We start from the raw sequence: 72,089 nt of genomic DNA, 5'->3' as shown, positions 1-72,089 counted from the left end.
AGATTATCATCTGGAAGGTGCTATAAAAGTGCAAAGTATAAACAGCATGCCACTGTTTACAGCTCACCAAACTCAAGCAGCACCGGGGAATATATAGAGCTGAAAAAAATCTCTAGATGCTGGTAAATCATCTTTTTATCTCTAGAGATTGTACCACTGAAGAGAAATTTTTTTGCCTATGGAATGTACACAATTTTTCAAAAAATATTCCTTTTAAGAGAAAATGAGGGTCTCTTCCAAGCTCGTTGCACCCACACATCAAGCTATGCAAATCCATATGGTGCTACACTATCAACATGTAGCCCTTCATATATTTTTTTCAGAGCCTAAGATATAAACATTTTCAGTAAAGTGTGTTTAATATGCTGTTCTGCAAAGTGGTGTTACCACCTTCTGGGTTACAGTTATGAGACAGCACCACATTTAAATGGAAAAACACATGAATAGACTTCCTACTTCCGCCTCCCTCTTGGCCATATGTTCAGCTGGTGTAAATGGACATACACCCACACACAGTGAGAGTGATTGAGCGATGTGTGGGTGTTTGAGTGTGTTTTAAGTGACTATTTAAAAAGCAAATGCTTTTCTAATGTTTCCCTTTTTTACAATCGTTGTCTTTTTTCCCCCCCTAGCTGGGCTTTTCTCTGTTGTGAAGTTTTTTGGATGAAGTATATTGTTACATCAATAACCTGTCATTTTTAAAAACAGCTTTAAATTTATAATTAAAGCAGTGAATAGTTTGCAAAGAATAACTTAGTTGAGCTTAACCGCTTTGAGCTAGCAGCATATTTACGAGCACATTGTGACTTAGAAATGTTCGTTATTTGAATTTTTTCAGAAAACATCTTTTTCAATGTTTATGGTGAATATTCAGCATTTGAGCTTTGTGCCTACATAGAACTGATTAGAAGCATCACATGATGTTGTTTCTGCTCCTGGACTGAATGAGTGCACAAGCACTTTGGCATAGATACTTGTGTGGGCAAATCTAAAGTTTGGTTTCCATGAATGCCATTGCATGTGTCTTTCAAATTTGCTTTCCACCAAGCTTTAGACTGCTAAACTAGGTTGCTTGAATGTTTGCAAAAGGCCAAGGGTTCAAACATGACTGAAACCAATTAGTCAAAAAAAAAAAAATTAAAATAAATGATTGTGGACATCTCTTCATAGCTCTAATTCACCCAGCTTTATTTAGTACTAAGCAAACAACTGGAAACTATGGGGACCACATTACTTTATCCACAAGAGCAATAGTATGAATTATCATTGCACAGCAACCAACATGAAAGCAGTTAATGAAACTGTATGCTTCTTTTTCAGATTAGATTTATACTCTGTGGCTCCAACCTTCAATCTGACCAATGGGGTGGAACTTTCAGCCCACAAGGAGTCTGACTGAAGTTAATGAGGTTCTGTGCAGATGCAGGCATTTGCTGCTTCACCCACCCTGCAGGGGATCCAGTTGCAGGATTAGGATTTATAATTGTACAGTGTTTGTTTCATGCCATAAAACGGAGAATATAGAATACTCTTGTTGGAAGGTTGGAATGTCACACTACTTTATTTCTTACAATTCAGAATGAAAGCATACAAGAACCCCAAACCAGAGAGAGACAAAGCAGGCTGCTCCCCAAAACAGAGATGCACAATTCACCGCACCTTATTCTAAGATGGCTGACTGCTATCAGGCCCAGATCGCACTTTCATGCTTCCCTAAAGAGCTCTTTACCCTATAAGCAGGACCAGGAAATGCCCCTGAAACTTATAGGGACCACTAACAGTTTTAATATACTACATACAGCACCTAGCACTATATCAGACCCTAATCATGATTGGAGCCTGTAAGTAGTAATAATCTTATTTTTATGTATTTATTATTATGATGTCATTAATCTCTTTTACCAAGAAAAGATCTGTAGGAGTTTTGAGACCAGCTTTCTGATGGGGATTTGCCACACAAGCAGGGAAATAAAGGTAAAATAAGAAAGGTATCATTGGGCTGGAAATGCTGCACTCTGACTTTTCAGGCTGTGAACAGCTGTTGTACAGATAGAGTATCTACTGTGAGCAATTCAAACTCTGAACCAGCTTCTTCAAACTTGTCAGCTTTCTCTCCTGAGCTCCCAGTTCATCCACAGGGTCAGGAAGAAGAGCAAGAATTGCACTGCTGAGTCATCATGCCACAAGGAAATGTCAAACTGATCTAACTGTGGGAACCAACATAGCTTCTGCTGTCATACAATACACAATGAAATCTAATCCTCACTACACATTGTTCTAAATGTGAATTTAGTTATGAGGATAAGATGAGTTTAGAGCCCCAGAGAGAGGCTAAATATCAATAAATATCTGTCCATATAAGAGAGCATGACTGCTTGTGGGAGTCAGAAAGAAGGTCTGTTCTTTCTACCCCATCTCCAAGTTTTACTCTCTGAGTGTGCGTGCGCATGTGTGCAGACTACATACCTCTCTAACAGGCTGCATAAAGTGATTTTTTATCAGAAGTAGAACTGGTTGAATTATTCATTGCAGATGTTCTAATTAATGTAGCTCTCTTTTTCTCTTCAGAAATTGTTTGAGAGTGGAGTCAGATTTCTGCCATTGTTTTTCTTGGGAATTGTTTGCCAGAGAGTTTGGGTGAACAGTTTTCAACATATATGATGTTCACAGAGCTTCACTTTGACTGTTCACTGTGGGGTGGAGTCCTGGCCTCAGCAAAGCCAAGTGAGAGTTCTGTTATTGACTTCAAAAGGACCAGGATTTAATTTGATGTGACTGGTCATAAATCGAAGGGTGGTGTTTGATCTTTGTGATTGGATAAATGCAACATTTTGAACAAAGGAAAATGAACGATGAAAAGTGAATCACAAAGAGCACCTACTCTTTTTCCTGTATCAAATCTACATAGGCTTCTCTCCTGTTCACAGTTCAGTTCCTCTTAAAGACCCATTTCTGTTGTGCTGCCCACCGTGAATCCAGCTGGTTTGTATATTTAAAAAGAGTCTAATTATACCTGTAGATGCTCATTTATTTGTGCAAGTAATTAATCTGTATGCACTGAGGACAGTGGATGCATCCTCATGAACCTCCATGCTTTTTTGGCATTGAGAATGCTTTAACACCACAGAGCAGAGTGCAAATGTAACAAAACACAGCACGGTTTTTTTATATCACTAACAAGCATCATTGTTATAAAATTGTAACCTCCAGAAGGAATGTAATTCTTAGTATAGCATGATCATGTATTTGGTCCAGTATGTGGTTGGAAGGTGTCCATATCATGATTAACATTAGATGTTGTTGTCTCACTATAGAGGCCAAGAACTGGAGACAGAACTGTCCTTTGATCCCCATGGGGTGGTCTCTCTAGGTCAGGGTTGAAGAACATTGGTGGAGTTGGGTGGGGGAAGTTTGCATTGTCATTACACAGATATGGCCATCCAACATCTTGACAGATGAAAGGAAACACAATGAAGTCAGTCAGTCAGTGGTGCTTGGCTTTAGTGTGGAAGAAGAGGCCAATGCACAAGTGGCAGACCTTCCCACATTGGCTACAAATCTACTTGCCAGATGGAGGTTGGAGCACACTCTGCTTCCTGGCTCACCTATGGGCCTCAGCCAGGGCTCTCTGATGACTCACTGCGATGACTGCACCAGCCTTGACCCGACTTCTCTAGCGGTTGTGGGCAGGGCTCTCCCAGTCGTCAGTGGGAATGCTGAATTTCTTGAGACTATGCTTGACCTTGTCACTGTATCGGAGCTTTGGCCTTCCTCTGTGTCGCGGGTAGTTCCTGAGTTGGTCATAGAGCACAATCCTTGGCAGACGATCTTGAGGCATGCGTTCCCCGTGTCCCAGCCAACAAAGCCTCGGAGCATCCAGCTTAGTCTGCATAGACTGTAGGCCAGTTCTCTCAAGGATCTCGTTGTTAATCATCAGTTGGTCCCAAATCACTCCAAGGATTTTTCTGTGACAGCGGCGGTAGAAGCTGTTTAATCTCCACTGCTGCTTGGACTATGCGACCCAGATTTCACAGCTGTAAAGGAGGGTACTGAGGACACAAGCCTGATAAATGGACACCTTTGTATTCAGGGTTAGCAGCTGCTTGTTCCAGACATGTGAAGTTAGTTTGTCAAAGGTGACAGAAGTTGCCGATTCTCGCATCAAGTTCTGAATCAAGGCTAAGTGAGCTTGTTGAAGTTGAGCCAAGATAGCAGAAATGGTCCATGTTCAGAGCTTCATTACTGACGTAGCCTTTAGATAGGATATTAGTGCCCTGTGACATGACAACTGTTTTCTTAATATTGATTACCATGCCAAACTTGATATACATGCATCAGAGAACTTACTCATTGTGATCTGCACTTCATCAGGTGAATTAGAGAATTACACATATGGATAAAAAAAGGCTTACATTCTCCAAAGGGGGAAGCTTGATAGAGGTGTTCTCTGCAACTGTGAGGCCTTTCTCCAGTTCCTTGTCTGAGAAAACCTCAGGCAGTATCAACTGACTCCTTGGGCTCTTTTTCAAGCAGTGAGCATTGTCCATGGTTCTCTGTTCATGTCCCCTTCTGGTTCCCTTGTTTGGACCCTTGACCTGAATACCTATCCCCATTCATGTTTTTATCCTGTGGACTCAGTTAATATCTGGGTTCTATGTCCCCACTCCTATCTGGGATCAAACCTTTAATTGTTTTGGTTGGTGGAGCCAAAGAGAACCACAGGCTTTAATAGGCTGGCAATTTTCACAAATCCCAAAAGTCTCTCTGATAATTTTTAAGGTGGTCCAGCACCCATTTAAGTCAATGGGGTCACGTGCACTTATTTCCATGAGCATTAAATCAAGCTCTATGTTAGCAAGCTGACCTAGATGAATAATGCACAAGATAATCCACCAATATTTATGAGACTTCTAAAAATATCTTTGCTACAGTATTCATTGCACCCTTGTTATTTGCCTGTTGTGAACATACATGGAAGTGAAGTTTTGTTTGTATGAATGATTGTATGGAACAAATCTCAGGCACATAGGCTAGATTCATTTGATCATATGAAGAAAATTATTTAAGGGTGAAATTCACTCTGGTGCAGAAGGGCCAGCTCAAAGATTTTGAACCAAATAAGTCCCTCTTCAACTCAGAGGTGAATGTCATTATTAGGCCCTGATCCTGCTCTCATACCCATATATATCCTTGTACACATGCAGAGACCCAAGGAAGTTATTGGGGCTCATGCAAGTGCACGAATCCCCCTCCAATGCTGATCCAATTGCAAGACAGGGCCTTAGTGATTACATAAAATGCATTTTAGGTGAATGTGGAGGAAGTAGTTTATAACAATTTGTAAGCAATCATTTCACAGAAATTTGTTTGTGCAAACCATCCATAGGACATTTTAAATATGAAATGAGCAAAAATCAGTCTGTTCAGTCAATTTACAAAGAGAAAAAAGGGCTAGATTTGCTGAATAAACTGTTTACACAGTCTTTTTAATAAGTATTCAAATCATTATAACTCAGAGTTACATTTTTCTGAATTCATTCAAATGATTATTAAAATTGCTAATCCCATATATTTTAGACCAAGATTAGAACTCCATTCTACTACTACTGACATCTGCTCATTTGGCATGGAGAATTTAGTATAAACTTTGTTCTCAATACTGTGGGGGAGAAGCAAGCTGTGTGGGATTTACAAGCTTCCTATTTTCTTAAAAGCCAGCTACAGTTTTTGTTTCAGTGCCTGAGCTGCTTATAATAGAGACCTTTTGCAAAAGAAGTAAATAGGCATATATACCAGACCAGTGCTTAATGAGGGGGGCAGTAATGGATTTATGACAGTGCTTGCAGTTTGTGCAATAAATTGTCAATTTAATACTCAATTTATTGATGGCTCAGAAGTTTCATCAATTATCTCTATCTTCTTCCTCCAACACGTAGGCAGTTTTAAGTTGCAATTGTATTTTATAACAAAAGCAAACAACTTGATGATTAAATTCTTGGTTGCAGTAATGAAGTAACAATATCAAAGCTTTGTAGCCCATTAAAGGAATAGCTTCTTTGCACAGTATATTGTGTACCTACCATGTAGTCCTGCCTGTCTGCCTGCCTCTACACTGACAGAGACTTCCAGACAGTAGATAATGGAGCGTTGTAAAAAGCTACCATCTTCCACCTTGGATCCCCTCCCTTAAAGGAGAGGGGCCTCCCTAGCATTTCATCTCTCTCCCTCCAATCTCCGGTATATCTGCTTAGATGTCTCACTGATTATTTAATCTTTCCATGAGCCAAACTGAACTAAGTCTGTTTCCTCCTAAACCATCTCCACGGCCTCCATTCTGTGTTATATCATCTCTGTCACATAGATTTGTAGTATGGGGGTGATATTAGACTCCTTCCTTTCTCCCTACACATTTAGGGCATGCCCAAGTCTTGCTGTTCGTTCCTTCACACTGTTTTGAAGATCCAACCCTTCCTCTCTTTATTGACTGCAAATCTGTGCCTTAATCATCTCCCATTTCAATTACTATAACTTCCCGTCCTCTGGCTTTCCTGATACCAGCATAATTTCCTTCCAGTCCCCCAAATTGTGGCAGCTAAAAATATTGTCCTCACCCATTGATCTTACTATAAAGTTTAAATTCTCATCCTTGGCTTAATAGCCCTCCATAACTCCAGGCTTGCCAGCATATCCAGTCTAGTTGCTTTTGTGTTAATTTCTCTACCACCCTCTCTTCTGCACTGCCAAAGATGCTAATTTCATGCCCAATTTTCCCACCTCATCCACAACCATCTCCATATCTTTTCTCTTATCCTCCATGCATATAATGCCTTCATAGATTTGGTTTGACAAGCCACAGAGCTTTTCTTATTTATACCTCTCCTTAAGACTTGCACAATGCCAACCAGAACTGAGTCAACAGTAATGAAATCCAAGCTGCTGACTGAACAATCAAAAAGTGTGCATGCCTAAACTGAGAAACTAAATGGCCTTCTTGCTTTGGCCCGCCTTCTTTCTACTGTTTCTTATCTCCACTAATTGCATCCTATCTAAAACTAGATAGTAAGTTCTTGCAGCAAGGATCATGGACTTCTATTTGCACTGTAAAGCACCCAACACACTTTTAGGCCAGTGTAGAAGCAATTGTATATACAGTTACAGTAGGCTAAAATGCTAGGGTACAGCACAACAATGCTAGTGTACAGTTCCCTGCCACTTCAATACTTTGCTATTCTAAATGGGACATGTGAAAATTAAAACATAATTAAAGAGTAGGATATTTTTCTATTAGGCATTAATAGTTGCTTATTTTTTTTTAAATGAAATGATGTGAGAAAGGAGCCACTTGTGCTTGTTGAATAAACAGTACAGAAGAGACACTCTTCAGAAGTACTTAATTTTTATAGTGCAGTATATCATGATTCTCTCTCTGTAATGCTTTCTAAGAGAAAGAGACCGTGGTGAATCTGGATACACTCAACACACTAGCCACCAGTATTTGTATCACCACCAAACAAACCTCTTTTGAATATCAAGATTCTTAGTACATTTTTAATTCAGCTTAATTTTTAATATGCTTATGATTTAGAGAAAGCTGGGGGTGGGAGGTGTGGGTTGGGGGGAAAACGCCTAGAAAATTCAAACAGAGCAGAGATAAAGTGTCAGAGGAATCTCAGAAAGGGAACTTGCTCAGAAACAAAGACACTGTGTCAGAATGACATCTTATTCTAACTGTGAACATTTAAATGGCACTTGAGATTCTGTATGAGCCTCTGATTCAGCGAGGTGTGGTGACATGGAATAGGCAAGGATATGCTGCTAATATTTTAACAAAGGGTTCCCTCAGAAGATTTCCCCAGAGAAAGTTCCTCCTTAGTCTGTGACAAACTCTGAAAGTACTTGCAGAGAGAAAGGGGCATCACACTGGGGAAATCTGTTGGTGATTTTTCCTTTTTAATTAAAATGTTTACTCCTAGCCGAAGAGCAGACAGCACCTGACAAATACGAGGGAGATTCTGCTTTGCTCTTTGGGTGGGTGCATGGTTGGAAGAAGGGAACATTTTCTTTGCCTCCTCCCATTCTTCTTCCCCACACCCACAACATTCTTTCTTCCGCCTTCTCCCCCCACTCCTGCATTTCTGGCAGCCTGGTGGCCTTCCTCCAGAACAAGGCTGGGCATGGCCCCAACCTCTGTCTGGACTAGCTAACCAGATGTGTGAAGGACAGCACGCTGAGCCATTGGTGTAGCATGCACAATCTTCCTGTGTGCCAGGCACAATCCCTCTGACAGTGTCAGTGTATCTCTGTGTAATGTACACACAAGCCCACACAAGCTGGGAGATGCGCAATCTGTCTCTATGCTGAGACTATGCCTTCATTACCAAAAAGAGGGGTTTTCTACAGCGAGATAACTAATTCAGGACAGCCATCTCTCTGGAAAACCCTAACAGGGATAAAGGCGGGTGTACTTATGTCAATGTAGTGAAGTAAGGTCAACATTATACCTCCACCACCACCCACAGTTGACGAAGTCTAGCTATGTGGAGGTAATAACTACACAGCCTTGTTTGCACTAGGAGTTTACCATGGGATAACTAATGAGAATTGGCTACCTCACTGTAAAAGCACATCTTTTTTTTTTTTTTTGTCAGCAAAGACATAATCTTGCCCCGGTAGAACTTTATGACATGGAATTAGGTGGAGATGAAAAGATCTGTGCTCCTATGCACGGGATAGCAACTGGTCTCATGCTGGGATTTTTATTTTTTGTTGGGTTGATTCTGGGCTCTTGAATATTTTTATATATCCATTGTTTACTTGTTTCTGGGAGGGGTGCTTTGCCTGGGCTGATGTCTAATGGGACAGTCAAATTCAGAATTCCAGATAAAATACCAGCTGGGCACTTACTCTTATTGTATACACTTTTTTTGCCTGGAAATGTTTTTGAATCTTCTAAAAATCAGGAAAGTACACCTGGCATTTCAAAACTTTCCCAGGGAAGCCCTTGCTTTCACCCTAGCACTATACAGCTGCTCATTTTGGGTGGCTGCTTAGCTTTCAAATCTATTTTGGGGTTGGTTTTGGTGCTCATCAGCTTGGTATCTGTGGACTTGTCTACATGACAATTTCTGAGGTTTTAACACACATTCATTAGCACATGTCAATTGTAATGGTGACTAGGAACATTTGTTCCTTGACAACAGTTCCATTTACAGTTGTTTTAGTGACCACGTGTTAAATACAACCCCCATGTGGTGTACTACTCCTTTAAGGGACAGGCTGGAGTTTTCAGCCAAGACAGCTTGAGTGCAGTGATGGTGCACTCCGTCAGCCACTGGGGCTGGGCTATTTAAACAGGAAAAGGAAGCTGAGCAAGGAAGAGGGGACCAGAAGCCACGCTGGAAGTTACCGGTTGTAGCTACAGGTTACCAGCCTGACTTGAGCCCAGGAGGCATTGTTCATCTGACTATATGTTTATTTGCTCTGACTCAAGGCTCTGAAGCAAAGGCTTTATATACTGGGCTAAGCGGATTCACCCTGACCCGGTGCCTAAGGGAAAGGAAGAAAAGCATGCTTGTCTCCTAGATCAATAAGTGAACTAGGAATTCTGCCAAGTTTGGTGACTCCTTCAAGGTGACGTGTTTTTTTTTTCTTAGTTTGGTTTCAGTTTCCCTCTTCTTGGATCCACAACACCCCTCTAAGGTTTGATTCACAGGTATTGAACACTCATAGACCTGACATCCTGTGCATGGCCACTCTGTAATGAATGTTTGAAACAAATTGTAACAACTAGCTTCATTAAATGAACCGTCACTTAGTCTTGATATTCGGGGCTCTCTGCTTGCTCCAGCACAGAGGGTGTGCCTACACTGCAGCTGGGAGTGAGCCTCCGAGCCTGTGCAGACAGACTTGCACTGGCTTCGCTTCTGCCAAAAATAGCAGTGGGCACCTTTCAGCTCTTGTGAAGATTGGGGCTGGCTCAGATTTAGGGGGTCAGGTGGGTGTGAGAGCCTGATCTGCTGCCCAAGCCATAGTGCTTACACTGCTATTTTTATCATGCTGTTGCAGTGAGGCCTCGGATAGCTATGCCTACTGTCCGGAGAGACAGATGCAAACCAGCAATTAAACTTTGTAAAGGAAAAAGCCAGAAATGTGGTAGGAACAATAATATAAATGTAAAGTAACATTAAATACTTGTTTAGGAAAATAATAAACTGTAAAATTACCATCCCAATAAAAGACATTTTTCAACAACACACATTGACCCCAAGAGGAAACCATCTCCTCCTCTTCCTCCTCCTCCTCCCTGGCGGCAAAGTCCAGCTTCACTCCACTTCTCCTGCCTTCACCTTTCTGGCACACAATAGCTGTTTGGATCTGATGCTGCAATGACTTTCTATTTTCACTAGGTCCACCTCTGAATGACAGCTCCTCAAGGGAGGGCCACATCTGGTCCCCAGGCACCCAAACTGTACTCCGTCTGACAGTGTCCCAGTCATCAACCTCACCCTTCATATGCCCTAGGTCCCTCATGGCCTGGCTCCTTCCATCCCGTCCTTCAATGTCCAGCTTTCTTTCCTGGGAAATCCCTCTTGTACCCAGCACCACCTATTTTCACTTCCTCCTCCTTGAACCATCTTCTCATCTGCCCCCTTTGGCTGTCTCTCTCCCCAGCACAGCAATCTATGCCTCTGCATCACTGCTGCAGACCCTAACACTACCCCCTTGGTCAAAAGTGCAGCAGGGGCTAGTGCCAGAGTTTCTACAGTAACTCAAGCTGAGCTACTGTGAGTCTGTCTGCCGGGGCTGGGAGGCTCACTTCTAGCCACTGTGCTGACACAGCCAGAGCATCAGGCCCTGTCGGTTTTGAGCCTGGGTCTGTGGGGATCCTGGGGGGTCTCACGCCAACCCTCCACACAACAGCTCACACACAGCAGCTGGGACCAGAGTCCATGAAGCCCAACTTGGGCATCAACCCTGCCCCTATGCTTTAATTAGGAGTGCTCCCAGGCTTCTGACTGGGCTGCAGCCCATATTTAAGCCACAGGATGAAACAGCAAGTTTTCTGTACGATTGGGCTTCACTCTGCCATGGATTACTGGTTTGGTGTTTACTTGTTCCTGCCTTCTGAGCCTGACCTCCTGGAATCCAGACTCTTGATCCTTGTCCTTTGGTTCATCTCTCGATTCTGATCAAACCCAACTGGATTCCTGGTAATTGGCCATTGCCCTCCACCCAGTATTAACCCTTAGGCCAGGCTGCACATGCCCTGGCCCTGACAGTTCGACCACACTTAATTCACATCCAGAGTTGTTCTCTTATGCCTCTATATAATATTATAAGATTTGTGTATAACCTAGCTCTTAAGGTTTCCTGTGTGGTGGTACACAAAATAAAGAATTACTATCTTGTGTGATTGCCTTATCCCTACTAACCCACCCCAGGAAGGGGTCAGTTACCCTTTGGCAGGAACATTTGCCAAGCATGTTTTTCTGGGGTTCTCCCTTTAAATTGCCAGAAATAAGCAGCTCTAGCCCTAAAGCAGCAATTTCACTATTACCTGCAGCTGGCTGAATCAGTTTTTTTCCTCTAGCTGGTAAACTACTAATTTCCTTCTGTTTTTCCTTCTTGTATTCCTGAGAAGATGGCCCTTTGTCTCAGAAAGAATAAATGTTTCAAGCACAATCCCATCATATAAGTATATTTGTCAAGTGTTATGTTTTCTAACCATGTTATATAATATGAGAAAGAAAGGGAGAGGACTGGGGTCCCCAAAGAAAACTACCTGCCTACTCTCTAGATAAAGATAACATGCTCCTCAGCAGTGTAGCTGAGTGTTAACTTCAAGGTTCCTTCCTTTGGAAGGGATGTCAGAAAGGAGGTGCCCTGCAGAGCACAGGTAAATGAAAAAGTGTTCACAAAACAAATGACACATTTAGAATAGCTGATTATTTTGCTTTGATTTGTTAATTCTTTTCTCTAATTTAAATTTTTATTTGCATTGGATGATTGGTAAATTTAACAATGCTAGGCATATTGGTGGATCACAAGATGACTGTGAGTTGCTAATGTGATGTGGCCATGAAAAAAGCTAATGTCCTAAGATGCATCAGGTGAGGTATTTCCAGTAGAGATAGGGAGGTGTTAGTACTGTTGTACAAGGCACTTGTGAGAGCTCATCTGGAATACCGTGTGCAGTTCTGGTCTCCCATGTTTAAAAAAGATGAATTCAAACTGGAACAGGTGCAGAGAAGGGCAACTAGGATGATCTGAGGAATGGAAAACCTGCCTTATGAGCGGAGACTCAAAGAGCTTGGCTTGTTTAGCCTAACCAAAAGACAGCTGAGGGGAGATATAATTGCTCTCTATAAATACATCAGAGGGATAAATATCAGGGAGGGGGAGGAATTATTTAAGTTCAGTGCCAATGGGAAACAAGAACAAATGGAAATAAACTGGCCATCAGGAAGTTTAGACTTGAAATTAGATGTAGGTTTCTAACCATCAGAGAAGTGAAGGTCTGTAGCAGCCTTCCAAGGCGAGCAGAGGGGACAAAAAATCTAGCTGGCTTCAAGACTAAGCTCGATAAGTTTATGGAGGGGATGGTATGATGGAACAGCCTAATTTGGCAATTAACTGTTCTTTGACTACTAGCGGTAAATATGCCCAATTGCCTGTGAAGGGATATTAGATGGGGTGAATTTTGAGTTATTATGGAGAATTCTTTCCAGATGTTTGGCTGGTGAGTCTTGCCCAAATGCTCAGGGATTAACTGATCACCATATTTGGGGTCGGGAAGGAATTTCCCCCCAGGGCAGATTGGCAGAGGCCCTGTTTTTGGTTTTTTTTTGCAGCATGGGGGCAGGGGGTCACTTGTTGGTAGATTCTCTGTACCTTGAAGTCTTTAAACCATTATTTGAGGACTTCAGTAACTCAATCATAGGTTAGGGGTCTATTACAGGAGTGGGTGGGTGCAGAGCCCAAGCATAACTTTTTCAGGCCTAGTACAAACTTATAACATGGGCCCACTCCTACACACATACCGCAATCCCTTATCCCATACATACAATCTCATGAGCCATGAAATTCTTTTTCCTCATGATAATGGGGGTTGCAGCCTGGGCTGCCCCCCAGGGCCTCTGGGCCCTGGTAAAGTGTACCCTCCCCCCCATATGGAGGCCCTGGGTGGGTGAGTTTCTATGGCCTGTATTGTGCAGGAGGTGAGATTAGATGATCATAATGGTCCCTTCTGACCTTAAAGTCTGAGTCTGACTGTTGGTGAGGAGAAAGGTGTTGTGGAAACACACTAAGAGACCGTGCCTGCCCAAAAGAGTTTGCAACATAAAGAGATTGGCTAAATGTAGGAGAAAATAAGGTACTATGCTCATTTTTACAGATAGGGAGCTGAGGCACAGAGAGATTATCATTTGCCCAAGGTCACACAGAGTCTGTGTCAGAGTCAAGAACTGAATCCAGATCTTCCAAGTCCTATCCAGTAGTTTCACCAGAAGATGATCCTTCATGCACTCAGATTTCTTCATTCTCATCTAGATCAAGATCCTGCTGGTCATTTAAGTCACAGTTTGTGATGGTAGCTTGATCACGTTGTATGCCTCTAATATAGTACAAATGACTTTTTGATTCAGTTTTTTGTTTGTTTGTTTGGAAAAAATCTTTTCCTTATTATCGGCCCGCCCCCGCACCTGCTTTGTGTGTGTGTGTGTGTGTGTGTGTGTGTGTGTGTGTGTGTCCTATACCAGAAAAAGGTCCTGTTGTGCAGTGAAATGAGAATTCATTTGTATAATTGCTCAATTATTTAAAGGGGGAAAAATAGCCTTGAGATAACTATTTCCACAAGCAGGAATAGTTTGTGCATCTACATTTTAAAAAATTAAACTTTCCCCTTTTTTGTATGTATAAAATGCAAAGTTTGGGGCTTGGAGAATATAAAATAAATTGTTTGCATAATTTAATTGCAAATGATAAAGTATTTCTAATACATGGATTCTTTGCTGTTTCTGTCCAAAGATCACACACAAGGTTCAGGGGGAAAAAGTAGCATATGGCACCTATGGAAATTTTTGCTTAATACCCAATATGCGGTATCAAAAAACATTGTTAACAAAGTTTGACAGATATAAACAATTCAAAATAAGTCATTCAGAGTACACTTGGCTGTGCTGTATGTGTAGAAGCCATTTTTAGAAAATTGTTCCTATTTAACCACTCTTGCATATTGCAGATAGTTACCTAAGGAGAAAAAAAGTATAAGATTTCTTGCTGACGATCTAAGGAATGTGAATAAGGTTGCTGGCAGATGGCTTACAGATATCATTCTGAAAATACCTTATACTGACAAATAACAGTATGTATAATTAGTACTATGCAGATGGTATGCAAAATGGTCTTCTCCATCTTAGCACAGCCTCTTTTTTTTTTTTTTTTTTTTTTTTTTTTTTTGACAAAGACTATTTTAAGAGCTGAGTTTGGAAAACACTGCAACTCCATTAAGGATTAGTCTATTTGCTACCTGACTGCCAGCACAGTGTACACTAAGCATTTTGGGGCAGGGGCTGTGTTTTCATTCTGTGTTTGTATAATGTCTAGAATTATGAGGCCATGGTTCTTGACCAGCCCTCCTAAGTGCTACTTCAGTACAAATAATATATAAAAGAGGTGAAAGTGGTCCAATTTTGAGTTTTCAGACCTTTAAATAGAGGAGAGTTCAAAGGCAGGACAGTGAAATTATTTAGTTTTTCTTCCCCTGAATTTAGGGAATTATCTAACGTTCACAAATGAGCAAAAAATAATATCCCTACTTTCCCACACAAATGATTCTCCTGGGGTTTTTATGCTGGACCCCTTTAGGGATCCTTACTGATGTGTTTTTGACGAGGCTGATGGCAATGTCCACTTCTGACACATCCTTTGTGAGGTGCAGTAGCTGAGTGGTGAAAGTGCTTGACTTCAATCCTGAAGACCATGGGTTTGAGTTGCACTTGCTCTCATGCTGAAAAGCCACCTCCAGTTCACCCAAATGCAAAATGGGTTACAGCAGTCAAAGGTGATTGGCTGGCTACATCACTCCCTTGTTTACTGATGGCTATGAAACTGATATGCCTTAACCATGTCACCCTGATGAGCCATTGGCTTTGAGGAACTTTGATGGCAAAGTAAAGAGAGCTGGCAAAGAATGAACTCCAATAATATGGGAAATGATTATGATTTGTATTGGTATAGCACCTAGGAGCCCCAGTCATGGATGAAGACACCACTGTGTTAGGTGTTGTGCAAACATGGAACAAAAAATTGATCCTTGATCCAAAGAGCTCACAATCTAAGTATAAGAACACAAGAATGGCCAAGTTGGGTCAGACCAATGATCCATCTAGCTCAGTATCCTGTCTTCCAACAGGGGCTGGTACAAGACAATTCAGAGGGAATTTACAGAACAGGGCAATTATCAAATGAGCCATCAGCTTCTAGCAGAAGATGGATACAGACAGATGGGGAGGATAAGGAAATAATGTGACAATATTGGTCAACATGGTGGGCTCTGGCCTGTGCACCAGTAGCCTGATCATTGCTAAATTTTTTGTAGGCATCACAGAAAAGGAGAGTTTGAGGATTATGAGTTAGGTTTGTAGATGTCTATAGGGAGCTTCTATAAGTGAGAAGGGCAGTTTGAGGGAAAGCACACAGGTACTCGTTTGGAAAATGTTTTAAAAAGACTGGCATAATTGGCTGATTGGAAACAGGAGTTGACATCTTGATAGAAAAGCCTTGAAAGTGAAGACCAGCATCTTATGTTTGATGTAATAGAGAAAGGGGAGTCAGTGGAGGAATGTAGATAGAGGGGTGAAATGGCTAACATTGACAGGCTAGGAAAATGATCTTTGCAACAGCATTCTGAATGCAAGATTGAATTTGTCAAGGCCAAAGAAAAGGTTGTTGCAGTAACTGACATGCAAGATGAAAGCCTGAACAAGAGTTTTAGCTGTGTGGATGGAATAAAAAAGGCTGCATTTTAAACATGTTAGGCAGAAGGAATCCACAAGACTTAGACGTAACATAGATGTGAGAACCGAGAGAGAGGTCTGAATGACAAGTAAAATGGTGGGGGGGTTTTCTGTTCACTGTGGGGAAGGCATGGGTGGGCTTGGGGGAGAATATTAAGAACTCTGTTTTAGTCATGTTGACCTTGAGCTGGCAGCTAGGTATCCATGAGATGTCAGTGAGACAGGCAGAGATTTTAACTTGGACAGAAGGAGACCAGTCTGGAATAGAGATGTAGATCTGAGTAGTTAGCATAGAGATGGTAGTTGAATTTGTGTCTTTGGTGGAGATTACTGAGAGAGAAGGTGTAGAGGGAGAAGAGAAGGGATCAGAACTTCCACAGAAGGTTGGAGGGCAGATGAGGAGGTTCCTCTGAAAGACACACTGAAGGAGGGATTATAGAGAGATAGGAGAACCATGAGAGGACAGTCAGGGAAGCCAATGGAGCTCAAGATTTCAAGAGGAGGATTATAGCTGATATTGTCAAATGCAGCCGACTGCTCAAGGAGGATGAGGATAGAGTGCTGGTTCTGTACTTTGTCTAAGAGATCTTTAAAGACTTTGGCAAGTGTGGTTTAATTGGAGTCCAAGCAAAGGAAGCCAGATTGGTGAGGGTCTAGGATGGAATTGTAGGGGAAGAATTCTAGACAACAATTGTAGACAGCATGTTCAATTAACTTAGAGACGAATAGGAGAAAGGAGCTGGGACAGTAGTTACAGAGGCAAATGGGGAAAAGGGTGGGTTTTTTAAGATGGGAGAGACTAAATCATACTCCTGTTGTGAGGGGCCGGAGGTAGAGGGGAGTGAGACTAAGGAGAAGAGTAAGGGAAAGGAAGAGAGTGGGTGCAAGGAAGGGAGACTAGGAAGTAGGATGAAATGGGGTCACTGGGGCAAATGGAGGGTTTAGAGGAAAGCAGAGGAAGTCTGTGTCTGTGACAGGGAAGATGGAGGGAGAGTGTTAGAGAGAAGGTAAGCCGATGGGAGAGGGAAGGGCAAGTGGTATTTTGTTAATTTTCCTTCTTTGCCCAGGATCTTGCTGACTTCTTTCAAAAGAAGTGAGGGAGGGAAGGGTTTCGGGAATGAGTCAAGGGTGGCAAAAGGCATCTGGGATTGTGGATGGGAGATTCAATTAAACTGGAGACATAGAGTTGTTTAGTAGTGATATGGTAAAACTGAAAGAGGGGAGAGAGAATTAGTAGTGGAGGATGTCAGTCTAATCCAGTAGTTCTCAACCATTCCAGACCACTGTACCCCTTTAAGGAGTCTGATTTGTCTTGTGTACGCCAAGTTTCCAGAAGCCAGGAGTCAGTCAGAGAGGAGACGGATGCATGGAGAACAGATGACAACAATATGAAGTGGGAGAGGAGAGAGGAATTAGATGCAGTGCAGTTCAAAGGAGGAGGGAGATGTTGAAAGTGGCAGGAAAGGAAGAGAAGCCAAACACTTCCATCCCAGTCTGATCCAGGATGGGGATTGTGAGAGGAGAGGCCTTTGTAAGAGGATAGCTGCAGAGGCAGCATCAGACAAAGGGATCCAGTTGTGTCTCAGAGCCAGGAGGTAGAGGAACCGAGATATGAAGAAGTCATGGATGGCTGAGATCTTTGAAAGGGAACGCATGTTCCAAAGACAGTAAGAAAAGACAAGGAGATGGAGGAGAATGGGTATGAGTCTTCTGCTGTATTACCTTGTACTACAGCTTCCCAGTGCCGATTTCTGTTCTGCTCACAGTGACATACCACTTAGTGACCTGCTAAGAACTTGCACCTCACCCCTTAGTCATGTAAGAACAGAAGCATTAGATAAATCTGCATTCTTTATGGGCTTGTCTACACTTACAGTGCTGCAGCAGCACAGTTGCAGTGCTCAGTAAAGATGCTACTTATGCCTATGTGAGAGCTTTCCCCATTGGCGTAGGTACTTCACCTCCCTGACAGGTGGTAGATATGCTGCTGGAAGGAGAAGCCTTCCCATCAACATAGCACTATCTACAGCAGGAGTTAAATTGGCATAATTGCCTCACTCAGCTGAGTGATGTATTTATAGTAACATACATTTGTTGTGTAGACCAGGGTTATAAATGCCAGTCCTCTGCCAAAATACCTGTGTGTGCTACAAATCTCATAAACATTTGGAAAGATTTGGTTATTTCTTTTTTGACACTTACCTTATTGTCTCCCTCCCCAAAACCTAGTTCACCAGGGAGCAGTAGGACAAGTAGTGACTGGAGTGAATTTAAGAGCTCATGAAAATGAGACTGGAAACAAGGAGCTAGAGCAAGTTCTAACATATGTCCGTCTGGCCTGTACTTCAGCATGCATGCAGTTCTAATACTGTATTTCAATACTATCTTGTAACCTTCTGAGGTTATGTTCAATCTCCACTTCCAAGTGGCCAGGGTCGATAGATTAAATACTAGTTGGGAGAGAAATGAGTGCTCAGACTCACAATATCTGTTTTTGATCTGTTTTTATGTGTATTATGTGCATCATGCTTCTTATTGCTCTGAACAAGAATGAATAGAAGCAGCAGCAAAGCTTATACAGATGTAGTGCCACTTTCAGAATGCCAGCAAAACAGCTTGGAAGTCTAATTCCCAGCTATAATATAGTTTTCTCATCCCCTCCATTCAATACATTTAAATTTTTTCAAAGAACATGTTCCTGGGTAGTCAGTCAAAATCAACACCTCTACAGATGGGTGGCATGTTTTGTTCAACCTTCCAGAAATTCAAACTGAGGGGTTCATTTCATCCTTGGTCTACATTTTTTAATGTGGCTTTTCTCTTGTAGCACCCTCCATTACACTACAGCTGGAGGGATAAGTGATGGAGAAAGTTCCTAGGGAGCCTGAAGGCTGCCTTTGAGCCAAAGGATAGGGGTGACATCCTGAAAACTTTTGAATGTTTTATACTTACCCACACTTTTGAGGTTCACCCACTGCTATTTTTGCAGAGTTTGTGCTGCATATTACTTTTTACAGTGATAGCTTCAGGCCTCCAAATGCTTGTGGAGTTATCCAAAATTTATGAACTACCCAGTTCCATAATAAAGAATAATCATTTATGTTGTACGGTTCCAATTTCTGTTTACAGAAGGTCACTTTAACAATTCAGGGGCTAATATAGGAAGTGGAATCTGTGCATTGCTGGTTCTACTGGTTGAGTTTGGATTTATATCTACTCTATTAACCTGGATTTCAGTAGCCATGATCTCCCTCCCGGATAAATTGTAATCAGTTGCTGTACTGTAATTGATAAAGGAATCAGAACATTGTCTTAGTGAGACCCTGTACATCTGGGATGATCGCAAACATTGTAGTTAGGCTAAAATTGTTAAACTCTCTCTGCCGTGTTCAAATGCATCCAAATCTTTGCACTTCTCTAAAATGCAAAATAAACACCTTTCACACAAGTAGATGACTTTACAATACCCAGTGTATAATGCTAGATAATCTTCCACAGAACATTATTATTGAGTTTTACCCTGTTAGCAGTTGTGCTGTTATCAAACCTACCATCTCTGTTGTTAATAACATCTGCTATTGTGCCTGTCGGTGATGCTGTGAACTGTACCTGCTGCCATGTCTGTCCGCTTGGTCCCTCACAAATGCTTGAAGTTCTGTGGTACCATTTCAGAAAGCAGGTCCAACTTTAAAACTATGACCTCTCTCTTCTAGTAGCCCTGAACTACACACAGACACTTCCCGCACTCGCAATTCACCAGCCAGAGCACCACCCCAAATCCTGGCCTGTGCTGCCATCTGCCTTTGATGTCACCAAGCTGTGATACACATTATCCTACCCATTCCCTCCTGCAGAAAGTTTCACTTCAGCTCCCCTCCCACCTTCCCTTGTAGGTGTGTCACCAGAGGCTGCAGAACCTCAAACAGGTGAAGGGAAAGGGGTCACCATACCCACAGCCTGTGTGTCACAGCCACAGTTCCTCTTGCCACAGGAAGAGGTGGCATGGTTAAACAACGGGGAGGGGAAATGTGCCTGGTTATAGATGAGAGTGATTGTTGGGTTTCTGGTGCCTACAAATATTCTATACAAGATCTTATATAACTTAAGTTTGCCCCTGAGTGGAAGTGCTGGCTCTGGACAACAAAGGTGGCAATTCAGCCCTGATCTGTTGCCACTATACACTCACTACACAGGTGCAAGGTGACCACAAGGACCTCATCCAGGGAATATCTTTGGTTCAGGGGGCCTTCCTGTCAGGTGCAGAATTGACATAGCTGGTTCTTCACCACCCTCTTGAGGAGGCACAATTGGGGCATGCAGTGGCTTGCTGAGGGATTGCGGATGGCTGAGATTGCTATGGCGAGTAGCTCAAAGGGGTCCTTGTGCTAGGCTGCAAATTAGAATAGCCCTCAGGGTCAGGAAGGTGTTTTCTCTCTGCCTGTCTCTGACTTTCTGTGTTGAGTCTGGTATCTGCTCACGGCTGAACTGGGACCAAAGAGACTAAGCAAAATCAATTGTACGCTAACGGCAGCTCCTTGCTCTGACAACAACCCCAAGAAAATTCTGGAAAGCTCAGTTTTTTCCAGTGCTAATTTTTCTCCAGCTGATTCAGGATAGTAATAGCATGAGGACACCTTTGCGAATTGGAAAGTGAATGCAGGGCATAAAAGACCTGAGAGCATGGAAAGTATAACAAAACAAAAATAGCTGCATTTTAAAAAATAGAATATACTGGAGCAGAGCAGAAGCCCAGCTGAGGAGCTCATTACATTTTATGGATAATTGGTCTAAAGACTTTAAATTTAACAATTAAAAAGACACAGGGGAAGAAAGCAATGTTCCATTTTGGTACATTAAACGTCTTGTTTATGTTTCACTTTCTGGGCTCTCCATGTTCGCATGGCTGCAGTTTAAAAATGCAGGGTTTCCTTTATTGTAGTGGGGAGTAAACAACCGAAGACAAAGCCTTTTGACTGGGGAGCACGCCAAAATATTTTGTGCAAAAATGCCAATCCCAGTTGGGCCTGGATAAGAACTTGCACTCATTTGCAAGTGATTCATATCTATTACCATGCTGAAAGTAACTAATATGCTATTGAAATAGGCAAAATTCTGTAGTCCTGACTCAGGCAAAATCTCCATTCATTTCAATGGATTTTGACTGAGTCAGGACAACAGGCTTTGGCCCATTCTTTTCTAAAACCATTCATAAAATGGAATGGAAATTGCTAAAGACCAAATGTAAAATGGAGGCATAGGACTATTTAATTTCCTTTCATTGGACTTGAATCTTATCTCAGTAACACCAGGGTAAATCAGGAGTAACCCTGGGTAATACCTTCTGACTTCAGGTATGATGGTGTAAGTGAGAGGAGAATCAGATCCATGGATCTTGATGTCTCTCAGAACCAGGAAATGTCCTCTGTTGTGTTATGCCTCTCATCCCTTTTGATTTTTGGTGCCAGAAACTATCTTCTGTGTAATTAGTATCTTCTAATTTTATTATTTGTATTTATTCGGGTACTCCATTGTATGCAATCATAGAGTGAGATCGTCCTTGCCACAAAAAGGTTACAATTTAAACAGACAAAGCAAGGGTTTGGGATAAGGGATTGGACATACAACTAAGCTACGTCTACACTGCACAGCTCTTGTGGTGGCATGTCAGATATATGTAGCTACACGTTGCCGTGACAACCAGGCTGTATCTACACGGTAGTGCGTAACTATGCACATCAGTAAAAGCAGTGCCTCCAATTTCATTATCCAAAGGGAACCAACAATCTGCATTAAACATGAAAAACAAGTTGTTCATCATGTTTTTTACAAAGCTATGGTGGAACTGACATCCACCATGTGATAACACTATTGCATAAAATGATATGAGAGACTGCCACACAGTCTGTGTTGTCTGTGTTAAGGCCAGAGCAAATTTCACAAGAGTCCAAGGGAAACCTCTTGCTTCTTCAATGGAAAAATCCATTAGATACAGCCTGCTACATTGCTGCAGTCATTTCAGATGGTAGAGTATGGACCTCTGTTTTCCTGTAATTTCTAACCAAATGATGGGTATTTTTCTATCCCATCATTCTCCTGTGATGTACTGTGAGCACAGTATTGCCTCGGATGTGCGCATTGGGGTTCTAATCAAAGCGTGGTAAAACCAATGGGAATCCTTTGATCAGTCTCTAAATGGTTTTGTAAACTCTTGTTAACTATAGAGATAGACAATTGCTTGGTAAAAAAAGTAATGGCTTAAGTAAGTAAATAATGAAGCATATAAAAATTCAATATTTAAAGTGGATAATCCTGTAAGCCATTGCACTTCTTTACAAACAAACTATCAATATACAAGTTGTATCTTACTTGAATATGTGATCAGCTAATTTTCCAATTAAAAAAGCCCACAACCAATGGGAAAAACTCCTGGTTAAACTGGGTCAGTTAAGCATTAGTAGAACTCATAGTTGGCATCAACACTTCCTTAGTGTCGTATCCCAATCATTAATTCTGAGATGTATTTTTCATAAATTATGAAGCCAGAAGGGACCATTGTGATCAACTAGTCAGACATCCTGTTTAACAAAGACCACAGGATTTGTTGGAGTTAATTAATTCCTTTTTCTAATTGAGCATATTGATAAGAAAAACATGCAATCTGGATATAAAAATTTCTAGTGATGAAAAGTCTACCACAACCTTGGGAAAATTGTTTCAAGTGTTAGTTGCCCTCATGGTAAAAACAAAACTGTGCCATTTATCCAGTCTGCATTTATCTAACTTTAGCTTTTAGCCATTGGAGCTTGTTAATATTTGTCTGCTAGATTTCAGAACTTCTATCAAACTTCTGTTCCCCCTTTGCGTTATTACAGAGCATGATCAAGTCTTCCCTTATACTATTTAGCTTAACAAAGAGAAAGCTGAACTTCATGAATCTCTCACTATAAGACATGTTTTCCAGTCCTTTAATCATTCTCATGGCTCTTCTTTGAACCCTCTCCAATTATTAGCATCCTTCCTAAAATGTGGATACCAGAACTAGACATGGTATTCCAGTAAAGGTTTCACCAGTGCCAAATACAGCGGTAATATAACCTCTCTAGTCAAGATTCCTTAGTTAATAGATCCAAAAACAGCATTAGCCCTCATGGCCACATGTTTACTGGTTATTCATCATGACATCTTTCAGAGTCAGTGCTTCCTAGGACAAGTCCACCATTCTGTAAGTAGAGCCTACATTATTTGTTCCTAAATGTATGATTTTACATTTGGCTGTATTGAAACATCTATTATTTGCTTGCTCTCAGTTTATCAAGTAATCCAGATTGCTCTGTATCAGTGCCCTATCCTCTTCATTATTGACCACTCCCCCAATCTTTGTGCCATGTGCAAACTTTATCAGTAATTAGTTTTCTTTCTTCCAGCTCACTGATAAAAATATTAAATGGCACAGGGCCAAGAACTGATCCTGTCAGATTTCAGTAGAAATGATCCTGCTAGATGGTGATTCTTCATTTACAATTACATTCTGAGACCTATCATTTAGCCAGTTTTTAATCCATTTAACATATACCATGCTGATTTTTGTAATGTTCTAGTTATTAATTAAAATGCCATTCAGTGCCAGCTCAACTGCCTTACAGAATTTTCTACAATTCCAAGCTTCTAATTTATATTCATTACTATCAAGTTGCCCTTTTTTGAATGTCTGAGTGTTTAACACTGTTATTTATGTACTATAATTTTGATTGATGGTAAAGACTGCTATCCATAGACGTGATGTCATCCATACATAAAATATGTCAGGCAGACTTCTTTCCTGTCATGACTTGCCAGTGACAATCCACTTTAACTGAGTTATTCTAGGACAACACCATAAAAGCAGAGATAAGTTACTGCATTTCATTCACGAGGGCTGCTTGAGCAGAAGCATGTCCACTTTCTGCTGTTGACTTGACCATCTAATTGCCCATTACATTTTAGTAATGGTAAAAACTGTTAGTAAAAAGTGGCTCCTTTTAAGATCTTTAAATGTTGTTCTTTTTATTGGAAACTAATTAAACTCCTTTAAACAAATGTTTTAATGCTTTAGCTAGTGTACTGCACTGTTTCCAGCCAAAAGGACTGATACATTAGATGCAATGAGGCAACCTTCATTATTAAAAATAAAATACTACAGTAATGTTAACACAGAACACTGTAGTATTATAATTGTATGATGTAGTGATTTGGACCATTATTACTATTGCATGTGTTATGTATGGTCTGGTGTATCTTTCATTTGGAATTAGTTACTTTTCCCCTTATGGGGAAACTTATTTTCATTGAGCATTCATGAGGAGAAATCTGATACAAAGAGGATCTTCTGAGTTTTCAAACCACCTCTTTGCCCTTTCCATCATTGCTTTCAAATATAAGAACTTATTTCTTGTGTTTGATTTCAGCAAATATGAAGGATAATTTTTCTGACCAAAAAGAGATGGGAAGCACAATACAGCCTAGAAACCATTTAATTCTAAAATGTGAAGGAGAAAATTTGTTCTATTTTTCACTAGGGGAGGAAGAGTGGATATAGTGGATTTCACTGTAGACATTCAGTTAATAGGTGTGTGGGGGAAATCATCACAAACCATTGGATAAAAAGGAGGGTTTCATACTTGACTTCTATCCAACTCATGAAGGCTCTGACTGACTTAAATTGTTTAAAGCTTTTATTTTTTAAAAAGATACAGTATATGAGTTGCTGTCAGTATTCACCTGACCTGAGTTCAAGGTTAGGGGTGAAAAGAACAATTATTTGCATCTTGGTGGTAACCTGAAAATCCATGGAATTAGACAAATAGCAATACAGCGAGAGTCCTGTGGCACCTTAAAGACTAACAAATTTATTTGGGCATAAACTGTGGGTTTGAAGTGGATTTCTGCCCACGGAAGCTTACGCCCAAATAAATTTGTTAGTCTTAAAGGTGCCAAGGACTCCCGCTGTTTTGCTAAAAACAGACTAACACAGCTACCTCTCTAGAACAAATAGCAATGGTAATCATTGTGCAAGGTTGAATTTACAACTAAATCTGGAGTAGAGGAAGAAGCTTTCTCCAATGGCCCATTGATAGGGATGCAGGTTATTTTTATCTTCTTGTGGTGCAATGATCAAGTGTCAGAATGAGGTAGTGTTTTCCCATATAATCTGTTTCATGTGACTGTGGGGTAAGAACAGGGGCATGCAGAGGTGGATCACATTTATCTAGCTTCCATCACTATAGTATGTGAATGTTTCCAAAATCAGTAAACTAGAAATGACAAGAGTATTTCTCTCTTCCTTCCGACCCTGCAGGAGAAATAGCCTGATTAGTTGATAGCTGTGCCACAATAAGTTCTATGTACACATCCCCCCTCAAGTCAAAGAAATTAGTTGCGTATCTATCTGCTAAAGGGGCTAGTTTCATGGTTTTCTTTCATCTTGCAGAAGTGAGTTCTATAGTGGAGATTTGCCTCATGAAAACTCTATTTCCAACTCTCCTCAGTAGAGCTGGATGGGAAACAATTTTTCCTTCCCATGAAAACTTTCAGTGGTTCCAATTTTTGTTCCTATTCTGAATCAGGATGAAAAGTCACAATCTTGAAGCTTTTCATGAAGCAAAAAACCCATTTTTTGGGGTTGCGGTGGCAGAGTTAGGTCAATGAAAACATTTTGTTTCAACTTTGACTTTTTTCTTATTTAATCTTTTAGTCTAATGAGTTTAAGTTTTTAAATGAAAAGTAATGAATTGTAAAAATTGAAATTTTCTTTAGAAAACATCAAAACAAAACCTTTCTGATAACTTCAAAACCTTTTTTCTTTACTTTTTTTGAGTCAGGAAATTGTCAAAACCAGCCCTGTTTTGCAAAACACTGTCAATAAATCAGCATTTTTTTCAGGGAAAAAAAAAGGGTTTCAGCAAAAAATTCCCAACCAGTTCTACTCAGAGAGCCCCTCTTTTTGATCAATGATTATATTGTTCCAGTAGGGATCTCATAGATAGCTTGGGTCATTTCCATGCAGGACTTCAATTAGCAGGACAAACACCTTGAATTGGAAACTGTATTCAGTGGGGATCCAGCACAGAGCATACAGCATGCTATCTTGTTGAGCAGATAGGCTGATGCATTTTGAACAATATGAGGTTTGTTAGGCTGTGTGGCTCCATTCTTAGGTATGGTTGAATTAACTGCAATCTTCCCACTCTTCTTCTAATGAAAGAAAGAGGGGGCGTGGGGAACCATCCTCAGTTCCCTAGTGTTTTTGTTCACTCTCTTCCATTGTGGTCAAAATTGCTTCTTTTGTGGTTCTCCTTAATCGATGAATTATTGGGCAGGCCTTCGGTAAAACTCAAGGGGAGCAAAAAGCAGCTGACGATGAGCACTTCTGAAAATCCTGTTCTATGCCACTGTGGCAGCATTGATCCCAGCAAGGTTTGTTACTGGTCTATATTTGCACATTTTGCAACTTAAAAAAAAAAGATATTCATGCTACATTAACCATCTCCAGTGGACAAATGGAAAGGGAGAGGAGTGAACCCCCAAACCTCTGGGAAATTGCTATAGTCATGCAACACACGTGTCAAACATACTCCATTTAAATTCTTAAGCTAGGATATTTATTCTAATGCTATTGCAAGCTGCAGTAACTCATTTTGCTGTATGTTTTATTTTGAGATATGTAGAATCCCTCTTCATCTTAGCATTTTGAGTGTAAGATCCCTCTAGCCACAAAAGAGTTCTTAATTCAAAGGAAACTTCCTTTTAGTTGTAAGTTTTGTGTGTGTAACCTGCAGTTTGATTTACAATGGACGGAGAAGAAGGAGACTTGTTGCCTGGAGCAAAAGAAAATACCAACTGTGCTTTTCATATGCTCTGTATATCATAAGCAACTGAAACTTTAGTCAAGTTATTCACAAATATTTACATATGAAGATCATTAGGTATTAGGTACCTGGAGTGTGTGTGCCTTATGTTTATGAAACACTATCTCTGGAAATGGGTGAGCATTTCAGAGAATCCCAATTACTAGGGAACAGGTACTTCTTATGTGCCCATCCCAAGTCAAAGAGAGAGTCTATCCTTTGAAAAAGCTGGCAATGGGGAAGACAAAAGGAAGCTAAAAAATTGAGATGTTGGAGCTGGGAAGGAAGAGTGAAAGCAACAAAGGATGAGGCTGGAAAAAGATGGGAAGAAGTAGAAAGAAGTGTAGAAGGAAACAAAGTATGCATGCAGAAGGGAAGAAAGGAGAGAGAAACAGAAGTGCAATAGGGAAAGCTATCGTGAGGGCCAAGAACCAATTGCAAAATGGGATGGATGGAGGAAAAAAGGAAAAAGATGCAGTGGAGAAAAGGCTAAATGTTTCTAGTCGCTCTGTCTGTAAAAAAAGACCACAAATGTGATAATTAAATGACAGTCAGAGCTTCCTGATCATTGCAGTTATCAATAACAGTCAGGAAAATGGCAGCCTACTTGGCTGTGAACATGTAATTATATTGCTAGCACCCACGGGCTGCAAAGCATTCATTTGCATTTACAGAGAGTACTAATTTCATTTGGATTCAGTCAGATGACAGCAAACTTTCCTATGTTTTAGTTACTTTTTCAGTCTTCTTTTCTCTTCACAGACCTCTGCTTTTCTGTAGAATGAACTCCATTGATGAAGCTAAAAGAAGCATTGGAAAGATAAGGCAAAAATAATTTCAAATACTGGATTGCAAGCTGTCATCCAAGACAATGATTCTCACATCAGGAGTGTGAGAACTTGAAAGAATAATAAATGCCCAAAACACACCTAGCTCAATCTACTATATTCTTTTAAAGTATCATCTGATACTACAGTATCAATCTATTTTCTCTCAGGGATGAATGGAAGTATCACATGGGAAAGTACACATTTCATAGCTTCTTCTCCTTCTTTCTCCGCATAGTCGGTGTGTGTGCGCATTTCTATGATGTGCTAGTAAGACATGCTATATTACATTGATTTCATCTGTTTTTTTTAGGCGGGCAAATTTGGAAAAGTCACATTCTGGAAAATAGTGGGTATTTTTGAAGTGCTCTGAGCCAAAGATGTGTTCTGACTATCCAGTCTTGGCTGATTGCTGTTCAGTTATGCCAGTGCTAGTGTCTGATCACGTTGCCCACTAAAGGCAATGGCAAAATTCCTGTTGACTTCCAGGAGGTCAGGATTGGGCCCTCATTGACTTCACACTTCAGTAGAATCACAGTAGAATTACAAGCATGAAATGGAGAGGAGAATTTGGCCCTCTGACTCCAGATTAGCATTTATTACCTTGTGAGTGGTTTACTTTCTCCAAAGTTAGAGTGAGCAGGATCAAAGCTTCAGAGCCAAACTCCAGGAATTTTGCATCTATTCAGAATCTGAAACCAGATCCAAATGTTGCACCTTGGGCCTATCTCTGTCCAAAAGAAGTGCTTCTATATCGCACCAACAATAATTGACCAATGTTCTCTGGTAGCACATTCAATAGTTACCTTCATTGGTAGCAAAATTTCAATACATGGAAATTGTCAGTAACTTACTGATAAACCGAGCATTGGAATATACATTGGGTGCATTTAACAACTTTATTCCGGTTTAGGGTGTGACTTGGATCTGGATCGCTGGAGCATAACAATAACATGGAAGCCAACTGCTTGAGGTGGACCCGGTTAAGCTTGCACATCCTGTATTACCATGGCTTCACTGCTGCTGCTGTTTGAGCTGGATCAAAGAGAGCCTGGGTATGTCTACATGTGTTGCAGTCCCACCTCTGATTGCAGGGAAGACATACCTGGGGGAATATTACTTGTTCCAGAGAAATGCCTTCTATTTGAAACAAGGAAAACTGATGATATCTCTAGAACTGGAATTAGCTTTCTCAGGTCTACTTGCTGAATTTAAGAGTAACCTAAAGGAACAGGTATTCGCATAATACTCATCTGCTTCTGCTCTTTTCCTTCTTATAGCATTAGTTCTGAAAATTGCATATTGGATTTCTAGATTTAATGAGCCATGCGATGTGCTCTTTACACTGATGACAGTTTGCTTTATTTTTAAAGAGCTAACTGCTTCTTAGCATTCTGTTTCCCCTTTGCTTTCTATGTACATTTGAAGTATCACTTCATCTACTTGAAAACTACCAGTTTTAGAAAGCAATATCGCACATTAGACATACTAACATATAATACTAAATCCCTATGAATAAATGGTGCTCTGAGTTCTTTAGTGATGAACTTCCTTTTAATTACAATTTCATTTCGAAATACTAATTCTGTTTATCTTTTGGACTGCGAGATTACCAAAAGAGAGCATGAAACCTCCAGAGTCACACAAAATGTATTGATCGAGGTCCAAAGCACCATGCATCCCTCTGTTCAAGGTATTTTCCATGCTGTGCTTATAACTGGGCATTGGCTTTCCCTCTACTATAACTTTAAAGGTCAATGGAGCACCAAAACCAAGGGACTTAATAAAATGCTTAGTTACTTTACAGTGTGCTATTAAATTAATTGTTATTGACTTTCAGCTTTGCATAAAGACTGTAAAATGAAATATGTTTATCTAATGGGAAATAGTGGAGTATGTAATAAAACATGGGAAACTAATGAGCAACATGGTCAATGAGTATAGCATTTTGATGTTGTTTTGTGTATCTAGTAAATTACTTGTATAAAGATAAAAGGGGACAAGTTTTATATATCCTATCTCAGCTGATGTGTGCTGTTTGTGACTAACTCAAAGATATTTAACAGCCCTTTCCTTTAGCTATTGGCAAGATAAATTAAACAAATATTATAAATCTAGTTTGACTTCCATGAACACCATGGCTGGAAAGTGGCCGGGAGTGTGAAATCGTAGATTATACTTGAGGACACCTTCTTGTAAAATTGAAGGGAAAAAAACCATTGAGGATTATCTGGCTTTAGGTTAATTTTCACACATTTTCTGTGAAATGTAAGATTTATTTAACTTAATTTTTTTCTGGTGTGTAGTTAACCTTCCTGTTGATAGCATGAACAGAAGTTGTGGTGTTTTGTTATTCCAGACTTGCAGAAATGTGTCACTGGCTAATATACAGCAGTGGCAGAGATGCGTCCTTTGCTGAACCTATCTTGTTATTGACTTAGGCTCTGATCCAGGATCCAGCAAAGGACTTAAGCCCATGTCTACTCTATGCAGGGGACTACTCGTGCTTAAAGTTAGGCATGCACACAAGTGCTTTGGTGGATCATAGTCTTAACTGTGATGTTAACTCTGAATCTTAGGGACATAAGATTTGATCCATAGCCCATTGAAGTCAAGGGGAGTCTCCTCACTTTGAGGATGACAATCAGATAGAGGCACAGACAAAGGCGTGCCATCTCCATAGCATCTTGCCTAACCTCCCTTCTCTCTGCAATGTGAGATGATGATGCTCATTTGGGAATATGTTGTTGGCCTATGCTATAACATGACCACCAGGACTTATGATATAAAATCCTTGACTATGAGATCCTGAGTGGCATGTAACACTTTCTGGGGGTTTGGGTTTAAGTGACCCTACGGGTGAATCACACTGCTCCTACAAAGTAATATTTTCATTTGTGAGCTATGTAATCATATGGTGCTTCCAATTTCTATTCAAAACTCCCCATTGCTTTCAATGGTTAATTTTTCTTAACCCCCCCCCCCCCCGCCCCAAATTGGCATGATATGGTCCATAGTCCATCTTCTATTTCAAAATCAATATGTAAGAGAATGTATCCAAATAAAAAATGCTTATAAAAATGGTTCAAATAAATTTTCATGAGGCATACAGTATGATTGTCATATGTATATTCTAGTCTGCAAGCCAATTTGATTAAAATAGAAAAAATATTCATATTCAGTTTCTGGTAAGATATCTAGATACAGATATAAATAAAATATGTTGTCTTCAAAGAGGATCGTATTGGATCGTAACATGGATCGTATTGATGTTGGTTGTTGGTTGACTTGTAATTAAACAAAAGTGACGGTTTTTTTTTTTTTTTGTATTGAGATAATAAATGTAATTAAACAGGAGAAATATTTACCTGCAGTAGCATTGGAACTCCTTACTAAGAGCACGTGTAGCATCATTGGAAGAATAATCAATATTCTACTGAAACGCCAAGATTTCAATTGCTAATCCTAAACCACATGACCAAATGTAAAATTAAAAAAAAAATGTACGTGATCTTTTCTTGCTTTAAAAAACGAGACATTTACCCACACCCTCATTCTGACTGTCCAATGGTTGCATGGCTTAGTATTAGCTGTCAGGACCCAGGAGAATGGTGATTACTCTTTCAAAGTCAGTCATCCTTTAATAGATGGACAGTGTTTGAGTTCGTGAAAACATGACTTGGAGGCCTGTTCTATATTTGAAAGTCATTCTGTGAACAAAGGCAAACAAGTAGTCAGAGAGTTAAACTAACAACAAAAGGGGAGGGCAAAAGAGGGAACAAACAAAGGCTCATTTAGAGCTAAATCATGATATGGAGAACAAAAGTAATCAAGGCACCGAGGGGTGTGAAGAAAAGAAATTTTTTAATTATCTATACAGCAATGTTAGAAGTCTGGGTAATAAACAAGAAGTATTGGAATTGCTCATTTAGTAGCATATATTCAACATAGCTGGTGTTACTGAAACCTGATGGGAAGATTTGCATGATTGGAATGTTAAAATTAATGGTTATAGACTATTTAGGAAAGCTTGATTGGGCAAGAGGGGAGGGGCAGTGTCACTCTATCAAACATGGTTTTACCTGTTTCTGAGTCACTGACAACATGGAAGAAAATGATCTTGAATGCTTTATAGATCAATATCCTATCTGATAAAGCACAAGATGGAGTACTTTTTGGTGTCTGCTACAGACCACCAAATCACACTAGAGAACAGGGTGACAGGCTCCTTGAGCACCTGTGTGTGTATGTGGGGAAATAGCTGCTATCATGGGGGAGTTCATCTGAATGATATAAGCTGCAGGTCTGGCTGTCAGTATTAAAATATTCTTGGAGTTTCTAAAGATTATAGATGGCTATTTCCTATGTCAGTGTTGCATCAGACTTGGGGAAATATATATTAGGCTTCATCTTGACAGATAAAGAGGAAGTGATCAAAGAAGTAAAATTAGTAGTTGCTTAGGTGCAAGTAATCATGACTTAATTACAGTTGCATGCAAATAGAAAAAAAGTCCAAACCAGTTTACATATATTGTTGCTTTAAAATGGCCAGTTTCACAAAGCTGAAAACAATTCTGAGCCAAACTAGCTGGGGAAAAGAATTAGAACAGAAAAATGTGAATAACTAGGAAGTGGTTAAGAATATTGTACTATATGTCCAAAAATCCAGTCTCATAATTGAGAAAGATAGTGGAAGTGAAAACAGCTATAAAAATAAACAAATAATATATTAAAATGTGAAGGGATATGGGGAAATTGATCACATTTAATATAAATTAGAAGCTAGGAACTGTACCAAATTGATAAGGGAAGCAAAAGGACACAAGGAGACATCAATGGCGAGCTGAGTTAAGGACAATAAGAAAAGGTTTTTAAAGTATATTAGGGAAAAAATAGGAATCCTAACTGATATTGGTCCAATGGAAATGGTAGAATTGTCACTAATTATGCACAAAAGTCAGAAGTGTTTATTACATATTACGGTTCTGTAAATGGGGAAAAAAGCCAAATCTGACAGTAACCCAGCAGGATGTTAAACAGCAGGTATTAAAGTTAAACATTTTCAAATCCGTAGGTCCGGATAATTTGAATCTGTGAGTTTTAAAAAAGCTGGCTGAGGAGTTCTCTGGACCATTAATATTGAATTTTTAATAAGTCTTGGAACACTGGGGAAATTCCAGAGAACTGGCATAAAACTAATTTTGTGTCAATATTTAAAATGGATAACGGGATAACTTGCATGATAATAGGCCTGTCTGACTGACATTAATTCCAGGCAAAATAATGGAACTGTTGAACATGAGTTCCCAGTGCGACACTGTGGCCAAAAGGGCTAATTTGATCCTTGGAGGTATAAACTGGAATCTAGATTAATATTGAGAGTTAATATCACCCCTTTATTTGGCACTGTTGAGACCTTTACTAGAATTCTGCGTCCAGTTCTGGTGGATGTTGATAAAGTGGAGTGGTTTCATAGAAGAGCTACAAGAATGATTTAAAGGACTGGAAAGCATACCTTTATAATGAAAGATTCAAGGAGCTGAAGCTATTAGTTTATTAAAGAGAAGGTTAAGGGGTGACTTAATCAGCCTATAATTACCTATATGGGGAACAAAAATTGGATAATAGAGGGCTCTTTAATCAAGCAGACAAAGGTGCAACAAACTGTAATGGCTGGAAGGTGAAGCTAGACAAATCATACTCAAAATAAGGTGCAAATTGTTAAAAGTGAAGGTAATTAAACATTGTAACAACTTACCAATGATTGTGGTCAATTTTCCATTACTTGAAATTTTAAAATCAAGATTAGATGTTTTTCTTACAGACATGCTTTTGTTCAAACAGCCCTTCATTCAGGGAAGTCCTTTGGTCTGTGTTATGCGGGTGGTCAGACTAGCTGATCACAGTGGTCCTTTCTGGCCTGTGAATAAGCAATGGCAAAAGTAAGAGTTTAAAAGAAATGACTATTTTTGGTTTGACTTTTAAAATATATGGAAAAAGAAACCCACCAACTGTCAGATGAATCATTGAGAACCATCTGAAAAGTAAAAGCATCACATGGGGTAAGTTATGCCATGCATTGATTACTCTGAAAATTTCCCACTTACATGAGTGAATCCTGTAAGAAAGTAGAATTTTGGCTCCTGATTAGCTCCAAAAACTTAATCAGTGAAAAAAATTAGAAAAAGGTGATAGTACAGTTGTAGAATGCAAGTGATTTACATTGTACAAATGGGTACCATTTAGAAGCTTAATATACAATAGATGGAGTCCCTGAGGGCACAGTACCAGGCCTGGAAGTGCATAAGCTGGAGGTCAAGAATTCATCATCCTTTCATTAAATAACCAAAATGAAAATCAAAGAACAATAAGAAAATCAAAAGCAAAAGTGGCAGCAAGATTAGAGCTAATGCTTGCAGAGGGATTACTATTAAAGCCTGCTCGATTTTAAATGGCAAGGTTGTTGGGGTTGAAAACCCTTAGCTATTTTCTTCCAGTGCAGTGACCTTTGTAATAATTTTCTTTTGGGCAAACTGAAAATGGGGGTGGGGGGCGGAAAGGAAGAGAAGAACCTCAGCTAGTTTGTTGTGACCATTTATATTCTTATTAGGAGTTCATGCTTCTGTTTAATTGATAATCCTTTATTTGGGAACTCATGAACTAATTACATTTTAATGCCCAGGGAGAAGCACCAACTTCAATGATTTCAGTTGTTTGCGTTCTGTAAATAATTGCACTCTTTCTAAGTGAATATGTAACTATTACCTGATTTATTATGTTGCTGCTTTATTCAAAGAGAAGTTTGCCGTTTAAAGTCTTATTGCAAGGATGAGAATTTTAATTTACCATATTTTAAAAAACCCTTCTCTTAATAACACACATATTTTAGCTACTTTGGGCTGAAACGCAGAGATGCAAATGAAAGAGCAAATATCTACATTTCTGAATCTTATAGTGATTAAAATAAAATAGATGAACTGAATCTATAGACATTTTAACCATGCCTGTGTGTATAATATATACTAAACTTCCTTCCTCATTGCTGAAGTCAGCAAGGACTCTATATAATTTAATCTAGGTGTGATGTACTGATCATGCCATCCCTTGGTAGCATAGATGTGTCTAAGAACATATTTACAGCAGACTCTTAGCTATTCTGGCCACCAATCCAGTATCCAAATAATTATTGTATATTCTTATTTCGCTAGGTTTTGATTCTATTTCAAAGGAAATAATATATTCTTCTGCACAGTAACAGAGCAAGTTGAGAGTAAAGGATTGTTTTATTTGCTGAATTGATGGAGCAGTTCTTTCTGATAAACGTACGTAACTGCTCAGAAGTGGCACGTGTTGTGTGTTCAATTTCAGTCTACTTCCTAGTCATTTTATCAACTAAAGAAAGGTCCCTTCTTCCTATTTTGCTACACTGCAGTTTTGAAGCCTCATTTGTGGATAATTGCTATGATTGCAAAGACATAGATGCTAGAGCTGAGTGAAAATATTGAAAAGAAATCTATAAATGTTTATGTGACTATGTAAACAAATTAGTTGTGACTGCATTTGCACCCCATCTAGGACTGCTTTCTCTAGAAAGTTTTACCAGCAGAAATGCTCGCAAAACAATGAATTTTAAGCAAATACTGAATATTTTTGGAAAACAAACGTCAAAATGATGACCACAAATATTTCCACTGAAAACCTGGTTCATAAGCAAACTACTGGAATTATTCAAGTTGGTGTATTATGATATGGATTAAAGAGTTCATGTGTTTCCAAAGCATAAAAAAAGGTTAGGCAATGAAACTGTGGCTATTTACACCTGTAGAGAACTTGGTCTATAATTATATCAATAGAGACATCTGGGTGTCATTACTTGGCATGTGCACCATTTGTCCTCAGGGAAATGAGGGACTTAAATGTTAAAATAAATGTACTATACCACAATTTTAAATATATATTTAATGGTTTTAACACTCCTGTCTTTCTCTCTTTCCTGAGGCTATAGAAGCCCTGCAATGCTCAAATTATCTGTGAATCTTTGTGAAAACTCATGCTGAAAGCCTTATTATTGCTTTTTGTATTAATCCCCTCATAAAATTTGCAGATGCTTTTCTTAAAGGATTTCTCACTCTCAGCCCAGAATACCCCTAAACATACAAATAAGAGAATTGATATTTGGAGTTGGAAGAAAAGAAAGGTGTAGATCAAGAGACAGCAAATGAGGAAGGAAATAAGCCTCATTGCTAGAATCCTTTGTAAAACATTAAATATGTAGTTAGAGATGAGCTAGAGGGAGAGATGCATTAATCATTTGTGACTGGTAAATTTCATCCTTGTTAATATTTTTATGGGCAACAGAGGGATAAGGTTTGACTGAGATGAGGGGAAGCTACCAAGTTGAATTAAAAAATAGAATAAAACCATAGTCTAGTTTTTGAAACTTTTTGCCCCTAATCATTCTCATATAAGTGAACAGGACTGTAAATGTCTGAATAACATGGCACTATTCATCAGGACTATTAAATGAAAACTAAAAATACTTTTTCACTCAACTTTAATACCTGAGTCTCAACCTTAACCATTCAAACCATGGAGCGGAGATGAGCAAGAACCCCAGATCTTCATGTAGAGAGGATATTCTATGTGCAGGTCTCCATTGAAACTGATGTTAGACTGAGATGGAGGGTGATACAGCCTGAGGTGGTTTTACCTTTTTCAAGAAGTCATCTCCATGATAATCAACTCTGTCTTTAAAGGGTGTGCCAGGACAGTCATGGCCAGGGGAGGCCCTGCTAGCATGGTCACATCACAGCCACTCTTTCAGGTACTGGAGCTAGAACGTCTGCAAACACAGAACTGGTGTGAAGGCACAGGGTCCCCATATATATGACCCAAGTCTTCCAATGATCTCCTCAGATCATGGTGTATGGACACAAGATCTAGCCCCTCCAGTGGAACTCAAAAGGGATTCTTGTAGACATTTTCTCCTTTGGGGGCTTTTACTATGGCATTGTGGACTCTTGTATGCAAAAGGGTCATCATGTGATTGTGGGCCTGATCCGGCATTCCCATTAACTTACATCACATTTCTGTGTGCTCTGGAATGTAGGCTCAAACCATGTGTGCAAAAGTGAGTTCAAATTTTAGGTTCTTTTTTAAAGATGGCGTTATATGTTTAGGCAAATATACATATAGCTGCATTTATTCATTTTCCTTGTAATGCTTTTAACACTTGTATCCTAATCTCACTATACAGGGATTCCTAATTGTTTTTCTTTAATTAGTCCATATTATAATCCCAGTTAATTAATTGATTTTCTTTTTAATTTTGCTATTTGTCTATTTATTTATTTATTACAAACTTCTAGCTGTTTCTTTAATAGGAAACCAATGCTGAGCATTTGAAATGCCTCTTTGCTTTTTGATATGCTGTCTTTCAATTTAAACTCTGCGTCTGAAAAATGTTTCAAAGCAAAAGCTACATTTCTCATCTCAGCCCCAATTTATATTGTATTCTTTGGCCTTGATTCTCAAACAGTTACACGCATACGAGGAATCCCATGCTTAAAGTTAATACCTTCATATGTAAGTATTTGCAGGAGTGGGGTCTTTGTATGCTTCAATGTGTGAACAAAGTGATGATGAACATGTAGTCATTATAGGAAGCTTTGAAATCACTTTCATTGGATGAAGCTACTTAACATTTTATTTTAAATTCATTACTCTGAATTAATGAGACCTTACTGAAGTAGATGTGACATTTCACTAATGCTAAATAAATTAAGGATCATTAGTTTAATACACAAAATAAGAATTCTGTCTGTAGGTTAAAGTCCCAGAGGCAATGGGAAGACATGACACCTGGTAATAAATCCATAATCTGTTTTACAGTGTAAAACATTTCAGTGTAGTGTGATAGTTTGAAGGATACACCATTCTTGGCATATACTGCATACATGATCTAGACTAAGTTAGCATCAGAATTGCAGGACCAGCCGAAAGCCTATGCATCACTTCATACTCACTTAAATACGTAAGGTTTTTATATTTTGTATACATATTTGATGATGCGTCTTGAGCATGGGTGAACTTCTCCCTGTGATCCAGGATTTAGGTGTATGATTTGTGTAGAGAACTGCCTTTGGACATTGAATCTCCAGACTGTCCAGCCACACGACAGTATATCAAGCTCTTAGGAACGTTGCTGGAGGACTGATGTTCTAATTCTGAGGTGGGTTCTGCCTCACAGGAGTTGGAAAAGGAAGAACTGAGTTTTGATATATGACCCTTTTTAATCAGCTTTCTTCCGGGTGTCCACCAGAGAAAGGGCTCTGCAGCTTGAAAAAAATCAACCCTCCCTTGTCTCTTCTCAACACTCTGCCTACTTTTCAAGGCCCATTGTCCTATGAATACTGAGCTTTTTAGAGAAGGAGATTTCAGTGTCAGCAGTGGCCTTTCCCTCACTCTGTGGACCTTGCTGAAGTCTCTAGCTATTCTGCTCTTTGTGAATGGGTTAGGGTTTGTTTTTTTGGGCAAGCAGCATTACAGCTACTGATGTGTTTTTTTTATTGTAAATATCCTTGGTCCTCCTCTTTTTCTTTTTTCAATCTCATGTTTCTGCAGTAGCTTGCTCAGAGTGGGAGTGAGAACAAATTCATTTGCCTGAAGTGTAGCTATGATAGGGCTATATCACAGGAGGAGAGAGAAAATATGAGAGGATCTCCATTTCTGTGTTTATAGTTACCTGTCGCTATTGATCATTAACTAATCTTGCTAGCAGTATGGCTTCAATTTTCTTTTTTCACTGTGGATTAAGAAATGTTACCAACATACATTTTTCTCTGTCAGATACTACCGTAAATGGATGGTGCACAAAAAGGTCAAAAACCATTCCCTCAGTCACTGTTTAAGAGAGCCTTTTATTTTAAATGGATTAATGCTTGCATATAGATCCCTTTTTACTGGTATTAAAAATGAGAACGTAATGCTTTCAGCTGCCTTAAATGGCTGCATAAAGGCTACAAAATGAACAAAATAATTCTTGTGTGAAGATCAATGGGAGAGCAGTCGCAAGAGCTGGGGAAAGGCAGATATTTGCTTTGGAAAAGGCTGGAATTGCAGTGAACCATTGAGACACTAACTGAGTATTGGAAAATGGTGCAGAGGACACTGGAGGAAAGGAAGGTGAATGACTTTTGAAAATGGTAGAAAGAAACAGGAAAGTCTTGAAGAGGGCTCCACATTTGGAAGTGAAGCTGCGCAATGGTCTACAAAAAATGCCTAGAAAAAAGGGCATTCTCTACCTGAAAACAAATGCAAGCAATAATAAGTGTTAGTGGTTCATATATGAGGAAGTCATGAGATTGCTTGTTTGCACCTGTGAATGCCCCTTCTACTTTGAAATCCTGGGGGTCTCTTATTTTCAGTGTTTCCAAGGCCAGCGATACTAAGGGCTCTCCAGTAATAGGTCCATTGAAAAATTGCTGTAGGTAAATACTAAGGGAATGCTTTTGCCTAGGAATGATACATGAAGGATCTACATCCTCTTTCACTTGTGTGCCTTTCCAGCACTATCCAGATAGGAGCTGGAAGAACTTATTAGATCAAAAATTTATCACCAGTAGGTAAACATAAAGTGAACTCTCAGGAACTAAGGTGTACATGAGCCAATACAATTCACAATGATTTGTTACTGAGCTTGCAATTGTTCTGAATTTACAGCGTTATGAAGCAGAGGGATTATAACTAAAACTATTTAAGAAAGTTAGGAAGAAAAACAATTGGGCCCTCTGCTCCCCTCCCTGAGAATAAAGTGTATAGGGCAATGAAAACTCTGTAGGTGTTAATGTGTTGAGTTTCCAGGGAATTTTTCAAGGGATGAGGGTGAAAGAATCTAGAAGTTCCACCTAGCAACTGCATATCTGCCCCATCCAGCACAGATACATCTCAACTTCAAACTGCTCACTGCTTCTCCAGCATGTTACAGATCTTGGATAGCACAGCTGCTTTTATGGCGTCCCTAAACTGTCGGCGCTCTCAGGATTCTTCCTAAAGGAGGAACAAACAGGGAAAATAATTCCAGACTCAGCAACTCTTGCTACTGTGGGTTGTGTAGAGAGGAGAATCTAATTAACCCTCAGATGGGATCCATAGGCAGGGGGTCATTATGACAGAGAAAGTAAGACTAAATTCAGAAGTTCAATGATTCTTTGGATGGAGAGCTCAGGCATGGGGTAAGCATGTGGCCAGGTATACTTTGTCCACTTTGTGTTTGCCCTAGGACTATGCCCTTTATACTCTGGTCTAATCAGTGAACGTAGTGAAATTTGTGATTTAATTCCATTGTCCCAAGCAGTGTTGAACGGTACACATTCTTGTCTTCTGACAACTTCAGTTAAATGTAGGTCTCTTGGCAGACTTCAGTCCTACCGTCTAGAGAGCTGTGGTGTGCTGTGACATTTTTAGTAAGGCATGTAATTCCATACTTGCATGCAAGGTGAGCTCACATGTATGGTGCGTGCAAGGTGAATCTGTGTGGAGGACACCATTTTGTTTTACAAAATGGCATCCTCCATGAGCGTTTGGGGACCGGAAGGAATGTTCCCACAGGCGCAGCCGGTCAGGAAGTCATAGTCAGGGCTTTCATGACATCCAGTGCATAAGTTGCACACCTCTGCTTGAGGGATGGTTTATGTTCTACATTCCAAAAAATAATTAACCCAGTCCTCTCCCACCTCCCCTACTCCCCACATCCCTCAACATCCCTTCATTTGTGACTTGTACACTATAGCAGCTGTGACTCAGCTAAGAGCCATTGTGTTCCTTATGTAGCACTACCATCAACTGAGAACTAAGCTTTTCATAGCTGGAATTTGCTTTTCTAAACTTCAGTTTATGCAGCCTGAACAAGGAACTAATGTTCCAAAAGCATTTTAATATAAATTAAAATAAATATATAGAGCTAATAGAAATTCTCATGCAGCTGTATTAGTGCGGGGGAACAGACCTAAGAAACTGGAGGTCAAAGATAAGGGAAAACACTAGATAAATAGAAGATAAATTATGCCTAAAAATAAACAGCATTAAAGGCTGTTACTGAATGAAACTGAAACTTGCATATATGAACACAGATCCTGTTGAGCTGTTGAAAAGTATGATAAAGTAGATATTATAGAAATATGGGTTGTTTCAAAAAGTTCTGGCTGTAAAGTGAGTATAGACAGTTGTCAGATGTATTGAAAGAATGAACAAGGGAGACGAGAGATGTAGGATCAAAGGACAGTTATGGGATGTACTGAAAAAATGAGAGAGGGAAGATAGAGATGTGGGATCAAAGCACACTATTGATAAAGAAACCGTATTTGCCATCTCTTATAAAGAAACATGAGTCAGCAGAAGTTCAGACAGGAAAAAAATACATCTAAAAGGGGATCTCATTAGAAGCAAACTACATATTGTGTTTCTTGAACATCAGAGGATGAAATACTCAAAAATGGGATAAAGGCAACATTCAAGTGCAAGTTTGAGTATAGGTGGCTTCCAAACTATTCATTGAAAATCCTTTAAGGGACATGGTACAAAAGAAGCAGCGGGGCCTGGCACGCAAAATGGTGGTTTCATTACAGAGCATGGCATAATTTTGCAAAGAACATTTTTTGTTGATGGTCGACCATAAGCAAATTAGAAATGGTGGTTTTTCCGAGCAGCAGTGACGGAGATATTAACTTTAATTTAATCTGGAAAATAAGGCCAGTTGCTGACAAACCTATTGATTGGCCTAGAAAACTAGGTGATATGTCAATAAAAGAGTAGAGGAAAGATACTTTAAAGTCAGGCTGGTTGATGTGCGTAGCACACCTAATTAAAGACATCAAATAAAGTCAATTAGAATAATTAGGATATTGCTAGAGATGATAATATTTAGTATTTATATAGCATTCTTCACCTATAGAGCTCAAACTCTTTAAAAGCTGGGCGTCACTCCTGTTTTGCAGATAAGGAAGATGAGGCACAGATTCATTAAAGTCCTATTCTACAGAGCAGGACTAAGTGACATACTAAGAATTACACAGCCAGACTGTAGCAGAGCTGTCAATATAAACCTGTCACTCAGACCTACTAGACTGGAAGGTGGAGATGCTGAAGTTATTTTAGACCATTCATAATGGTGCCATATACTTAGTCTGTAGGAGAGCACTGTGGTCAGTGCTTAAAGTGGTGTGTGTGTGGGGGGGGGGGGTGGATGGGACAGATGATGACATACAGGGATCAGTGATTGTATATGCTCAAAAAATGAGGCTACAACTTTTATATACCTCCCTCCCTCCTCCGGTCATCCTTATTTGTAGCAAAGCAGAGGTCAGGTATGGCAAAACCAATGGTCTTCAGAGCATGCTAAAGGTGGGAAAACTCCCTTGAAAGTCAAATGTTATCTTGTGAAGTAATATCCATGGGTTCTGTCACCCCAGGATGTGTGCTCTTGTAATCACTCTCAAATGATAGCTTCCTGCATAGGTCTTTATCCTACACCTGAGTAGACAGGAGAGAAAGTATTTGCAAGATCAGGAACTAAATGTGTACCTGGATGCATTGGGACAGATCCTGCTTCAATGGAGCTGCGTCCTTTATACCAGCTGAGAATCGGGGCCATTGTCTTTTGATATCTTCTATTTAATGTTAGCTTATTTAATGTTAGTGCAGTGAATGAAATGTGTCCATTTTCAAACTATTCCTTGAGTAGTTCGTCAATGTGTATATTTTTCAGAGTTCAATTCCTTTCTATTATCTCTACTCTGGATATGCTCTCAGGAGTGTTCGCCTTTGGAGAGTACCAGCCAGTTTTTCTTGCTGAACAGCAGGTTGCAACATTCTGAGGTAGGGTAACCAGATAGCAAGTGTGAAAAATCAAGACAGAGCATGGGGGGTAATTGGCACCCATATAAGAAAAAGCCCTGAATATTGGGAATGTCCCTATAAAAAGGGGACCTCTGGTCATCCTACTGATAGGTCTTCAACCTGAGGTCTAGGAACCCTGAGATTGGAGCAATGGCTGACTCTTCAGGGTCCAGTAGCTTAACACATCCCAGAGCATCCAGAGCACAGAAGGTTTGTTTCCCTTCACAGTGGTCCTAATAGGTTGCCTGGAGGAGTGCTTCCTAGCATCTCTGATGCATCTCAGTTAAGCTTTCTTGAACATCGCTCCTCTGGAAGAGCAGCGTAACTATGAGCATATATAGCATAACTGAGTGGTGGACTGGTTCCAATCTGGTGAAGTTGCAGGAGGGAGGAAAAAATGAGGCTTAAAAAATATCTTAGCCAAAGCCTTCACTCTACATTAGAGAATTGTGTCCACTATAATATGACACAATTAATACAAATGAGAGAAGTATCTTAAGGCCTCAAAAAGATTATGGACCAGATCCTTCACTTGAAGTCAACTGAGCTGTGCCGATTTACAGCATTGAACCATAAAGTGAGGCTAAAAAGATTGAAAGAAAATGTATACTAAGGACAAGTTGAGGTTTATTAAAATAAAAACTGAGAAGAGGTAGCAATGTTGGAGCTACAAAAAGATTTAGCAGAGGGCTGAAATTGAACTGTATGGATTAATCAATAGTATAGTATCAACCTAGGGCATTTTTTTCATCATTGCACAGTACATTAGTGTACACTAGGAAAGCTAGAAGATATTCATAACAATGACAGAAAAATAAGATCGTTTCCACAATATAAACAATGGCTTTAAACTATTTAAAAAAAAAAAAAAAAAAAGAGAAAAACCCGCCATCCAGACGTTAAGTAAATTAAATGACAAATAATTAAATCCTATGTACAGAAAGATCCTACAGCATAGAAGACTTCATAGCCCTCCTGTCATAACCCTCATTCCATCCCTGCACCATTATTCATAAATAAAAGAAGAAATGATGGAATAGAAACACATATGTGCTCCCTCATTCTGATAATTGTGATTACAGATTGTGCCCCTTTCCCTCACTGTCAGTCTGGGTTTTGCCCTTTTAGGTTGTAAATTCTTCCTCTGTGTTTGTAAAGAGACCTTGATCCTGGTGGGGTCCTTTGGTCTTTGCTACAAAGTAACTGCTTAATAATCAGTGTAAGTGGTACTACTGACACAAAACACTCAGTAATTAAGTATGTAAAGGTAAGAATACTATTGTAACAAAATACCTATGACCCCAAGTCCTCCTAATACCCAGTGATTCCTGATAGTTGGGTCCTCACTAGAGCAGGGTGAAATGTTTGATGAGCCCAATTTATATTGATTTTGCCAATTTGTTCATGTTGAACACCTTAAGCCCTGCCTTCATTCCAAAATTGTAACATTCCAAAAATGTAAACATCCAAAAATGTCTTTAGACTAAAGTCTTTAGAGTGCCGCGGAACCCTCGTTGTTTTTGCCATATTGGCTTTGATAACAAAAGCTCAAAGTGTAGAAGCATCTACATTGTTTTCGGCAACGAGGGTTCCGTGGCACTCTAAAGGTTGTTTTTGCCATATCGGCTTTGATAACAAAAGCTCAAAGTGTAGAAGCATCTACATTGTTTTCGGCAACGAGGGTTCTGGTTCTGCGGCATAACTCTAAAGATCTAAAGTGCCGCAGAACCCCTCGTTGTTTTTGCCATATTGACTTTGATAACAAAAGCTCAAAGTGTAGAAGCATCTACATTGTTTTCGGCAACGAGGGTTCCACTCTAAAGCGGCATATTGGCTTTGATAACAAAAGCTAAAGACATCTAAAGTGCCGCAGAACCCTCGTTGTTTTTGCCAGATAGGCAGTGATCACAAAAAAGCTGAAAGTGTAGAAGCATCTACATTGTTTTCGGCAACGAGGGTTCCGCGGCACTCTAAAGACTAAAGTAACATTCTAAAAATGTAAAAACATCTTGTTTCAACACGTTTGAAATGAAACATTTCAATTTTTTGGTTCAAAAGGACTTTTCACTTTAAAAATGGATTTAAAGGTAATTTCAAATAGTTTTAAAATGATTAAATGCTTTAAAGCAAATTAAAAAATTTGGTTTAAGGTCAAATGAAAATTTCCATTTGACCTGAAACAATGTTTTAAAACTTTTTGATTTGCTGAAAATTAAAAAAAAATCTCCTGCTTTCTCTTTGACTCTATTAGCAACCCAAAAAATTAATTATTCACATATCTTTGGTCCTCACAGACCCAACCTTCCAAATTAAAATCAAATTAATCTCTTTTGGATGATTGGTTTGTCTGTCTGTCTAATTTATATCCAGTATTTGCAAATGATTGTTGTTTCTGAGCACCAGAAATCCTCAATAACAGTGTTTGTGAGACCAGTGCCCTAACACCCGAAATAGGGAATCCCACCTTTGCTACCATTTGTGCTCTTTTCCTAGTTTCACCATCCAGGTCCATCTCCTCCTTCCAGAGCTATACTAGCCAATGACTGGAAGCTGACTTCAATATGGAGATAGCATGGTATAAATTCCATGGCAGGATTCAACTCTGAACAACTTAGACCTGGAAAGAAAAGAATTCAATACTGACCATTAAGGAAACAGGTAAGCACAGATGATTCACCCCACCAAAGCCCTGGTATCTGTTCTCAATGTCTTGTGGTGGGATCTGAAACATAAAACTAACTGTATAACAAATGCCCAAGTGAATTATAATTTGTCTCTTATGCACCTAATTTTGCCAGCGTAATCTGAGATGTTGAGTAATGACTTTGGTTAATGTGACTGTCAAAATGCTAAATGACACCAGTGTTACTACTATAATTAAATTGTAATCTGAAAAGGGTTTAAATCAACTGCAGAAGAGGCTTAAATGTTAAAACCATGAGAAGAGTTATAATTTAATGGTATACATTTACTTATCCGATTGTGCTGCCTATTTGCATTGCTTGATTATAAACTGGAACTGATTTGTTGTCACTCATTATAACTGCATTGTATCATGTGATCTAATGACACTCATCGGCAAACAATGCCAGGCTGCACTGCCAACATTTCTGAGCTTAAATAGTTAGCAGATCAGCTCTAGTCATCAGAAACTCATGTGACTTAAAAAAACAACAAAAAACATTACCATTGCAAGCAGAAAATCAAAATGAGGGTAGGGGGCAGGTAATTTGAATTTTTGCATTATTATACTTAAAGAGACCTACATATTAGTAGAGAAATAGGTACATGCAATAATTGTACAGATACATCATGCTTGTATAATACCCAATTCTGGTAGTGGATGAGGATATGTTCATCCATGTAGATGTAAATACACATTTTGGAGTCTCTTTTTTTCAAGAGTTTGTTGGTCTTTTTAAAACAGAATGCAACTTGCTCCCTGAGTAAATGGGATCATCAATCATCTGTCCAATCCAGTACAGCAGGAACAGTCTCTATTATCCATTGTTTGAGTATAGCCTTTTTTGCCTTTACTAGCATAAAGTGACATATTAGTTAATGAATTTTATTCAAATATCTATCCCTATACTTTGTTGCATGTTCAGACTTAATAAGTCAAATACCTTACTCAGTTGAAGTTTTCTTAAAGAAAGACAATAAAGCACTACTTAATGCAGCACTATATAGAATACAGAGAAGGAAACATACATACCAAATCTGAGACTGGAGAAATAAAAGGCAGCCTACTTGAGTTCACTTACGACTAACTCCCTAAAATGTTCCTCTTATCTACTGTTCAGAACAAGAAAAAATCCTCTCTTATGCTTGATCTTATTTTGAATCAATAAGACAATGATATTTGTAAGTAATTTATCACTGTTAGGACCATCTTATGAAAATTAGCTCTTAATGCTTAGACAGTAATCCATACATTAATATGTTGCTGATACATGGATTATCGAACATAGCTACTGTTCCACATGTTCCTCGTCTATTTTGTTAATTACTAAGGTTAACAATTACAGAGCATTTATGAGCATCCTTGTCAATTACACTGTCTTATCCATTACAACATACATCGATAACAACAGGCATGTCTTTATATACTGTGTGTGTTCACAGAAAAGAGACAAAGAAAATGAACTATGGACCATGAATTTATTTTCATGGTATTTGGTTTACATAAAAAGCTAAAGACACCAGTTCAACCATCCACTATTTTATTAATTACAAACGATATCTATAACCAAGTCATTATGATAGAAATCATGTTAACTTATCAGGAATTACTCTAAAAGCTTCCCTCGATAGATCATCATCTTATTAATTACAGAAAACACCTGCCCCATATCAGTTACAAGTAGTTCCTTTCTAGACATCTGCACATTTCTCTAAGGGTCAAAACTTTTGAGCATAAAGTACACACAATCAGTTATTTAATAACATGGTAAGGTTCAACTAAATTTCAGCTTATTGATAGCACACTAGGGTCATCTGAAGTTCAGAGTAAAACTGAGTGGATAATGAAGTACAGGCTTGCAGGACAAAAACATTATCATTAGAGTTTAGCCAGAACCTTTATCTAACACAGAAAAGATGCTGAGATGTTTAGTCAAGAAATCATGAGTATAATATAAAACTAATAACAAAAGATTAATATTTACTCAGACCCTAAAACACAAAATCTAAACAAGTTGGTTATACTGACATCATATGCAGGAAACAAAATACTGGACAACTTTGTCCAGTAATTTTTTATTACAGGAATTGTCGAGAACACACGTAATATTCGCAAAATTGTCATGTTACATTTGGAACAACTGATTGGTGTGCGATATATAATTTTTGGCGACATAAACTTATTTAAAACAAAACCAAACCATTTTCTCTGCATAATACATAAAGCAGATTTATATACTTTCTGCATAGCATTCTTGGTCAAATATTACTTTTGCAACTTTTGCCATCTTCCATAATTAAATGCCTTTCCCTTATTGCCCTATAGAACATCCTGATCAAGATGATGATTACTGAATAATAGAGAAGAATTTAATAGTTTTCCTTTATTATATAAATGGTTCTGAATGGAATGCATAGCTTGCACATTGTGTGTGTGTGTGTGTGTGTGTGTGTGTGTGTGTGTGTGTGTGTAAAATATGGAAAATAATATTATGTAGTCAAAAGTTGAGAGCTTGATGTGAAAGTTTAACAGTTTCCCACCAATCTTTATTTAAAAAATAGTTTCCCTTTGAGGGAAGAATTTCACAAACCTGACTTCTTAAATCTCTATTTTTCTGCATAGCTTTACTCATTTTTAACGCACCTCCAATTGTATCAATTTTCCAAAGCTCAGTTTCAGAGCAATAAAACATATTAACCAAAAGAAACAGATACTGCAAACTTCTTCAGTCAGGCCCACTGGGGAATCTTCTTCTTAGTCCAGTAACACTGATATTCTAATTGATAGGTGCAAAAGTTGCGCTTTAAATTGTTTCTCCTGTTTCTCAAATTAACTGGAGAGTTTAAACAATCTTCCACCATGTACTTGTTATTCCATATGCATTTAAGGAAACCAATATATTTAAAACTATGAAATGGAATGTGTAGGACTTTCCAGGCTTTAGCCCCCAAATCATACTCCCCTAAGGCATACTAACATGGCTACATTGGAGCTGTATTACCAGGGATTCCCCCTCCTGATAAGGAAGGGAGTGCTGCATGAAAGATAATAGAAATGGGAGTGATGTGCATTCTCCCTGGAACGTCTGTTCTTTTTCCAAGCCATACCAATTTCCTCTGCTTCCTCTGCATGGATCCCAAACCTGTGGAGAACTCTCTATGGGGTCCAGAGAAGAGGCTAAGATGATACACCAGAAGCAACTGACTCCATGCTCTTCACACAGATAGATGTGGGAGGATTGTGTCAAATCTATCATGGACTGAAAAATTGGGTATTTAGCCACTGAAAATTACAATAAAATATTGTTAATAGAGTTAATAGAGAATCAGAATCCCAAACCCAAATAATTTTTTGCATCAGACCACAATGTTTTTGGTTTTCCAATGAGAAATTGAAAATTTTGGCAGAAAGCAGAGATTTTCTGGGAAATTTTTTATTTTTCTAAAAAAACCAAATTTCTTCCACCAGAGAAGTTTTGAGAGAACATTTTTGACATGCCCTAGTGAAATCATTTTCTGATTTGATAATAGGGTTCCTCCTACCAGCACATTCTACCTATGTTTTAACAATTGGATAAACTAAGAATTTCCTCTTTAACCTGTATAAGAGGTACTATGCATATATATTGCCCCAGGAGAACCCACGGAAGGAATTGTGACTCATTTATGGACAGTCCTCTCCTCCTTTCTCAGAGATTAACAATTCCACTTCCTCCTCCCCACTTGCTTCAAGGGGAAATAAATTACTGAAACTATTTACAGGGTAAAGCAGCTCAGCTCCTGTGGTTGACATGTTATGGGGTGCAGTCAAGGCTTTGCCCACACCCTGCCTATTTTCATCTGCACACCATTGATTGTACTAGTATCCCCATTGGGTCTGCTTTCCCCTTCCTTCTATGCTTGGTATTGTAGCTGGTTAGGCTCTGCATGCCTGTGAGGGTCAGGAACTCCATGCTTTCCTACCCCTCTACACAGTTATGTCAGAGCCAGTAACAGTCAATCTAACCCTACATTTGTGAAGGTTTCACACCAACAGCTTTATCCTGGGAGTTGACAGTATATATCAATACCAAAAATAATCAATGAATTGGTGTAGTTTGCTTGCAACCACAACCATCTACCTTCATAACTTCTACAGATTTTGTTTCTGATTGCCTTTTTTATTTGTCAGTATATAGCTACCTTCCTACAACTTCACCTGTGTCTAGCAATGCTTGACTTTTAACGTCATGGTTTTGATAAGTTAAAGTTGCATCTTTTGTATAAAAGGAAGGTAAAGTTAAAGTAAAAATTGTTTCTCTTATCGCAATTTTTAAAATCCCTTAATATTCCAGGGACAGTTTTAGAGCTAGTTGGAATCTTTTTGACAATTTTTTTTGCTAAAAATGCCAAGTTGTCAAAAACTAAATTGTTTAAACAATGCCAGACTTGATGAAACACCTAACTTGAAAAATAAAATTTGTAAAAAAAGTTGAGACGTTGTTGAAATGGAATTTTCAGTTTTGTGATTCAAAATACTTTTTATTTTGAAATTTTGCTACATTTATACTTTTATGTTTTTTAAAAACAAATCAGAATTGATACAAAACATTTTGATTAATCTGAATGGATATTTTTCTAGATTGTTGGTTTGCAAAAAGTACTGCGATTTCAACTTTTCATGTTGTTTTGAGATGGAAAAAATTCAAAATGTCAAAATTCTTGTGGGACATAAAAATGGTGTTAGTGCTCAGCTCTACATAGTTTCACTTTTTCAAAACTGTGTTAACTCACCATAATCTTTATTTGTAATTATTGTCCTAATAGGAAAGCAGAGTTTGAGGATAACTATATATTAACTCCAACACCTCTGAGTTCGAGTCTAGTCAGGAAGCCTCTTCTTCAAGAAAAAGATCTCCATAATATATAGTACTCCCTAAAAATGTTTACCTCTGTTCTCTTTAAAAGGCTAAAAATTTGTCTTAACATCATATTAGCTGATTCTGCTGCTGAATGTCAGAGTTTATCCTTAAAAATCAGTCTAATAAATTAAATTGTCTACATATGAAATTCTTTAAAAAAGTAGTTTATGTTGAGAGTTTGAGGAAGTATATACTGAGTAACTGAGAAAGTTGGTGATAGTATTAAAGAAAGCAAATACTCCTTTGACCCCCATATCTTAAGTGGAATTTGGAAAAAGTTTATTGAGATCTTGGACTCCCCACCTTCAGAAGAAATTAGTTCCTTTCTTACTCTAATTTGTGCACTCTCTATCCCAAGTCCTCAAAAAGCTAAGTTAACCTGATTTTTTTTCTTTGTGGTGGTGGTGTAGGCGTGTTGATCCCAGGATATTAGAGAGAAAAGGGAGGTCAGGTAATATCTTTTATTGGACCAACTTCTGTTGGTGAAAGACAAGCTTTCAAGCTTTTACAGAGCTTTCTCAAAAATTTGTCTTTCACCAGCAGAAGTTGGTCTATTAAAAGATATTACCTCACCCACCTTGCCTGATTTTTGTCCTCCCCCCCCCAACACACACACTTTCAATATAGAACATCAATATATCTGGTGGGAAAAGATACTGAAAGCTTGTTAAAAATATTTTTAGAAGTAAAAATCTCTTTTGAAATCTTCAAAATTCCAAACAGCTGAATAGTTGGTGAGAAATAGGGATATTTTTTTCATAAAGGTTTAGTCAAAATTTCTACCTTAAACATTAGAAATTTAGTAGAAATTTTGAAGTTAATCTAACTCTATCAACTAGTTCTGAGACTACAACTTTAATCTATCTATCTATCTATGTAATTGCAGTTATGGAGACTCTAAACTATTTCTTAGGAGGGAAATAAACATAGAATCATAAAAATGTAGGGCTGGAAGGAACCCTGAAGTCATCAAGTCAAGCCCCCTGTGCTGTGGCAGGACCAAGTATACCTAGACCATCTCTGACCAGTGTTTGTCCAACCTGTTCTTAAAAATCTCCAATGATGCACAGCTTCTCTGGGAAGCCTATTCTAGAGCTTAACTACCCTCACAGTTAGAACATTTTTCCTAATATTAGGAATTAAGATTAAGATTAAATCCATTACATCTTCTCCTACCTTCAATGGACATGGAGAACAATTGTCAACTGTCATCTTTACAACAGCCCTTAACATATTTGAAGACTGTTATGAAGTCCCCACTTGGTCTTCTTTTCTCAAGACTAAACATGCCCGGTTTTTTAACCTTTCCTCATAGGCCAGGTTTTCTAACCCTTTTCTCATTTTTGTTGCTGTCCTGTGGACTCTCCCAAATTTGTTCACATCTCTCCTGATGTGTGGTTCCCAGAATTGGATTCCTACTTCAGGTGAGGCCTCACCAATGCCAAGTATATGGGACAGTTCCCTCCCATGACTTACATACGAGACTTCTGTTAATATACCTCAGAATGATAGTAGCCTCTTTCACAGTCACAATACTTTAATTTATATTCAATTTGTGATCCACTGTAACCACTGCATCCTTTTCAGCAGTGTGACCCTCTAGCCAGTTATTCCTCGTTATGTAGCTGTGTATCTGATTTTTCCTTTCTAAAGCAAGTACTTTGCTCTTGTCTTTTATTGAATTTCATTTAGTTGAATTCAGACCAATCCTACAATTTGTCAAGGTTATTTTTAATTCTAATCCCATTCTCCAAAGTGCTAGCAACCCTTCCTAGCTTGGGGTCTTCTGAAAATTTTATAAGCTTACTCTTCTCTCCATCATCCGAGTGTGATGGGGTGTCTACCCCATATTCACCCTGCAGGGATGAACGAAGACCTCATAGATCTGCCATGCCCTGTCCCAGAAAGGAACAGTGGAGGCAAGTCCTCCAAGCAGTCTATGGAGGGTGTGCAGAAAGCAGCCAATTCAAAGGGAGGCTGCATAGAGCAGCCAATCAGGGCCCAATGGGCTCACAAAAAAGAGCTCTGCAGGGCAGAGCAGGGGAACTTGCTGCTGGGTGCTCAGGGAGTGAGAACTGTGTCCTTGAGAGGCTGATAGAATAGGAAGTACCATGGACAGAGCAACTGCTAGCAGGCATTGGTGGAGCAAGCGGGAGCTCCTGGCTGGTTGCTGTGACTAGCTGGCTCAATGCCCTGAGAAGAGGGTGAAGAAGGTGCTGGGGCTGTGGGGAAGTGGCCCAGGTAATTGAAGCAGCAGATACAGAGGTTAAAGAGGCACAACATAAGGCTGCTATCCACAGTGTTCTTGAGCTGGGACCCGGAATAGAGTGGGCCCGCCCCCCTCACCACTGGGGAAGTGGCAGGATTTGGACTGCAATACTAATCCCCCTGGAAGAGGGAAACACAGATGGTGACACAGCCAAAGGTCTGAGTCATGAAGCGGACAGTGCAGTATTTGTACTGAGGTGGGTCTGCAGGTGGAGAAGACAATGGGAGAGTCAACACCTGAAGAGGGTGCACTGGCTGGCAGAGCTAATCCCTGTGACTACCAGCAGGAAGCACCACTATAGTGAGTGAACCTTCTGACACCAAGTCATTAATTAAAATATTGAATAGTACGGGACCCAAGACTGATCCCTGCAAGACTGCACTCGATACATCCTCCTGGTTTGACAGTGAATGACTGATAATTACTCTTTGAGTACACTCTTTCAATGGTGCTTTCACCTTCTAAGAATTTCATCTAAACCACAGTTCCCTAGTTTGCTTATGAGAATGTCATGTGGGATTGTGTCAAAAGCCTTACTAAAATGATATATCACAGTTCTGTTTTAAGTCAAAAATAACATGCAAATTCCTAAAGTTTTCCTGTTTGTGGGTCATTATTAAAAATCAAACCATAATAGAAATATTAAGAAGTTTAATACACTTAAATATTGGGCTTTTCATACTCTGGAAATTTACCATAGATGAGACTACTTATGGCAATGATAATTTTCCTCTACTTTAAAAGGCTTATCCTGGCAATTCTAGCTCATATTCTCTAAATTATGTAATATTAAACAGGAAGCTGGCCTACCTTCTGAATCTTACAAAGGAAGGGAATTTCTTCCTTTCATGGTTTTATTCTTTCAATTAATCCCTTCCTGCTTGAGGTCTTTAGCAATTTTCCTTATAGAGTAGGAGAACTGTTAGAAACTCAGAAACCTCTCCATTTTTGCTGCCAGTGAGACCCTAAAATGAAAAGGGAACTTTGTCATATATTTTAATAGACGCTTATGAAGGGCCTCAGACACTGAATATATTTCACATCTCTTCTGAGTGAAGTTTTTACTAACTGGTGAAATATTTTGATGAAGATTATCATCAGCAGGGATAATACCTGATTAAATCTGACTAGTGAAGGTGACACTAAGAAGAGTTGAGGAATCAACCTTAGTCCCCTTTTGAGAGTGGAATGCAAACAGCAGCCAGAAAATCCATGGTTCTCATCTGATTTATAATTGATGAATAAATAGATTCTAACTTGTGCTGGCCAGTGACTGTCCCTGAGTGCTGGTCCTCATTTGATTTAGGCTAAATATATATATGAGTAAAGAGAAAAATTACAGCTTATCAACATTCTAAGTGGACCCAACTATATAGCCCAAATCCTGGTCACGTAACCAGAAAAGGGGCCAGGGTCTAAGAAGTTCTCTTTTCTATCAGTAACAGTATCTCATTATATGAGGAATGAACACATAAAGTTCTGCTTCAGTCTCACGAGCAGAAACTGGGCCGTGTCTCCAAGACAGTCTTCCACAGCAGCAACCATTGCTGCACTGTAGCACTTGAGTGGGGCACTTTGAATCATCTTTCTTCAGAGTGGCCCTTAAAAAGAGTAACAAAGGGCAGGAAGGAGATGCAATTGATATATTTCTGATGCTTCAATTACTCTGAAGGAATGGGTTCTTCTACCTCATTTTGCTTTGTGGTCAGCACTCAGCGTTATTGACTTGGAGGCAGTACATCTGGCATAGTGGGGTTCTGTCACTACATGGACAGTAATGGGATGTACAACAAAGTTTGCTCCAAAGCAGTTTTTGCCACTATTTAGAAACGGCAGTCTAGACTGTAAACCAAATTTAGTTTCTTCAAAGATTGGAACACCAGGGAGTCAAAAGTTTGAGAATCCTAATCTGAGAACACCTGTTTTCATCCATTGAAGTAAAAGTAAAATTGTGGGAAATATAATATGAGAATCAATGACATCTCTGAACTCTCCAAACAGGTTCAAGTCTTGGAAGAAATTTTTCTTAACTCCATTGTTAAATATGAACATTCTCCTCACACTTTGAAGATATTTCTTATTCCACAGAAATCTCCTTTTACTGTTTCCCTGTCTTATTCATCTGTATCTGCAAAAAATGCTTTTGTAACTTTGCCATCCGAATTGGACAAGGAACAAAGTACATGCATAGTCTGTAACATGAATGGAAATATCCAATTTTAGGAAAAGAGGATTTTGACATTTGCAAATATCAATAATGTTAAACGGCATTGATTTTTTGTCACTGGTTACTGGCTATTGATTTTCAAAATTGTTTTCTGCAAAATTTTGGTCAATTTAAGATAACCAAAAAGTGTTTTATTTTCAAAAAGAAAACTGCATGGGACTTGGGCTCCTAAGTCACATAGGTGTTTTTGAGAATTTTACACCAAAAGGCTACCATGATTGTGAGAGATTGGTATGTGTCTGCATCATATTAAAACTCTGTGGTATACTCCTTGTGGAAATACAGACACAACATCTGCACAAATCTAAACAAGGGTAGCCAGTTCCACTGCATTCCAGACAGCTGTCCTGTCTGAGAGAGGGGTTTAACACCTCAGTGAAGGACTATTCATGAGACCCACCAGATTGCAAGCTGTGGCCATTGATTTTGGATGATTCTCAACTATTGACTCACCCATATGGAACAATGGGGTCTCTACACAGGGGCCCCCACGGGGTTGGGAAGGCAAGCCTGACTGTAATCAGAGTACATGGTATGGAGACAGAAACTGCTCTGTACAGGAGGCAGACTATGCAAGCAGGATTTGCAGCAAAGGACAGCAGGGAATCTCTGCCCAGCTTGGAATGCTGATGAACCATGGACCACACAAGGAGAGATATGGGGAGGACTGCTGCTGTTTTCAAAGCTCTGCAACCCTCAGTAAAAGTGTTTGTGGCTAAGAAATTCCTTTACTAAGCCTGAGGGGTAGTCGTGTTAGTCTTTATACAGCAAAAACAACGAGAGTCCTGTAGCACCTTAAAGACTAACACATTTCTGTGGGCATAAGCTTTCGTGGGCTGCAACCCACTTCGTCAGATAATGACTTCATGCATCTGACGAAGTGAGTTGCAGCCCACGAAAGCGTATGACTGCAGAAATTTGTTAGTCTTTAAGGTGCTACAGGACTCTCGTTGTTTTTACTAAGCCTGTGTTTCTTGTTGCGTTGTTTTCGAAAGGGTTAAAATAGAAATCCAGAGGTCCCACAGCGTAAGTGGAACTCAGAGGGAGCCTATTTAAGAGATTGAGGAGAGCTCGGGAGGTGTCATACTGGTTTTAGGATCAAGGCCAGCTGAATGACGGCATCTCAAATAAGGGCATCAGCTAAGAGGTCTGAGCCTGGGAGTGTGCCTAAAGTCCCAGAGCTAGAAAGAGTGACTAGTCTTTACCCAGATCTAGGTCAGATGGAAGGACACGGGACCCAGCAAATGGATCCATGCTCAATAGATTGGTTACTGTACAGTGGGATACTAGCCAGGTTGTAATAATTATGACTAAGCTTTATTGTCAGCACAACTTTTAAAAAGAGAGTAAATGCTCAACCTTAACTGTTATTAAATATTTGTGAAAAAGTTTGCAGAGTATCTTAACTATAAGGTAATGGCTAATATTAACCATTAGTCCTTGATATACTAATTGGTTGAGATTTGCACCCTGCTTGAGCTCTTGTATGTCATGTTAAAGGCCCAGAGTGGCATAAAGGGGCCTGTAACAGGGTAGCACTCGGCCCAACGATCGAGACACTCGCACTGTCTGTATGCAAATCAGAACAACCCCTTCTGGGTTATACAGTCCACCAGAAGCCTGTCTCAGTACCCCTCTGTTGGTGTTTCATTACATCTGTTGGTGTTTCACTAGCCCTCCCCAGGCTCAGTCTTTAAATAATCTTGGCCTTGGTATGGGGCTGTATCTCCAGAGCTTTCTCCTGGAGACACTATCTTCCTGCAGCCCTCTCCCAGCTCAGTCCTTACTCAGTCCCAGCAGTCAGTCCAAAGATCTCTTGCTGCTTCCCCGGCTCCTGCCGGCAATGGTCTTAGGCTCAGTCCTAGCAGCCAGCCAGAAGCTCTCTTGTTCCTTTGGTTCCCTGCCAGCACTCACCCGTCTTGGGCCCTGCTGCTCTGTCAGCCTGCCAGTAACACAGTCCTCTCTTCTCCAGCTACAGGCAGCAAATGAATACTGTGCTATTCTGCAGCTCCTTTAATAGAGCCCTCCTGGGTCTTGGCTGGCTGCTCCATGTTTCCCTGCAACCACTCTAGGCTGCTTGGAGGACTTCTCCTCAGCTCCTTTCTGGTGTGGCAGGATCTTGAGGCCTTCAGAAGGTGGGCCTAGTCCAGCTCCTCACAGGACCCTAAAAAGACTGTCTCCAGAGAGTCCTGAGAGAAGGTTTCCCTTGGTACAGATACTGTGGGAAATATCCATAAGCCTGCCATCTGAGGAACCCTTTGCGAGCCTGGGGGAAAGCAGCATGCTGGAGTTTGGGGTGAGGACAGGAGAAATGTGTTGAGGGAAGGGATACAGGAAAATTAAGACTACCAAGGAAAAATTTCATACAGAGACCAATTTAAAAGGCCAAGGATTAGACAATTATGAAGAGAAACCAAGCAACACTACACAGAAGTGCAAATGGCTGGAAAACTAACCATTTGTGGGATTTCAAACCAAAAGGCACCTACTTTTAGAGAAAAACAAGAATTTATGCCCCATTCAATTACTATTTTAGGATGCAATCCTAACTGTGGAGTTGCTACAAATAATATTGCATTTGACAAATAATATGAAAAGAAACTGTGTTTTAAGACATCTGCACCTGGGGATAGAGTTAAGGTTGAACATCCAACCTTCCCTGTCATAGTTTTGCTGAATTTTGAGTTCATGAGTCCCCATTCTTAACATTGCATTAACTTTTTAAAATGGAATATAATCTATATTACATTATTTATGTATTGAATATTTAAATATTAGTCTTGTCCAAACAGTTGTATAGTTTAAAAGACTGAGATTTAATTCTAATTTAAGCATGTGCAAGTCCTTTCTCATTTTTTAAAGAACAGGTTAAGTAATTTGTACAGTATCTGCAGTAGTCTTTGATTAGATATGAACATTCATCCTTACAGTACATAGGGGTGCTGGTGCGTGTGTGTGTGTGTGGGAGGGAGAGTTGTCTTCTAATAATCTGCCTGTGTTGCATTATGATGTCCATAAGTAGATATTTCAGACCTGTCACATTCTTCTATTGTGCTATCTGTTGTCAATATATTTCTGCTACTTCTGTTGTGGGCTTCATAAAATTTAGGTCTTTTTATTGTAACATCAATAAAGCTGACTTCATAATAGATATGCATGCCAATAAACATTAAATGTTTATAGCAGTCATTATGTCAACAGCATATTAATCTGGAATGCAATTCATTACTAAATGGTTATTTGTTGTTCTGTAGATCCCTCCATTCTTTGAGAGAAGGAAATATACTGTTCACACCACTCTTTCCTTACCCCCTCCCCACTCAGGTGAAGTGTCCATTTTAGCTAAAGGAAAACCATTCACTGTGTCCCAGTATTTTAAATGCAAACTATTAGAGATGGTTGAATTATTCTTTATGAAACCTTTTTCTATCACCAAAAGTACTTGTCTAAACCAAAATGTCTCTCAGAACCATATCAGCTTCAATGAGAATTTCATTGGAAAGATTTCTCAGATCCTCAATGAACTCTGAGAGAGAAAGACACTGGTAGTTAGGATGCTGGCCCAAAGGACCCAGATTCAAGTTCCCGTGCTGTCTGATCGAGCGTAATCTGGGATGAAAAACTATACTCTGAATCAGGCAGAGCAGGAACTTGAATGTGGGTTTCCCAAGTGAATGCCCTGATCACCTGGCTATGCTGTGGTCACTTTCACTTTTTCTCTCCCATTTTGTGAAAACTTTTGAAAGGGCTCAATTTTTGTACTCTATTGGAAGAAAATAAAATTTTGAAATTGTTGTCCTCTGGCCAGTTTTACCATGTAAAACCATAGTTTTACTATGTACCTATATGTGACAGATATGGTAATTTTCTGCAACCTCTTTGGGAGATCTTGTTGTATAAAGTTATTGTATCATTGTGGTCCAGGTATTATATATAATTCCATGGAGAAGGGTACTCTAGGAACTAAGAACAGTTGTGGGTGCTTAAGCAAATTCACTTAGGTTATTACACCTACAAAGAAGTACCTCACCCAGGGGAGACTTGCATATACTAGTTCAAACTGGATTCTCCAAAGGCCAACAGACAAAGAAAGGACTTTTGGATAAATGGCCTCAGTTTAAACTAACTTAGGACCGTCTTTCTGATCAAGCAAATGGGCAGGACCTTCTGTCTAAAGGGAACAGATCTTCTGTCTTAGGACACTGTGGAGAAGGGGATGAGGGTGATGTCTAGTAAATGTATTAGCATGTGTGTAGGTTTTTATTCCTTTTAATATGTTTTCTCTGGAATGCTTTTAGCTTAAAATAAAGGTGCTGCTTAAAAAAGCTGTGTGGTAACATAGTTGTGGCCAATTACCCTGTTTATAGCTATTGAAGAGAAAACAAAGTGTAGAATCTGGCCTGCTTAGGCACTGTCTTGCTGGGGATATCACAGTGTAAGCGGGGAATTGTGAAGGCTGGAAAAACCCAGGTCAGGAGGGAGAGAGAGAGAGACATATTTCTTCCCAAGAGAGGTGACAACTGAGAAGCAGGAAGTCTGAATGGGTGCCTTTGCTGGAGCACAAGGGGAAAATACAGGTGCAGCTGCCCTGAATGATGACAGCAAATATATTTTAAACGCCTAGAGTTGAGTTTAGCTTTTGCATGGACTGCACAATGAATATTCTTTATGCATGACTGGGTTAACTAAGGAGAGTTAGAAGCAGTGGCAGAGAGTGATGTAAGTGCAATATAATGAAGGAACCCAAGAATGTGTACTAAGTGTACAATACTGCTGAAGGACAAGATAGTGGAGCATGAAGATAAAAAGTGATGGAATGAATATAGAGCAAATGACAGGGTACGCGTGGGATTCTCTACAGCAGTATTAGGAAATGGCTTTAGAATACTAAACACATAAATACTATCATAGATCCCCTGTTCCTGTCAGTAATTCTCAGTGCCTGGGTACAGTATAACTTTATTTTATTTTCTTATTTTCTCCTCCATCTTCCATTTCATAATAAGATATCTGTCAGGAGGTCTTTTTTCCTGATGATTGAAATTACATGCCTTATATTGTAGTTCTGGGTGAAACCCATGGCATTTTTTAAGTGAACTTTTATGTGGACATTTTTGCTAGTTCATTCTGTGTGGTATTGAACTCTCATTTTACTACTACTACAGAGAGCCAAGCTGAGCTAATGAGACATTGGATATTGCAGTACATCTTTCCTCTCAGTGGGATCAGGTAGTAGTGTATATGAAAGTTCTCACTGGTACCTCTGGCACTGCTCTCACTCAGAATGACTGGACACTGAGAGACCTTAAAGGGGTCCTGGATGACTAATAGTGGTGGCTGCTGTTCAGCAGAAGACACAAGTCCATGCTGTCACTGTGCAGCCAAAAGCCACTCTACTGGAACTAGTGATGCAGATGGGTGCTGGAGCAATCAACATAGGCACCTCCTTTGCTCTATTATCAGTAATTGGTTTCTCTTCTGACTCTACTGCTCATTCTGCTTCCTTAAATTTCTCATTCCCTTCTCCCTGTGCTGTCCGTGGGGCTAGATGGAGCTGGCTTCAGGTGCTGAATGTTGCCAAGTTTAAACATATTTAATCCATGATCTTTCTTTTTTTTGGCTCATTGATTTATTATGCTTGTGCTGCACAGTGTGTGTAATACATGATACCAGTTAGAGATTACTGCATAGATCTGTATGGTTCAAATGCATGAAAATGTGAAATACTCCGTTATCTGAGTATAACAGGTGCATGATGTTTGAAGTCTTTCCCTGTTCTTTCTTTCCTCTACCCTCTGAAGAGCATCTGTGAGCCTTGTGATCTCCCTCCGGCTATGCTGGGCTTCTTTTCAATCTCACCTACCCCTCTATATAGGTCCTTTCTAATCTCACCACTTTGTGATTCCTTCCATCTGCTCCAGTCATTTTAAATGTCTGTGATCTCTCTCTGACCACTATTGCCCTCATGAAAGATTCCCTCCACCAGCTATTATATATTTTGTGTATCCCTGCCCTCACACGCAGGTGTCAGTAAAGCTTTTCCTGGAGCCAATCTGGGTTATTCAATGAGATTTGATTTTCCTCCCAATCAGGGTTGTTCCATGTTCTCCCAGTTCAGCTTTTATATTCATTAGTCATTTTCTGGTCATGAAGTTCAGCTCAAAAACTCCTCAGATAAGACAAATGGTTGTCTCAAACCTCAGCGCAGAAACCATTTTAAACCTATTTTTAAAATGATTATCATCTCCCACCATCCCCCCCCGCTGTCCCTCATTTCAAGTCACATCACTCTCTCTTCTCCCAGAATTCCTTATGTTCTACATTAATTTGGGCTCCCCTTTATTTCTGAGGTAAATACTTTTAAAAAATAAAACAGTCATGAAACTGAGGTTCTAGAAAGAGGTTTTTACACCAAAAGGCCGAATCCCACTGCACTTCATCCCTGGATGAACTGTTTGTTTCCTTCATCTTGGGTCTTTCTCACACACTGTGTCAGATGGTTGGGCATCATCAGGTTGACAACGGTGTGTTGAAACATGGCCTTTTCAGCAGTTTTCTGGGAAAAGTCACTCCATGTGATCCATATATGCTGTCTACTAAGGATTTCTGCTATGTGTCAGCTTAAACTACATCAAAGCTAGTTCTATGAAAAGTCAATCATAATTTAGATTTTCCTTTTATTTGCCACATATCTGTTTCACCAGCTCTTCCTCCTACCACTGGAAAGAGTACAGCACAGAATGTTATCTATCACAGTGGTTCTAGCCTGATTCCATATCTGGAACCTCTCATGTATCAGTAAAGGAGGAGTGCTCCTGACACCTGTTTGTGAGTGATCCCCACGTTGAGAACCTATGGATTAGCACTATGTCAGAAATACTAAGCTTTGACAGCTCCTTTTGACTTCATTGGGAGTTTCCCAGCACTTCTGTACTTAACTGTGGTTTAGCCCAGTTCACTCTTTTTTTTTTAAGTGAAGATTATAATTCCGGGACCCACATGGTATTAGCAAAGGTGCTAGTAAAACAGGGAAGGGATAGTGCTCAGTGCTGATTTCATGGGGTGTTCTGCACTTGTGCACAGCATACTCCTCTTCACAGCCACACCCTCTAAGCATGTGATTAATGTTAGTGGCATGGAAACATTCTGAGTATCACATGCTCCGTCATGATGGCAGCTGTTAAAGCTGACTAGCACAGCTGTGGGTGCTATAAAGTAATAATGATCCTATGACTACTCTGCCTCACAATTAACTCAGCTAGAGGATAGGCTGCATTGTAGCACATTCTAGTTTAGAGTTTAAAATCACCAGGGAATACCAGGCAACCACTTTCTGTAAGAGTGCATATGCAAGCTTTACACATCCATGGTTGCAATGCTGCACCTCGGCTGATCTTTAAAAGGCAAGATGGATACTACAAGTGAAAACATCTTTATTTCTCTTCAGTATACACAGAATACCCTGTTAATCTGTCTCCATGCTCCCATATCATGGTGTGTGAAGAAAGAGACCCTCCTCTCCTCTTTTGGTAATCCACACAAAAAGTAGATACCTTAAGAAAATCATTAACAGCAGCAAAAATTGACTTATTCACTTAAGTTCCCTGTAAACACCGATTACTTTCCTTACCTAACATTATCACTGGACACCTGCAAGTGTAAAGAGCTGCTGCAGAAGATGTGTTGAAGCAGCAATTCTCCAGCAAATTAAAGTGCTTGTGTATCACGAGTTGACTGTTAGAGATGCTTCCCCAAGTATTTGCTATCAAAACTGCCTGTATTATTTCCTGTGCACTGATGGGGGTTGTGTTTCAGTGTTTGCTATATTAATGAATAGGAATATGTTGATGCGAAGACCTATAATGCTACTTTCTGTACTTTTGGATCAAGCAATGTTCTAGGCTCTTATTTACAGTGCAGGCTGCAGTTGGGAGCCGGAGAAACCCCACCCAGATGTTAGCCAGCTGTATATTTTGTTTTGGCTGCTATAAATTTACATGCACACTCATCCAACTGTGTAGTTGAAATCCTTTTTAATTTGTAAGCAAATTTTTGTGTGTTCCTGAAGAAAATATTAAGTAGAATCTCCAGTAAGACAATAAATAATTTTACACCATCCAATATGTTTCTCAGATGGGAAAAGCTCAAAGGAACAGCACTGTTCTTCCTTTAAAAAAGGTGACCTCTTTACCTGAAAATGTGATCTGTAAGGCCAATGAGGAATCCCAGAATCACTTCAGCTAGCTACCACATGTCTGTGAAGTGTTTTTATTGTTGTTTTTCCTTCATTTATTTCACAGCTACACTATCTCTTTAGCAGTAATTATCATTCCATCAGGGTTCTATCTAAGAAAGCAGAACCATCTGAAAAAATCAGCATTGCTTCCGTCAGCCTCAGATGGAATTAAAATGTTTTGCTGTTTAAAAGAAGAAAACCCCTTGTCATAGGAATCCATCAGGGCTATTGACCAATATCTATGGTTCAGATGTGGAAAGGTATTTATTTGATCAAAAATACATTGAAAACACTGACTTAACAAAAGAAATAGGAATCTGGTGATATTTCCCCCATTTTTATCACATGCTGTCCAGAAGTTAACACACATGCATACCTCTCACTGAAGTCAGTGAGAGTGTTTTTATATACAAAAAAAAAAAAAAAAAGACTGCTGGAGCAATTCAATGTGCATTAAAAAGCAATCTAGCATGTTTCTGTTCCTGGAAAATGGCTTCATATTCTCAGGCCTACATAGAGGAAGGAAGTACAGTAGATTACAGTAATTCATTTCTAAATTCAAAACCTACTTAGATCACAGACTGAAAATGAATTTTATCTGATCCTAGTCTCCTTTGAATATTTATTAATATCACAAAACTGCTTTGGCATCTGGCACAACTTGACATGATTAACTATCTCTGTTCCAAAGAGGACTAGAAGAACGGGAGTAAAGCAGGTCAGGGTTGAGGTATGTAATACTGTCTTGAAGATTTTAAGTGACTGCTTTTCCTATGCTAGGCTCAAGTTGCTGCTATCAGGCTTTCAGTTTCATAAGTATTAATTTCAGACACACATAAAAAATAAATAAATAAAAAATTCTGGTTCTAGCATCAGATGGTCTTTACAATTCCTCTAAACCTCTCAATAAGAAGGATTTTGGCACCAGATAACATTTCTTTGTCCTATCCTGAACATACTAAACAGTGAAAATGTGCGCAGGCTTTTTAATGACCTAATCCTAGTCTTACTGAAGATAAGTGTGTTTTGCCACTGCCTTCAGTGGGAGTAGGGTCAGTTTCTAAAGAGCCAAATGAAATCAGTACTGATGTGGACATGGAAGCCGCACAGATGGAATTTGTCCATGCAGGGAGCAATCATGTTGTCAACGGTCATAATTTTGCCATTTAAACTACTGTACATAGCAGAAAGAGGAATGGCCATATAAAATAATACTGATGTGCACTAAACTGATAAAAACGGTTCCTGTTTGGGCCAAATCTACAGCCAAAGAGCCAATGGGTGTGGCTTAAAAATGCAGCAATATCCACTGAGCCACAAAAGCCCTGTATTGCTATGTGCAAATTGGGTAATTGTACATGGAAATTGTATTTAGATGTGCAACTTGTGTGGTTTTGAAGGCACAATGGGTCTTATTCTATGGTCAGACTAGTTTTACAGGGGTGTAACTTAATTGATTTCAGTGGAATATCTCCTATTTTAAACCGGTATAAGTGAGAGATCAGTTAGGTTGATGGTTATGTGTGCATCCCTGGAAAATTTGGCCCTAATGCTCACTTATTTTATGAATTCTTATTTCATTTGGCTGTAACTTGATAATCAGATAAATAACAATTAACCAGAATTTTGTAATGAAATGCAGAAAGTAACTACTTAGTTATACTGTTTTTGCAACAGAAGGCTGTGGATGTCAGTGTGAGATTTCCCCACCTTTTGTATAAATTACCAGTTCATCTTTGTGCATTTCCATTATGTTTATAAAATCCTTTTACAGCCAACTTGGCTCCCATTTGGGACAACTACAGTGGTGTCAATTAAAACTTCCTAGTTTTGCCTTAGGTAATGTTCCCTTGTTAATGGCAATATTGCCTATATGAAATTCTAGGGAATTCTGCAAATATTAGAGGTAAGTTATTTGGTTAATGAAGGCAATTGACAAGTTCTGAAGCACCACCAATGTACACCAACTATCTACTGCAGACAGTAGGGGGGTCACAAATTTAGGGCTTGACCCTGCCAGATGTTGAGTGCTCTCAATTCTCACTGACTTCAGTGGGAATCAGCTTGAAGAAGTGCGCAACACAATGCAAGATTGAACCCTTACTGTCTGTCATTATCAGACAGAGAGGTGGTATTGTCCAGTAGAAAGAGGACTGGACGGGAACTCAGGTAGGGTGACCAGATGTCCCGATTTTATAGGGACTGTCCCGATATTCAGAACTTTGTCCTATATAAGCACCTATTATCCCCCACCCCCATCCTGATTTTTCATACTTGCTATCTGGTTATCCTAGACTCAGAAGACCTGGGGTTCTATTCCTGACTCTGCCAGTAACCTGCTGTGTGACTATGGGTAAGTCACTTAACCTCTCTGTACTTTCTATTTGCAGACCTTTCCATTCTGTCTTGCCTATTGTAAGAACTTTGGGGCTGGGATCATCTCTTACTATGGATCTGTACTCTGCCTATCACAGGGACCCCCTACTTTCAGTCGGGGTCGCTAGGCACAAATACATACTAAACAATAATAAATTCCTAGTCTCTGTCCATTGTGGGTATAATCAGAATCCTGATGCTGCTTTCAAGTCTGGCTTGTTGCAATCGAGCACATTGTATGACTGTCCAAAGTATCAGACTGAGCCATTAGCTTCCCATGGAAAAGGGGAGGGGGAGTGTATGCATGAGAGAGAATGAAACAAAAATGATAGTGGTGTATTCACTTACTCTGAACAGACATCTAAGCATGTTAACTTCTGTATTCAGAAATTACCTTTCTAGGAATAATTTAACACCGATGTTTCATTAATCAGATATAAACTCATAATTCTAATTCATTGGATGAAATAATCACAGGATGAGTACCAGTTTATAAGATAGATTCCCAAATGGTGTCAGAATTAAAACTATGCCACAAAATAATGTCAAAATACCATTCAGGAGTTACAATAGTTCCTCATAAATTTATTTGTTTGGTGTTCTTTAATAAATTGGGAAAGGGTAAATAACCATTTTCAACTGTCTCTGGAAGACAATATAAAGCTAATTCACATTAGGGCCTACATCACTGCTACTAGCAACTATTAGAAAGGAAAGGATTTTAACCTTTTAGTAAATTAAGTATGGAAGGGACTATTATCCCCCCAAAAGAGTAAGTTTGGGATTTTTGTTTATTTGTTTTCTGTACTTTGTCTGATTTAGAACTGGAAGGAGATTGCTGTGTTTTGCTGAACTAGAAGGTCAGAACGATCTCTGAAATTGTCAGAAAAGTACGGATGTGGAATTAGTCTTCTTACCCATCAAATTTTAGAGCTGTGGGGCAGAGCTCTTGAGAAACGTAAGCTGAAAATCTTGTAGAGTAGCTTTACTCTGCCAAAAGTGCCAGCTATCCGTCTGCTTCCGATGGGTGTTTCTTGTGGTTGAAGAGAAAGAAGAGGGGGATAAACAACAGTAAAAATGGAAATATTAATAGGATGTATTGTTTATTTGGGGCTTTTGCTTTTGTGGCCATGTTCATGCTTGGCCTTGTAACAGTGGAAAGACTTTAAAGCTTGTTCTGTTTCTGTAACTGAATCTTTCTGTCATGCTACTGATGTTGTAGCACTATATGCAGCATAAGAGAATGAAGTGGTGGAAAAGCACATTATTCTTTCTACTGCTGTTCCACTTTTGTGCTGCAGGTGGCTTTACATGACCATTTCATGTATACACGTGAGTCTTTCTATGAATGTGTTTCAGACACCAGGCTTTTCAGTCACTCTGACTCAGATATTTATTATTATTAATTATTTGTAATGTGGTAGCAACTAGAATCCAAATCATATATGCTAAGTAATGGTAAAATAATAACAAAAAAATGGTCCCCACCCTGAAGAGTTTATAATCTGAGTAAAGTACTCAGTCAGATTTAGCTACTGCCCAGACAGAAGGACTGTGGCCTGGACATACAAAGGGACTTAGGCATTGCCACACTGAATATTGCAATGCTTAACTTTTAGGTGTTGAGAAAAATTACAGGAACAACACTGTGATCCAGAAAGCCTGAGTTAGGCATTTAGGGGAAAGACTGAATGCGGAGAGAGAGGCACATTAGAATACAATCAACAAAAGCCAGCAGGCTAGGTTGGAAGCTGCCAAAACTAGCCCATGGGAGATGTCAAGATGAGTGTATTCTAAACGCTGCCCCACTCACAGAGATAGGCACTTCCCTACAGCCCAGATGTAGACACTTATCTCTGCTAGCAATCCATGGACTGAAGATAGGCGCTTCCTCCACCTAACTTGTCACGTGCTGGGCTCGATTGTGTAGGTGTGCTTAGAGGTTGCCTAACTTCACACAAGTCTGCTGAGAGGAGGAAGAGGAGGACTACCTCCTTCAGAGCCTTTACTCAGCTGACAGTGCCATTTCTTCCTCCAACCACAGTCAGGACTATTATTTTTAATGGAACATCAAAAGTTATATAGAATGTAAGTGCTACTTTAGAGAGTCAAGGGGTTGAAAATGTAATCCCATTGAGAAAAACATTCTGTAAATATGACATAAGATTAGAGCTGGGCAAAACTTTTTGAATTAATAGTTTATTTGCTGACTAATGCACTTTCAGGTCAACTGAAACTATTTGCTAATTTGACATGAATTCGTGGAATAGTTTGGCTTAAATCTTTTTTCAACCTAAATTCACAAGGGGACTTGTGACACCATTCATAAAAGCAGAGGAGAAAGCCATGCTGTGCTCTCATCTCCAGCCTAGAGTTAAGAGAACTGACGTAGGATTTGGGAGATCACGTTCAAGTCCCCACTCTTCCTGATTTGGAGTAGGGATTTGAACTTATGTCTCCTATATTACAGGTGAGTGCTGTAACTACTGGGCTATTCTGGGGTAGGTGTCTCTCAGTCTCTCTTGTTGAAGCTGTTCCACTTTGTTTAAATATTCATTGGCCGGAATGAGAGTGTGAGAACGACTCTATAGCCAAAGACTATGCACTCATTTGGGAGGGCAAGCATCAGGGTCCCCCTCTCTAATGAATATTTAATTATCTATACAAGGTAGATGCACACATCGGCAGAAAGTGCTTTAATCAGGGACCATATAGCATAAAGGAGATGCCACTTCCTCTTTCTCCTCCGATTTTTTGAATGGTGTTCTACATTTCCTTTGCTTTTAATATTAAAAATAAGTGGTTCAAACCACCCCAAATTCATGGTCATTTTGTCCCATTTTTTAATGTTTATTTATTTATTTTTTTTGCTGAGAAACCCCCCAAAATTAATTTCAGGTTGATCCAAAACATATTTTTTCCTATTTCTTTTGATTTAGTCAATCAATAGACATGCTGATTATTTGCACATCTTTACATATGATCTGCTGAAACGTAAGTGACCTATAGAACATAAACTATTTGTGAAATGAATATGAGGGTTGAAGTATGGTTTTTTATTTTTGGAATGCAAACAACTGCTTCAGTATCATTATTATTATTTGTCATTATTGTTTGTCTAAATAGCCTGGTGCAGTCTTTTTAGCTGCTTGAATTTCTGAATGACAAACACTGTCACTCAGGTAGTTTTTCCAATTTTCTCTCCCATGCTAATTTATGGGCTGATACTGCCACCCTTATTTATGATTAGCAGTACTTTACCTATACTCATTGGGACAAAGTATGATGTAAGGCGCTAATGTAGGGCAATGAGGATGATGGAATCAGGCCCATAGTGAATAAAACAGTGGTGTCAAAACACATCAGTGAGTGTAACACCATGCAGTTTCAGACTCCGTGTTAACACTGCTGCCCTCTCACATACAGTTTACTTGTAAAACACTTCATATTTAGGAATGCCATCAACGTAATGCTAGAAGGCTGCTCAGTTGAAGTGCACAGGCACAGCCTCTGTATGTCAACATACATCTTTCACTGAGAGGATAAGGGGCCATCCCCTCTGTGAAATGTACTGGATGGGCCCTGGACTGGAAATCTGCTTGAGGTTCATCTAGTGTTGATCCTTGCATTGAGCATAACTGTGTGCAAAAAAATTCTCTGAACTTTGAGTCCCCAGGAATCTGCACAGATCCTGATGATCTGCAGGTGCTCAAGGTCAACTGTGCAGAGACCCTGCGTCCCCACCCTGGGTCCACTGCTGCCCTACTAGGGACTTCCCTTTAGCCATGCACCCTCCAGGTACTCTGGGTGCATATACATAGCTGTTGGGGCAGGGGGACTAAGTAGAAAAGATAATATAGCCCTAGGCTGCATTATCTCATTTTGGACTAAGCTCTATGGAAGCAGTGTGGGTGGGGCAGTGTGCCCTGTATCCTTTCCAGCCATGCACACTGCACCCACAGTGTGCCCGCTTGCATAGTCAAGCTGAGGAGTGGGATGGTATCACAGGGGCTACTATGCCCCCCTTTCTGTGTGGGATGGGTGAATATCCAGAGCAGAGAGGGTTCCTCTCACATGAAGACCTCAGGTTGCTTGATAGGGGCCAAGAATATGAAATAGCTTATTTTTTCACTCGGTATAACTTTGCCAAGTGCAGGAGGGTCTCCCAAGTGGTTATACTCACTGTATGAAGTTCAAGATTCCCAACTGCAGCTCTAATCCAACCCTGTTTTAGCACATATCACCTCATCTTCTAACAGTTTAATGAACTGTAGCTTTTCCTGGAGCAATATAGATGCTGTTGCCAAAGAATCTAATTCGACATCCCACACTGAAGACTGTTGATGGCTCCGGCTTTGTTATTCAGCTAGCTAAACACCCTACTATGCTGTCACATCATGAAAACCCTTCAGTAACTGCTCACATAGATTGGAGTCATCCTGAGCCGATGAATAAGAAATCATCCACATAATGCTGGATATACATTAAAAACATCAAAGTCTGTGCAGGAAATTAAATAGCCCATGGGCTTAGCTGTAGAAAAATTTAACTTATCCCAGGAAACAAAAACATACTGATTTTAAAATCAGCTGTGTTTATCAGCAAAGAGAAATGACAAGCCAAATTCTACTTGCTTTTTTTCTTCCCCGCCAGCAAACTGCAGCCTAACCACAACACTGCACCAGGTATTTACTTGGCCTCTTCAAAGTGACATATGACAGAAAGTAAAGTCTGTATAACCATTTGCCAGTTCTGCCTTTGGACATAATAAATGCTGTTTGAGCTTGTATTCCCTAGCTGGCTTATTTTGGGGAATCGCCCACAACTGTGAAATCTGAAAGCTCAAGAGAAGAAATTATGAAAGGGAATATCTAATTCTTTAGCCTATCATATGTTTCATTGCTTTAATTAATCTACAGTTTCAAGGACTATAAAATTATAAAAAAATATTGAAGTGGCAATTTATATCAGTGGTTCTCAACTGTTTTGGGCTCAGGTTTGGGCACATAGGGTCACACTGCCTCTTACTCAAATTTGGCTGGCCCCCGCCGTCATGATAGTGGGGTGGGTGGCTTGGTCTATCCTGAGTGGCCCTGTGACCCATACACCAGGTTGTAATGTCTGGAGTGGGGAAGATGAGCCCAGCCAGCTCCCTGACACTTTGACTCATTCTGGCAACCCAATTTTGGTTGAGACCACTGCACTGAGAAACCCTATTCTATACCATGTACAGTTAAAAGCTGGGTTTTAAAAAGGTGTTGGGGTGCAGAGTTTTACCTTTGGAATTCAGGTAAACTCATCCTCCCTGCTCTGGATAATTTCAGAAGTGAGGGTGAACATTAATGAAAAATACTCCCTGATATTCGATCTGTGTGCTACCACCCCAATTTGCATTAGGCATAGCAAATACGATATGGGGATTACTCAAAGTCCCTTAACATTTCTGAACTTTGATCCCTTTTGTAAACTGATTCTGTGTACATGCTAGTATGATACATCAGCTGTAAAATACAATTTAAAAATCCATTTAACTTTTAATTTGTTGTTAACCTTCATGAGCTGAAAAATAATCATTTAAATTAAACAGCTGTTTATAGATAAACATCAAGGATGACTCTCATACCACTCATCTGAGGTCCGATTCTCATCCCAGTTCACGCATGTAAATTTGGAATGTAACAAAAAAATGGTATTTGTCTGTAAGGGCCTGTCTGCTGTTCAGATTTTTATCAAGTTTTTAACCAGGTTTAAATATGGTTGTTTGCACACACAATCTGTTCAAAGCATCAGGGTTAGTTAGCACTAACTAGTCTCCTAGCCCTGTGGTTATACCTTATTCCAAACCTTCTGTTGAGCACTGCTGTAACATGATTCTCAGGCTGTAATCTGGTTCTTACATTGTTCTTCTGCTATGCACAGGGGACTAGTTTATCATGTCTGTGTAAATGGGTTAGCCAGGCTTCTTCTTTCTCCTGCTGTCTGTGTGATAGGGCATCCCATGGTGCACTGCACTATGTGAAAAATGGCCAGGGCTCAATTATCCTGTGTGTAACCCCCACTAATGTGAATGTGTGTTACATTTGCATGAGTGATGGGATAATGAGGGCTCCACAGTTTTCTGTATCCTTTTTCTATATTTGCTTGAAGTAGCGATCAATCTCTTGCTGCATGCATTTTCAGGGCCAGATTCTGTAGCACCCCCTCACTCTAGTGTGAACACTCCCTTTGGCCTTAATTTATCATTTTACCTAAACATGTGTCTAACCGTAAGTATGTGAGTAGTTCCATTAATAATAATAATTAATCATTAATACCTAGCTTTTACATAGTGCTTTTCCACTGTCGATCTCCAAGTATTTTTCAAGGGAGGTCAGTATCATTATAACCATTTTATAGATGGGAAAACTGAGCACAAAGAGGTTAAAATGACTTGCCCAAGGTCACCCAGCAGGCCAGTGGTCAAGATGGCACTAGAATCCAGTTCTCCTGAGTCCACGGCCAGTGCTCTATAAAGCCAAGACATTCTTAAGTATCTTGCAGAATTGAGTCCTCAAACAGTCCCATTGATGCTAATAGTATTACCTTCATTCGTAAATGCTCCCCTCTGTGCGTGAGTGCCTCCCAATCTGGCCTTAAAAAGCATTCAGCAAGAGACTGAGCGCTACTTTAAGCAGAAACATAGAAAAGGGACACATCTGAAATGGGCAGAAGTGACCCAGAATGAAATCTAAAAGGGTGTGGGGTGTGTGTGTGTGTGTGTGTGAGAGAGAGAGAGAG

Source organism: Emydura macquarii, unplaced genomic scaffold (genome assembly GCF_026122565.2).
Source record: "Emydura macquarii macquarii isolate MOO-44397 ecotype Brisbane River unplaced genomic scaffold, CSIRO-AGI_Emac_v2 contig_2676, whole genome shotgun sequence".
Lineage (NCBI taxonomy): Eukaryota > Metazoa > Chordata > Testudines > Chelidae > Emydura > Emydura macquarii.
This window is presented reverse-complemented; position numbering follows the sequence as displayed.